This window comes from Rhipicephalus sanguineus, chromosome 9, assembly GCF_013339695.2.
Source record: "Rhipicephalus sanguineus isolate Rsan-2018 chromosome 9, BIME_Rsan_1.4, whole genome shotgun sequence".
Taxonomy (NCBI): domain Eukaryota; kingdom Metazoa; phylum Arthropoda; class Arachnida; order Ixodida; family Ixodidae; genus Rhipicephalus; species Rhipicephalus sanguineus.
This window is the reverse complement of record NC_051184.2, coordinates 83,229,009-83,301,097: the sequence shown is the minus strand read 5'-3', so window position 1 is coordinate 83,301,097 and position 72,089 is coordinate 83,229,009. Positions and strand designations below refer to the sequence as shown.

Below are 72,089 nucleotides of genomic sequence, written 5' to 3'. Positions count from 1 at the left end.
CAAAAATGTCAGAGAGTAACACTATGCAGTCAAAGTTTCGGGCTTTTTAAGAGCGAAGCAGCTGTAGCGCGCCGTAGATTGTGCATTGTTGCAAAAATACACCACCGGTGGGTACGCGCAACACGAATGTGACAAATCCCACTACCGGGTATAGCACGTGCGAGCGTTAATCGAAAACTCTGCTCCGTGACGTGGAGCACGTGAATGAGAGAGGGAGAAAGAAACAGAACATAGAGAAACAGGAAGACAGAAGAGATAGACAGAAAGAGAAAGAGAGAAATAGAAAGAAATAAAGATAATAAAGGCATAAAGAGATAGAAAGACGTAGAAAGAAAGAGGCACAAAATAGACAAAGAAAGAGAGTAATAATGAGAAAGAATCAAATTGAAAGAGGCAGAAAGGGAAGAAAGAGAAATAATAATAGAAGGAGAGGGAGAAAGAATGAAATACAAAGAAGAATTAGAAACAAACAGATAAAAAAGAGATAAAAGAAACAGATAGAAAGTTAAAAAAACCGCGATAGCGGTTACGGACACCGGCGGCGGCGGCGGCGGACAACTACGGCGCCAAAAACGGCCGGTGAAATGATCTGATAACAGCTTTCGCTGTAATAGAAAGAAGGAAGGCCACCCAGGTGCTCCTTTCCGTCAGGCTTGGCATAATTAGTGCGAAGTTGTCATAATTTTACAGCGAAAGCTGTTATCAGGTCATTTCACCGGGTGTTTTTGACGTCGTAGTTGTCCGCCGCCGCCGCCGCCGGTGTGCATAACCGCCATCGCACGAAGAAAAAATAAATAAGAAAAAATGTCCAGGATGGAACGGGGTTCGAACCTGCGCCCTCTGCGTGAAACTGCTTCGGAAAAGGACCCTATAGATGCTTCATGTCGAAAAGGAACCACATTAACATATGTAATATAGCATGGTAGAAGAGAAAAATAACTACCAGGCGTCACACAACGCGAATCCTGTAACCAGGTGTCACACGATGCGAATTGCGTAACGAGAGGGTTGTTGAATGATTCCAACCCATTACAGAGCGCTCTGCCGTAATTCTTCATCGTCATCTGGCACAGCATCAACAAATATCACACAAGGTCTTACATGTATTTTGCGGATACCACGGGTCTCGGCAGAATGACGAATAAGGTCATAGTTGCTGCTTCACTTCTTCACAAAAAGTATGATGATTTATAGCGCAGTGGGGTCCTCCCAAGTGCACTTGTATTAGTGGCCAAGGAAGCCCATAAGGCTCCGAGGATCCATTTCCTCAGGGTCTCAATAAAGTTCTTTCTCTCTCTCTCTCTTTCTCACGTTAACGTATGTTATAGAGCGTGGTGGGAGAGTGAAATAGCGACCGGGCGTCACAGAATGCGAATTGCGTAACTAGTTGGTCGTTTGAAGCTTCCAACCCATTACACAGGGCTGAGCCGTAATTCGTCATCGTCATCAGTAGTCCTTCGGTGCGCGCTAATCACGCGCAACGAAGGACCTCAATAAAGTTATTCATCCATCCATCCATCCATCAGTCGTCGCATCAAGAAAGGGCGCATAAAAATGCCTTACAGATGTGAAGCGGGTACTTCGCGTCTCCGCAAAGTGACGTATAGTGGCGTAGTCAGTGCTTCCCAACTTCACAAAAATTATGAATCATGGAGTAGTGGGTATCTTGCTATTGTACTAGGTATTAGAAGCCCCAACTGAGTTTAAAACGGGCTGTAGAAATGCCGCTCTTCCAGCTTTCGCTGTGACTGTGCTGCACTTTCCGTGCAGGCCTGACAATTTTTTTATTATACGCCAGTTTCGCTAGCCTTGAAATCAGTGGCCTTGCAGCGAAAGAAACTAGAAGCGCGAAAATTTATATTTATTATCGCAGCGCCTTGGAAATCAAGAAATTAGCAAAGCTGTTGTCGCAGCTTTTTGCCTCAATAGAAAAACAAGACAACAAAGACCGCCTAAACTCGTGAATTATTTAATATGTGAACACCTACCTATGAAATGTACTTGCGGCTACGGCTGCGAAAGTAGTTCTTCCCCTCTTTTTTTCGAGCGCATAAATAGACGTAGCTCTTGCAACAACCAGTATTTAATTTTGGGGTTCCCTGGGAGAATGATAACCTTTGATTGTTTGACATTTTCTTGCCATCTATATGTATTAAGTACCGTTTACACGTCTCTATAATTGAGATAATTAGGACATTTTGTGGATCTTGAGATGGTGTATGATTTCATATTTTTAAACTGTCCCATCGATCTTCCCAATGCCTCATTTGGGTGAGCAGATTGTGACACGATTTCACAAACAGCAGAACTTCCGTGTGTGTTTTTTTCTGAAAAGTGCACAAGAGTTGTTTGTGTAGCTCCATGGTATATTAGGCTGACAACGATCTGTGCACGGCACTTTTGTGTTTCAATATCTGTAAATATTGAATATTATTGTTCATCGTTTTTTAATATTCGTGATGGAAATCGAACAAATAGTCTATTGAGGGCTTCCATATTTACACTGCGAGACGACACCATACAGGAAAAAGCACACAAGGCACGGGGCGCTCACTGACAACTGAGATTTTATTGAAACGAGCAAGCCTTTTATATATTGAGAGGTCTAGCGTATGCGCAGGGTCGCTATACGGGCTTCACAGAGCCCCAGATTAAGTGTACAACAAGCTCGGGCAGATCCGACGCATTGTGGGAACCAATTTCATACGAAGCCGTGTGCGAGCAGCAGCCCTATACCGGATTTCTCGCTTTCAGACAAGCTATACTAAGTGGGTTGGCGTCATTGTATGATTAGTAGTTCTGCGCATACCCTGGGGGCTTGGAAAGCACGTCGACTACACTGGCATGTAAATGGTTAACTCATCGTCCGACGTAACGACGGCACCTATACGTTAGAGAAGATATGCAATTTTTGTCGCAAAGAAGTGCACGCTACGGTCCGATGATGCGCGTATTGTCACGCGGTTGTCACCGTGAAGAAAGCAGTCGCAGCTGGTAATGATCAAAATCTTCATTAGGCGAACTTGTGCCCAGAAAAAGACTAAACACTCAAAGTGAAACGATATTGGCGCTCACCGTTGTCGGTCTTCGAATAATCTTATCAGCGGTAAGGCACGTTGGCATTTATTCACACGTTTGATAGTTTTCTTACAGAAAACCAAAGGGGTGAGGGCTAAAGGCGCGAGCATGCGCCTGACGGAGGCCCTGACCCCTGTACAATCAGTGCTTGGCGAAGCAACATAATTAAAAAAACAGCTATGTAGACAATAAACACATGATCGAGTAACATAAACCACATGATCAACATGATTAACAATAGTACAATAAACAACATAGGTGACGGAACTAGCATAAGGAACAATACAACATATTATTCCGCCTGCAGTCATTGGCACTGACAACACAACAATGTGCAACACATTTAACGATATTTGCAGATTTTTCTCTTATACACTGTTAAAGAGGGCGATTCTTTTATTATATCTAACAGTTCTTTGTTTGAAGTTAAGAGCCTAGGAATTTTGTATCTCAAGCATTGCGTCACCATCCCGCGGGATGTTAAACTGTGATAGAGCACCACGGCCGGAATACACGGAAACACAAAGCGCGTCGTGCCGCCCCTGCAGCCCGGCCGCGATTTTTCTGGGGGCGACCGTAAGCGGGGAGCGCCGTGTTACAGCCAGGTGAGGCAGGCGCGCCTAGCAGCACCTTTTTTTTTTATTATCGTGATGCTATGAGCGAGGCCGACGCTTTTACAACGCTTGGGTTAATGTCGCCACCTCGCGGCGTGTTAAGGCATTCACAAAATTACACTTCTATTGAAAACGCGCCGAATGGGACGGACGAGTAGCAAGACGCGTTGCAGGTGCTAGTCGCGGAGGTCATAGTAATGATGAATTACTTTACGGCTTCCAGAGGGCAACACCACCCCGCTGACCGAGAGTACTGTGAGGGGAGAGTGTGAGATATAAAAGGCGCGTCTGCGGTCTTTAACCGTGGCGTAGTAGATAGCGCGCCCGGCATCTGTTGCAGCGGACCGAGCGGTCGTGGGTTCGATGCCTGTTGATGGAACTATTTTCAAGACGATAGTCTTTCTTGGGGAACTTAAACGCAGAAATTGTGGTCTGTCTGTCACCCGGTTCAGCCACCCGGCGAAAGTTGAACCACTTGCCGAAAGCCCAGCCATCTTGAACTGGTGGCTAGGTTCATACTTGTGTACATTGTCGATCAAAATGCAAACATTACGCATATCTGACGCGCAACATTACTAGGTAAGTATGAGGTGGTGTGTTCCTTTACTAGAAAATACATAGATACGTAATTCGAAAGACCCTAGTTTCTTAAGCCGCGCTGAAAATGCGGCTGCGCGAAAAATGCGATGCTATGCACGCCGACGAAAGCACTCTGCCACGTAGGACGGAAAACTTTCCTTCCTCCGTGCCCACTGCGCAAGCTCATGTTTTTCCCGACGTATTGCCAGATTGCGTCCATATCTCACGCAGCGTAGAATTACTCTATATGCTACAGTAACTCTAACGCAGCGCCTCCTCTATCGTCTTTCGAGGACATTTGCAGCGAAGCACGCAGATACGCGGCCAATTTTTTTCTTTGCCGTCTGATCGTGTACATTTTTGCGCCGTCATTTCCGTGACGTAGATACATCACTGAAGTCTTGGTGGACCCCGGCATAAAACACTTTCGTGATAAAAAAAGAAGGCTTGGCCTGCGCGGAGCGCGCAGCACCGTCACAGCGAAAGCTGGAAGAGCGGTTTTTGTAGAGCCCGTTCGAAACTCTTGGGGAAACTAATAAACGTACGCATGCACGGTACTAAGCCAGAGATCATAAATTTTGTGAAATAGGGAAGCACCCACTATGTCATTATTCGTCTTCCGGCGGATAAGCGATGTACCCGCTACACATATGTAAGGCTTTCTGAGCACTTTGTTGATGCTGCATGTGGCTGAAGACGACAAAGAATTATGGCTGAGCACTTCGTAGTGGGTGGGATGCATTAAACCACACACTCGTTGCGCAATTAGCAATTTTTGGCGCCTGGTTGTAAATTTACTGTTCTGCCACGCTACATTACACATGTTAACGCCATTCCTTGCCCGACATGACACCTGTATAGTGTCTTTCTCCAAAAAAGATTCAAGCACTAGCGTGGTTCTGTTTTTTAAAGCCCTTTATAGGACGTCCCAGAAGAAGATTGCACCCTTACAGCTGATGAAGCAATGTTCTACAGTTTCTGAGACTCCAAAGAGGTGACAATTAATTATTATAAATCATTCTTCACAGACGCGACAATTAATTCTAAGAGGTGACAAAATTCTTATGCATACGTTATCTCGTGCCGCCCAAAAAGCATGTGAACATGCGCTAGCTAATCGGTATGCACAGTTTACGATGAACTCGCATGTTAGACATGCATGCGGAATCAATCCTATCATCACTGATGCATTTCATACAAATGGCTCTACAGGTAAAATACTTTTATCAACCGGTACTGTTCCTGCCGGACTGGTGTACATTGTTCATAAAATGCACGGCTCTGGTTTCCTTTTAGAACACAGTGTTATCTGAAACTTCATTTCTGTGCAACGCTTAATGTACGCTTGTAGAGGCGCACTTTCGTTCGCTATGTATGCACATACCATGAACGAAATACCATGAACGAAAGAAAGCACAAGCGTGGTTCTCTGGTAGAATACTCGGCTGCCACATACAGGGCCCGGGTTCAAATCCCATCCGATCCTGGATATTTTTTTCCTCATTTCATTTTTTTAGGGGCGAATCTCCTAAAGCCGTGGGTCTGTCCTTCCTCTGTGACCGGTTTGTAACCACCTAGTTGGGGCCACCTCTAGCTCGCGAGAAGTGCGCGTTCTGGTATGCAGTAGAAGAAGAAGACGACGTTGACGAGTGAGACTCTCGTGCTTGTTGTCGCTCGTCAACGTCGTCTTCTTCATTACTGCATACCAGAACGCGCGCAGTAAAGAAGAAAGAATGCCACACAGGCGAACAAGCACGACAGTCTTACTCGTCAACGTCGTCTTCTTCTTCTACTGCATACCAGAACGCGCGCAGTAAAGAAGGAAGAATGCCACACGAAATGCCACACAGGCGAACATAGGCACGGACCGTGCTTACTTCGTCAACGTCGTCTTCTTTCTTCTACTGCATACCCAGAACGCGCGCAGTAAAGAAGAAAGAATGCCAACACAGGCGGAACAAGCAACGACAGTCTTACTCGTCACACGTCGTCTTCTTCTTCTACTGCATACCAGAACCGCGCCGCAGTAAAGGCAAGAAAGAATGCCAACACACGGCGAACAAGCCACGACAGTCCTTACTCGGTCAACGTCGTCTTCTTCTTCTACTGCATACCAGAACGCGCGCAAGTAAAGAAGAAAAGAATGCCACACAGGCGAACAAGCACGACAGTCTAGTACTCGTCAACGTCGTCTTCTTCTTCTACTGCATACCAGAACGCGCGCAGTAAAGAAGAAAGAATGCCACACAGGCGAACAAGCACGACAGTCTTACTCGTCAACGTCGTCTTCTTCTTCTACTGCATACCAGAACGCGCGCAGTAAAGAAGAAAGAATGCCACACAGGCGAACAAGCACGACAGTCTTACTCGTCAACGTCGTCTTCTTCTTCTACTGCATACCAGAACGCGCGCAGTAAAGAAGAAAGAATGCCACACAGGCGAACAAGCACGACAGTCTTACTCGTCAACGTCGTCTTCTTCTTCTACTGCATACCAGAACGCGCGCAGTAAAGAAGAAAGAATGCCACACAGGCGAACAAGCACGACAGTCTTACTCGTCAACGTCGTCTTCTTCTTCTACTGCATACCAGAACGCGCGCAGTAAAGAAGAAAGAATGCCACACAGGCGAACAAGCACGACAGTCTTACTCGTCAACGTCGTCTTCTTCTTCTACTGCATACCAGAACGCGCGCAGTAAAGAAGAAAGAATGCCACACAGGCGAACAAGCACGACAGTCTTACTCGTCAACGTCGTCTTCTTCTTCTACTGCATACCAGAACGCGCGCAGTAAAGAAGAAAGAATGCCACACAGGCGAACAAGCACGACAGTCTTACTCGTCAACGTCGTCTTCTTCTTCTACTGCATACCAGAACGCGCGCAGTAAAGAAGAAAGAATGCCACACAGGCGAACAAGCACGACAGTCTTACTCGTCAACGTCGTCTTCTTCTTCTACTGCATACCAGAACGCGCGCAGTAAAGAAGAAAGAATGCCACACAGGCGAACAAGCACGACAGTCTTACTCGTCAACGTCGTCTTCTTCTTCTACTGCATACCAGAACGCGCGCAGTAAAGAAGAAAGAATGCCACACAGGCGAACAAGCACGACAGTCTTACTCGTCAACGTCGTCTTCTTCTTCTACTGCATACCAGAACGCGCGCAGTAAAGAAGAAAGAATGCCACACAGGCGAACAAGCACGACAGTCTTACTCGTCAACGTCGTCTTCTTCTTCTACTGCATACCAGAACGCGCGCAGTAAAGAAGAAAGAATGCCACACAGGCGAACAAGCACGACAGTCTTACTCGTCAACGTCGTCTTCTTCTTCTACTGCATACCAGAACGCGCGCAGTAAAGAAGAAAGAATGCCACACAGGCGAACAAGCACGACAGTCTTACTCGTCAACGTCGTCTTCTTCTTCTACTGCATACCAGAACGCGCGCAGTAAAGAAGAAAGAATGCCACACAGGCGAACAAGCACGACAGTCTTACTCGTCAACGTCGTCTTCTTCTTCTACTGCATACCAGAACGCGCGCAGTAAAGAAGAAAGAATGCCACACAGGCGAACAAGCACGACAGTCTTACTCGTCAACGTCGTCTTCTTCTTCTACTGCATACCAGAACGCGCGCAGTAAAGAAGAAAGAATGCCACACAGGCGAACAAGCACGACAGTCTTACTCGTCAACGTCGTCTTCTTCTACTGCATACCCAGAACGCGCGCAGTAAAGAAGAAAGAATGCCACACAGGCGAACAAGCACGACAGTCTTACTCGTCAACGTCGTCTCTCTCTTCCACTGCATACCAGAACGCGCGCAGTAAAGAAGAAGAATGCCACACAGGCGAACAAGCACGACAGTCTTACTCGTCAACGTCGTCTTCTTCTTCTACTGCATACCAGAACGCGCGCAGTAAAGAAGAAAGAATGCCACACAGGCGAACAAGCACGACAGTCTTACTCGTCAACGTCGTCTTCTTCTTCTACTGCATACCAGAACGCGCGCAGTAAAGAAGAAAGAATGCCACACAGGCGAACAAGCACGACAGTCTTACTCGTCAACGTCGTCTTCTTCTTCTACTGCATACCAGAACGCGCGCAGTAAAGAAGAAAGAATGCCACACAGGCGAACAAGCACGACAGTCTTACTCGTCAACGTCGTCTTCTTCTTCTACTGCATACCAGAACGCGCGCAGTAAAGAAGAAAGAATGCCACACAGGCGAACAAGCACGACAGTCTTACTCGTCAACGTCGTCTTCTTCTTCTACTGCATACCAGAACGCGCGCAGTAAAGAAGAAAGAATGCCACACAGGCGAACAAGCACGACAGTCTTACTCGTCAACGTCGTCTTCTTCTTCTACTGCATACCAGAACGCGCGCAGTAAAGAAGAAAGAATGCCACACAGGCGAACAAGCACGACAGTCTTACTCGTCAACGTCGTCTTCTTCTTCTACTGCATACCAGAACGCGCGCTACAATATCTTCCATGAAGAAGGACCACGCTCGCGCCAATGCCATCGCCGTGCGGCAGCGCGAGTTCGCTTCGCCCCATTCATCATCATTCACCACGTGGATATGCTGTGATTTTTTTCTTATTTCGCGCAATAGTGGTTACGGACACCGGCGGCGGCGTTGGACAACTACCTCACTGCCGTTGTGATCTGTTAACAGCTTTCGCTGTAAATCCTACTATCGAGAACTGCCGTTAGGCTAGACCTGCCGGTGCCAACGTGGGAGTAGCCGGGTGGCGCGGGACAACCTCAGCGTCGGCGCTGCACTCTTAATAAAGTTGTACTCTCTCTCTTTCTCACTCTCTCTCGAACACGGGTCTTTAAGTGGGAAGCAGGCATTCTACCACGGCACCACTTTGGTGGGGCCGCGCCGCGCTCTTCAGCGATGACACACTGCAGGCTACCAATTCGCAGCGCCATAAGTGGCTTTGCACTCCTTGGGCTTCACTTTCTGTGCATTGGTGCTGTGACCGTTCCGAGTACTCCCCCTGTTCTAGTACACTGTAGTGGCGGTACGTGCAGGTGTATGTTCGCACCTGCACTTACGATCACTGGAAGGTGCCGTAAGGCAAAAGTATTGCAAGGATCATTTTACTTCATAAACTGCGTGCTTTTCGTTTTGAATGCTGTGCAGCATTGATGAATATCATAGTTTGAGGACATGGATGACTATTTTGCTTTATGCTACCGCTGGTGACAGTGATCCTTTAGCATGGATGCGGTCAAATGGGTAGAACGCACAAAGAGATTAATCGTCGGGCTGTCGCCAGAGGAATTGATGTACCGTTCCTGTGAGCTGTATATGGTTAGAAGTAAGCATTATTGACAAATGCTTATGTGACACCTTAGGTCAAACAGTGTTGTTTGTTTACGGAGGTACTTGCCAGGTATTTCATTGTGCGGATGATTACTTGACTTTTATCGGCAGACCTGTCTAAACCCATCGTTAGTCGGTGCACAGCGTACATAAACTATAATAATCATGAACCGCCGCGCGCTCTCTTTGCCCCCTTTCTTCATCATCGTCGTCTTCTTCATCTTCTGCATCGCTCCCAGAACATGTGCACTTGCTTGAAAAAGTTTATTTCAGGTACAATAGGGAGGAATTTTAAGGTGAGTCAGAGGGGCCACCCCTCGCAATCACTTGATGGGCTTCTTACTACAGGAGCCCATTGGCGAGCAGGGCTGCCTCCCAGCTTCAGCTTGCTAGTGGTGCTGATCGTAACTAAACTAAAAAAAACGTGGCTGATCCCTCTGTCATAGGAATCGGTATAACTCAAAAGTGAAACTTGTCTTCACAGACGTAGTGGAACGTTTGATGTGCATTTTTTCGCCCCAAGGGCGAAGAAATGAACGCTATGGCAACAAATTTTAATGTCACACGAAGAACGGCAGAAAAGAAGTGTTAATTTCAAGGGCTCGTTTTCTTTGTTATACACAATATATATGTATATAGGGTATATGTGTGCATTTAAACGCTCCCACGTTTAAAGTGGACGGGGGGATGGCCGCCGCGGTAGCTCAGTTGGTAGAGCATCGGACGCGTTATTCGAAGGTTGCAGGTTCGGTCCCTGCCCGCGGCAAGCTATCTTTTCGTCCACTTTTCTTTCTTCACAATTACTTTACATTTATTACTAAAAACATCCCCTATACTTTCCTTGGCATTATTGTCTGTTAGTTCTCATTAACGAAGAACGGCAAGTAGCTCGAAACTTGCAACGCGCTACTCAAGTAGAAAGGACACACGGAAAGAACATACACAAGATGAGCGCGAACTAACAACTGTCACAGCTCGTCAGTTAAAGCACGCTGTTGCTGTTCAAACACAAAGGACGACGCAGGAAACGAACGCACAAGTACACTCAGGATGAGCGCGAACTAACTGTCAATGTTGTAACTTACTTTGTGAGCAGCGTGCTCCTTTCGCAAAACTGGCCGCTGCAGTGAACGAAGTGACCTTCGTGCTCGGTGTAACAAGACGTACAAACCACAGCCACCACGAGATAAGTGCGCGCCTGAGCCACCACGCCGTGTAGAGGCGCGCGCTCATCCCAACGCGTGGGGCGACGACCATTATAGAGCGCCCTTCGAGCCCTTCGCACCATCTCGCTAGCGATAACGAAAAGACGCTAATGTGTCAGCGATCTCTGAATACTGCCACCGGCAAATGGGGAATATAAATAGCTCGCGGTTAGTATGGCGAATGACGTGCCGTTTGTGGCTGAGTTGTTTCGCACCGTGCGTTGCGGAGCGAGGGGTCGTAAGTTCGACTCCCGGTGACGAAACTTTTCCTTCCAGTTTTTTCTTTGCCATCTGTTAGTCTACATATATTTACACCGTCATATCCGTGACGGAAATACTTCAGTGGAACCATAGTAGACCCCGGCATAAAACACTTTCGTGTTAAAAAATCAGTTTCAAATAAACATTGAGCCAAATACTGCACCTACATGATTCATACAAAGCCTATCCCTCCCCCACCTTGGCTTCGGGCTTGATCGTGGGATTACCATGCACGTTGGCTACACTGGTGCCCGAAGAATACCCTATGCTCCGACCTAATGTCGGTACTCACGTTCGAGCACATTTGTTAGTTTTATCGAAACAAGCTGCGTGCTGGAGTGCGATGATGTGCACATCATACGAAACTGTATTCAAGACAGGCTGTCTAGTCATAGGAGTTCATAGGTAATGTGTATTAAAAAAACCGACAGCGAACACTGCCGCCCTGAATGCATCGGATCAATTCCGGCTCCCACCGTGATTTTCATTCTTTCCGTCCCTCTGATTTTTCACTAACCTACAACGCGGCCAACGCCGACACGCGATTGTTTGCGACACAAGCTCCTTGACGGTGTCGCGATAGGACTTCAAAAGTCTGTTATCGCCGTTCCTGGGTTAATACAAACTGTGCATCATGCGTCTCATATTCGCATTTTGTGGGCCGTGGCATGCGGGTATGTGCCACACACGTGACCGAGGGAAATCATTTATAGGCATACGGGGCAAGCATGTAACAGTATTCATGTAATGACTTGTTAGTCGTGTTTGTCATAGAGTAATTCCCCCCCATGCAAAGTTTTGTGTGTGTCAAGTTAGGGAGATCACCATGACAGTGCCCAGACGCAGGCGGCTAGATCGATACGCAGAGTGAAACGGTAAATGTTACTTTGGTTGGCTAAGAAATACTTCACATTTAAAAATTGTTGCAAGATGCCCAACCATATTGTGAGTAGAAAAAACTGCATTCTTCTACATCACACCTAAAGTGGACTTAACTCTTCGAACAAAAACAAAACAATAACAAAAATGGCACATCTGTAGCATATGTAGTACATGTGATGTATTTTATATTTGTTCAGCCCGGACGAACAAGTAAGCGAATATCGCTTACGTGAAGCGTACAGCGTATGCTTATAAGCGTGCAGTAACATGAATTGCTCCTCGATGAAACTGACGCATGTGGTCTGACGTGAGTGCCGGTCTCACGTCCGACCATAAGCTACCCCATAGACGCCGCAGCATAGTCGACATGCCTGGCAAGCCGATGTTGTGCGAACAACTACTGAATTTACACACAGATGCTGCTATGCGTTTTACACTTGGCTTAAACCTAAACAATGCGGCACAGGCAGCTCTTCGCTTCCGGATTCGCATGACATCGATTCCCATAGCGAGTGGGATCTGCCGGAATGTCTTTCTCTCCTGGTGCAGTAAGCAGGCGCATTGCTTGAGAAAAAACGCAACGCTGCTTCGTGAAATTACAGTAACTTTTTACGGCAATAATGAATGAAAACAACATGAAGTTTTCGCGCTGAATGATATGGCGGGACAATATCATTCAGTTACTAAATAACTGAAAAGAATCATCCACGCTGAAATGTTTTTACTTCAGAGACCGTAAATGCTTGTGTTATCCAGTTGATACACGTGTTTTGTTCGTCATGCTAAAATTGCTGAGGATTTAGTGCCAATGTACGCCACAGATGCTTAAGCGTGTAATGCTCACACCGTTGCATTTTTGCACTTGTACTTTCAAATTAGACTCATGCGTTAATTTTATGACCTATTTCCCTCTTCTATTTCATGTTCATGTGTCATCGGACACGCGTAGTAAGCATTTTGCGCAAGACGCAGCTTCATTGCTTACTTGTGCAAGATTTATTAAGGCACAATAACTTAATAATATTAACACTGAGAGTGCTAAAATGTTACTGCTACTTCATTTGCAGGAAGAGGGGTATTGTCGCTGCTGCTGATCTCTCCAACAGTACAGAAGGGCCGGTAGTGAAGGTACGCCGTCCAGGTGAGAATAGAGTGTCATTATGATAATAATAGATTGACAGTTGAAACAAGCAGTTTAATAAACTAGATATTTTTGCAATATCAGCCGTTCCAGACCTGGACATCAAGGTGTTACTAACTTGAGATAGGCTACTTTTGTTTTCAGGTTAAAGTGTTCATAAATAAATGCTGTGGCAGGCCTCCAAAGGAGCTCGCGTGACATTACCTTTGGTTTCTCTTCATGCAGGGGCTGATTTGTTGAGAGCGCGCGGAATTTTTTTGACACGCCAGTCCTGATCCACACTCATTGAAGTGGGGCCAGATATTTCGCGTTTCTGGTAGAACTTACTTCAGTGGTAGTCTGTGTAATATACAGCTTCTCACAGAAATGGATGGCTGTGGAGCACGAAATGGAGCCAGATATCTACTTCAATTGATTAGCAGCAGAGTGGTGAATAACCTTGTGTGGACAAAGAACTTGGAGCCGATGCCCTTGACCAATGCCATTCCCTTTTATGTGCTTTTTCTTTCACTTACTTTACACTCAATTGATCTTTTATTTTGCTTTACATTTTAAAATTTCTCTCATGACACAATATGTAATGCTTCTTGTTTTGAAACTAACACGGGCACGTTAAGCTCGCTGCTCGTCACTACAAAGTTACTGTATGGTTTTCAAGTTCACCGCAAAATCCTCGATCAAACAGCGCTGCATGTTATTTCATGTTCAACTATGGGTACTATAACACTGCAATGCTACAGCGACTACAGGTTAAGATAAACTAACCCTTGCAGTTACCAAAGCGTTTGCTATTCTTTCTTTTCTTTCTTTATTAGTTTATTTAGAACAACAGTGAATTGTCCCAGGGGACACGGCTAAAGGCAAACATTGCCCGACTGGGCCGTGCCACCCATACAGCAGCAGCAGCAGCAGCAGGTGTGCTGAAAAAAAAAATGTGTCAGTCAGTCATCGGTTGCACTCACCTATGGAGAATTGCCCTTTTTGAATATTGCTAAATTTTTTAGAAATCTATATCCACGCTACGGACTCGCTTTGCTCATGCTCTGTGCGGATTAGTGGTGCTTATATGTTCAGTCGAAACATGTTTTCAGAAAATAAACATTTGTGAGTTAGCGCTCGTTCGGCCCTCTTCTATGTGTCCCTGTGAACTGTGCGCGCTACAAATTTAATCATGAATACTACAGCTATCACTATTGCACATCTAAGGCTAGTAAAACCATAAATACCACCACCACAACAACGACCACGATGTCAACGCTAATAACAACAACAACAAACACTTTCACTTTAGTGATGCGAGTCTTAAATTCTGCTCGCCTCGAAATGAAAGATCTGCCGTTTTAATGAAAATGCATGGTTATTAAGGTATGAATGGTTGGGAGCGTGGACGATCTCACCAATCGACGAGGCTGCTTGCAGGTTTAGAAAGAACGACACATCATGAAAACATGGAATAGACACAAAAACACGAGAGCAAGCAAAGCACACAAAGGAACAGAAAGAATGGATCAACAAAAGTTCCTAATGAGTGATGCGTCTTAGCGAAAAGTCAGTCGAAACAAGCTCACCCGTCGGGGAGTCGAACGCGCAGGGCGATGCGAGGAGACGAGCGTGACGGGTATCCTTGAAGAGGTCAGCGATGACTTGTGAAGACTGAGTAGGAACGTGGCGTCTTGCCGAAGCGAAATGTCGGAGGACGTCAGCGGCCACGAGAAGACCTTAGCTCGAACTCGTGGACCGCGTCCCAGAGCGTCGCCAGTCGGGCCAGGTCACCCGACTGCATCGAACGCCGAGCACCGTCTCCCATCTCTCTTTCTTCTTCTCCAACGCATGCGACTATTCTCTTTCTTCCTCTGTTCTTCGACACTCCCCGCACTCCCACACTTACGCACGAGCACCAAAGTCGTCGTCGTCTTTCTCTTCTGATAAATCATACAGAGGCAATATGAATGTTCTGCGCGCACATCATAGTCGTGTATTACGTACTGTGTGGGTACATATTGTATAACAGCATCGACTAGGCAGCACACAGAAAGACAAGTTCATACTGTAGACCTGCGTTTGTTTGTGCTTACTTGTGCTCGCATAATCACATCACATAAACACACTGACCGCTACGTCAGCAGATGTAAAGAATTCCACGCATTCTCAATAATTCGGAGTCCCGCATAAGCGGGCTTCATAGTGAAATTGTGCACTGTTTAAAAATACGGCCAACTAAAATTTAGTGATACCCTCGGTAGTGCTCACCCTGGTTACAAGCCGGACCTTTCATTACCACTTTGCGCATCGTGATGGCGTTCTATAGATAGTAGAGCCTCAAAAAAACTTCACTTGCAGACTCTTTAGAGAAACTAAACACAACAGGAATGCTGAAGGGAACGAAGTGCACCGACCAAATAGACGGTCGGTGTACTTCGTTCCCTTCATCATGTTTCTTCCCGACCAGACGGGGTTCCGTCGAACTCTCGATTTCAACAACAAGAATGGCGAAACATTTTTCAGGCGCTTCCTAAAGCGCGTTATACATTTTGATTGCAAAGCTAACGCACATACCCATTCTGTATATTCTTGCATATATCACTCATGATATTTTGCTCTGCTTTTGTATGTTTTAGAAACGACATACACGCTCAAGTATTTGAGTCCTGATGAAAAGTGCGGTATTGTCACTGTCAACAAGGCCGGTAAGTGCGCGGCGTAGTTGATATTCATCGTGGTACCAGTGGTCATTACAAAAAGTCATGGCATTTATTTATCCTAGTGAATGCTCGCTATAAAGATAGAAGACGCGCTCTCTATTGGCATACAATATACCATGTCGCTTGAACGTCAAGAAAATGAAGTTCAATTAGAGCAGAAGAAAGCGTGGTGGCGCTTCAGGTGTCGTCATTGCATACCAAAATTTGCAATATATCTATGACAAGTCACTGCAACAACACTTTCCACGTTGGCAGCACTCATACACGAACCATGTTCAGTCATATATCAATCAGCACAGTATTGTGGAATATACTGTCTACTAGTACATTGTCGTATCTTGACGCGTTTTCTCTAGGGACTTCCGCGCAGCCTAGAAAAATGAACGAGGATACGGAAATACTAGAGGTCGTCTGGAACAAAAGCATAGGCTCAGGGGTGTAGCCAAGGGGGAGGGCTGGGGGGTTAACCTCCCCCCCCCGGAAATTTTCAATTTTGCTTGCGTATATATACGTATATAAACGTATTTATGCATTATAATGAATTAGCCCTGCATAGGCTAATGCAGCGTCACTGTGCTCTTCACCGAGCTATTTGGCACCAAGCCATTTGGCCACCCACAGACGTCGATCAAATCAAAGTGCGGTATCTCATGTCGAAGTTTAAGTCGGCCACAATTGGGATTGTCCATCTCTCACGATGTTAAGCAAGTCACAGTGGGTAGCGATCGGTGACAGAATCTGCACGCCTTTATGAAGGAACTAAGTGCTGCCGAATCACGTGCATCCAATGATTCTGAGCAACGAATCACTGCCCATTGGCTGCCGCTAGTTCCTATGCTGACCGAATGAAGTATATGTTACCTCATACGTATAGCCAGCTCAATGAAGCAAGCGCGGACGCCCATTTTTAATATTTTTTTTGGCACGTGCCAGAAACGTCCTATTGCATGCTGGTCCACTCATGCATGAAGTATGTTTTATTTATAATATACATGAACGAGTATTGAGGATTAGTTTTAGATTCTGTCACCAATGTAGATGCTGACTTCTTTTATTTTTATTTTATTTTTATTACTTTTTTTTGACAGAGCTTGTCTACTGTATTTAGTTGTTCCTGTGTCGTTCTTGATATCATGCATCTTCTTTAAAATGAATACTTTGGCAGTACTATTTTGTATGCCCACTCCTGTATGAGCCTTCGGCTTACAGTATTAATGAATAAATAAATAAATAAATACTAATTGTTGCCGGATCTTGACATTTTTCTCTTAATGGCTTCTCGAGCCTAAAACAAGGGATGAATATATTGGAGCATACGCAGCCTGAACTCGTATTTAAAGTACATTCTACGCCAGTCATTCTGTGGCATCTTTCCGAGTAAGTCGACATTAGCGAATACTACCGAACATTTACTTAGGCATGGAAATACCAGTGGTCGTCTGAAACGAGAGCATAAGCTAATGTAGCGTCGCTATACTCTTCCCCTCAACTACTTGGCAATAGTTTATAATGTAGAACTTAGCATATCAAACCGTTGAACTAAGTCACAAGCGTACACCGGCACCCTGCATAAAATAGGTGCTGTAGTGGCTGTATCTGGGAAGATATCGACTCGTGTTAGTAAGTATACAAGTAATGAAATGTTTTTATATGCAAAATCAGCTTACTAGCTCTCTGCGAACTAACACCTTCGAATTTTCAAAAACTGGCCTAAAATATACCTGTGACAACGTAGAAACGTGGCTGTTCTCGTCTGCGAGCGTCGTTATTTCGTAATCGCTTTGCAGTCAAGTATTTTTGACTCGCCGCCCATAGCCACTGAAAACATCACCGGGACATATCACTGCGAAGTGTAAGTCGCTCACAGTTATGATTGTCGATCTCTAAAAAAAAGAATTGTGAGAGATTGGTCATTCAATCTTTTATTTTGACTTAATGGCTCAGCGAAGCCGAATCACGAAAATTCAACTACTATGAGGCGCCACTCAGTGCGATGTAGGTACGGCACTCTCATCTGCTCACCGAATGAACGTTATATTTTTCGTATTATGCAATATCGATGAAGCAAAGACGAGCGTACATGAGGGAACGCAGAACATACGCCTAAGAGTGTGTTAAATAAGCATCAGCAGGTGGCAGAATAACGTTGTCTGACAGCACTCCCATGTGTGCTTCTTCAGAAATTTTACATTTAACAATTACGCAGGGCTGAAATATTATGATTTCGAATAGGAAAGATAGCTAGATAAATGTCATCGCACTATACGCAGTGACCTTATTTTTCAGTGCTTCAGTGGTCATATCGAAGCCGGCACCATATGTTTGAAATATTACGTTATGACACGGGGTGGGTGCTCGAGCCGACGTTTCGACAAGTGGACTTGTCTTCTTCAAGGCTGGAACTGATTTCCTTAGCTATCGTGTGTATATGCTTCGTGCCCTCTCCAGAGTGGGGGTGGGGGAGAGAGGCCGCCGTCACGAACTGTGTGAGTCATAAGGAAGGCGGGGAAAAAAGGAACAAAAAACGGGGGGGAGATGAGAGGGGTGTACGTTTCGCTGAATGATTGTCAGTGGAAGCACGTGGCATTTTAACAATAGTAGCTTCGAAATTCCCAGAAGAAGGGCTTTACTCTCGTTAGTTTTCGTTGTGTATGTACCATACCGAATCGATTCAAGAGCCCCCTTAGAAACGTTAATACCTGCAGGCTGGAGTGTATTGAACTTGTGAATAAGGTATGACTCTGTATATTTTCTGTCCCTTCGGGACCGGAAGTTTGACTGAAGTATGTAAAGTTTGAGATCTTGGAAATTGTGACCTGCTACATTAAAATACTGTGCCACTGCTTTGGATAACTTCTTCGCCGTGTCCGCACGATGACCGTTTGATCTAACATTAACAGGTTGTCCCGTTTCGCCAATGTACCGTTTTTGACAATACGAACATTCGATCATGTATTCGAATATTCATGTAGTCGACTTTGAATTTTATACTTATTTACGGGATTAGAATTGGCTTTGCGAAGCCATCGTGTTTGATACGTAGGGCTTAGGTGAGGCAATGCTGTTTGGGCATGTGTGGTGCCGCTTACTTATTTTCCGTCGTTCTGCTGCGAATAAAATATATTGCGAGTGACGCTCTTTTCTTGAGTTTCGTCTTTCTTGCGGTAGTGCTTAGGCTTCTAAATTTTTTTCTCAAAGTTATGTACCAACTAGCCCAGAAACAGCCTCTTCGAAGTCTGCTGGGACTCGCTTGTGGCGTAAAGAACCTGGCCGAAAGCCGTAATCAGGGCTGCACTCCATTCCGCCGAAAATTGCTGCCTACGCCTTCGTAACTATGCCACGCCACGGCACCATTTCAAAAGCGGTATATGGCCACCCACCATTTATGATGCTTCGTCCAGGGCCCGCGAGCTCCAAAAGCGTTCACCCTCGCCACCCGCTTGTCGACGTCGTTCTGGAACCCGTGGAAAACCGGCAGTTCGCCTACAGCCGGATATGGTGGGGCGGCAGGAGAAAATCAGGAGCAGGCCGACGCCAAGCAGCCCAGTTGGGTTGAGAGCTCGGTGAGGTCACGCCGTAACTCTGCGGTTCTCTGGAAAGCTGGCTTCAAAGTGTTGTGAGGCGGCCGCAGCCAACGCGGAATTTATTGCGCGCAATGTTGTCAAGTCGACAGGAGGTAGCTCGGAGCTCGACGCTGTCAAAGCGTTAATCTAGAGGCGGAGTTGCACGATGGTTTGCAACAGCTCAGCGGCGCTGTCGGGAGATCCGCACGCGGAGCCAGTGGCGACGCCCGATGAGTAAGAGGTTGTCACAGTGCTCAGGGCGGCGGGATTTTTTCCGAGAGAACTTGGACAAAACCTTAAGTGGCTAAGGTGCCGATGTAATCCTCAGCAATATGATGTCGCAACGGGAGACGTGAACGCCGTTCCCAGGAAACAGGAGACCATGCGTTATCTTGGTAGCGGCGGGATATGTCTGCCCTTAGGTCACCGACAAGGCCTCGACGTCGATTTCGAATGGTGGCGTAGATGCTTCGACAGTAGTTGGGTCCTGGTCTCCATAACCAAAGAAGCCCGAAATGCGTTCCTTGAATGCAGGGACCTGCAATGCTGAAGGCCCACGAGGACTGGTAGCTTCAGCCTTCACGTTCAGTTGTCGTAGACTGCGTCATTGCGATGAAAAAGACAACACCCGTTCATCGGGCACGCTGTTCTAATCAGCCTTGCTTCGGCTTGTTCTTCTTCGCGCTAGCTGCCCGCGCGCATGAACCCGGTATCGTTCTTCGCCTTCTCAAAAGTTACGCTCAGGATACGGAGAACGTCAACGACTGATATGTTGATTCCAGTTAAGGTCAACATTGAATCAAAAGATCTGCTGCGAAAGCCGTATTCTTGTCCTTCTCTTCACGCTTAGAAGCTAGGACTTCTCTGGGGCACATGAGATAGTACAGCTGCGTCGATACCGCATGGTCTTATCGATAGCTTTTTGCAACACATGTTCGCTCACAAATACGCTGTAAGTCCCCAATGTGGGGTCGTCTGCTTTTATTGCGTGTCGGGCACCTTTCGTGCTCATAAAATTGTCAGGCAGTCTCCTAATCGCTGTACGCAGCAGCAACGGCGTAATTACAAATTCTTGACGGGTGACGTTCCGCGGCAGTTTGCTTACATTAGCCCTTAAGTTATCTAAGCTTACGGTCGCCGTTATCACTGTCAGAAAGTCCCTTATGCAGCTATACACCCTGTGTCCACAGTCGGTCTCTCGTAAGCTCTGTAAAACTGCTTGAATCGAGATGTTGCTGAACGCCCTTGCACGTCGAGGGCAAGGATGACAATCTTACGGACGGTGCTGAGACCGTCAAAGACTGTTCATTAAGGTGACGTAACATATTCCGCATGAAGAGATGACGCCGCGAACTGAACTGTGTTCTGTAGGAGCTTAACTTAGTCGAGGTATTGAGAGAGTAGATACCGCACCATGTGCTCGAAGAACTTTTCATAACACGAGGCGAGTGATATGGGCGGGAGGTTTTGTATTGAGATGGTTTTCCTGAGGTTCGGTAACATCGTGATGTCCGCATTCATCCAGAAAGGCAGTATACCGCTCGTCATGCAGCCTTTATTTATAAGCTTTAATACGCACTTTATTGTTATAGTAGAGGCTATGGTATCTTGTTGACGCTTTTCCGACGATGCGTTGTGTTTCTTCGAGGTTACATGGCACTGCCACAGTTTATGCGTTCCGGTCGGTGTGGCTCGACTTCGGTTTTGTAGTCAGTTGAATGGTCTTAGTAAACTTAATAACCGATTCCATTACATTACGCCTTTGGTTCATTCCACGATGTTTTGATAATTCTATGGTGATTAGCTTTGCGGAATGCGGACCATTTTGTAGTTTTCGCTTTGTCTGCACGACCACGTGTTTTAAAATGAGCGAAATTGGTATAGATAATGTCGTGATCGCTTCCCATAGCCACGTTTAGCCTCGTCCACTCAACGTGTCTTAAGCCAGTGGATAATGCTGGTATCTTTGGCTAGTTGGCACGTGCAGATTTTTAGAAAGCGTAACGTGGTGGTGTGACGCATCGTGCGTAGTCATGCATTGCTTGTTACTCTTGCTGGAGTCGGTCGCTATCGTTGCGATGCCAGTGTTGCTTCATTTTTCTGCGCACGTGTTTGTCCACTAGCCCGTTTCATCGTTACCAGCCTAAGTGTCCCCTTCTTCACTGTCCGGACCACATGAAAAGAGTTGAAATACAATAACCAAGGAGAAAAAAGGTTGGAGCGAATAGGAAGCACATGTACTGTGGTCAGCCGCTACTAGTGGGGCTCTCAAGACTCGGTTTGTGAAAAAAATACTAAGCAGGGTAGAGAAATGAGCGTTGGTATCTAAGTTTATTGGCTTGAAAAAGAATACGACACATTTCATTTACTGCTATCTAGTAATCGAGGAAATCCATCCATTATAAACGGGCGAAGCTTACGAGATACTTCAGACTGAAAAAGAGAAGTTGTGTATCGCAAAAAAGCGATTTACGACAACCGTGCACTGCCGGTGAGAAAAAAGAGAGAAAGTCTTGAAACATGTGTAAATGAGTTTATTGCATATATGGAACACCGTCGAGAGGATGATAGCCACATGTGGCGGTGAATAATAAGTAGGGTGATTCCACGTAAGATCGAACAAACGATGGCTGGTCGACCTCTTAAATTTGTTTCAAAATTTTATATTTTATTGCCTGATGAATGGAAAGAAGAGATCTGCAATTCGTTTTGCCGCCAAACATTTTTTCGAAGCACAGGAAATCTTAAATGACGGAGAGCTGGAGTGGAGCGCTCATCTGCTCTGCTCTTTTGGCCAACTTTCGTTATGAATTGCACAAAATATATTAAAGTTAAGTAGCTGAAATTTCTTTAACTAAATATATGCATGTTTTTGCTTCTGCTCAGGTATTATTAGTTTTTATGTGTAGTGTAGATGTTTTTATAAAAAAACTCAAAATTGGCCCTAAAAATATTTTCTTTACTTTGAAGGTTTTAGCTCAAAAAAGCCTTTTAGCAGAGCGACAAAAATTCCACATTACTTTCTTCGCATGCTTATCTACCAAACTGCCGAATCCTATATTTATATACCTTTTCAGTAAAGAGATACGATAGGGCTAAATTCAAGAAAACACCGAGCAATGGAAATTTCTGCGGACAATTAAAAAAAACCATTTTTTAAAATTTCTTAAACTTTGTCCACTTATTCTCCTCCATATCAGGTTTCACAATCATTAAAAAACATGTTGCATAATGTTGTTGGACTAATAGTTACGGCCCGTCAAATGAGACCCTTAGGCAAGGATTGGCAATTCAGACTTATTGCCCAGCAACTTGACTACCGCCCCGGTCGACCACCCGACTTAACGCGCTGGACGCACGGGCCGTTGCATCGACCGCTCCTGGCCTTTATCAGCGAATCTGAACCCTTTCCTTTTATTTAACTTATGCCGTAGGGCATACTGGCGCCAATAAAAAAAAAGTGTATGAAATGCAGGCAGGACTGAATTTATTTTTATTAAAAGGCCAGCACGTACCGAAAAAAGGTGTCGCCGGTACTGAAGACGTTAATTTGGAATTATTTGGTCACTGCAGCGGCCACGAGCGCGGGGTTACCAAGCAGGCGCGCACGCTCCCGAGGTGCTCGTTGTAAGAGACGGCGCAGTGAGAGCTCATTTTCGCGTCCTCAGAGCGATTGAGTTAGAAACAGCAACACCTCTCGGTTGACTTGAACGCACGTGCACTGGAGCTTCGCTATTCTATCCGCTCTCTGTTCGCATCGCAGCTGAAAGCTCTATAGACCAGAACACAGCGACTTCCATGCGCATCGCCATATTTGCATCGCGCGTCGCGCCATCTATCGCACACACGGCGAAACAACATGCGCGGGCTGCCACGCCAGCATACGCTACACAGAGCAAACGTGAAACTCCCGAAACTCAGCCCGTCGGAGAGCGTGTTTCACGTCTTTTCTAGCCCGGACATTTTTGCTGATTTTATTGGAACATCAAGAACAACTTGCTCATGCAAGTCCACAATGTATACAGTAAGTGCTGAGTGGGCTGCGGAAGCAACCTCGTCAGATACGTACGCTGTTACATTTGTAAAAAAATCGTTCTCGCTGTAGTACGCGTGAATCGTAATTGCAGTGCAGCTCGCGAAAGAGTGAAACGATGTTTTGTTGCCTCATATTACAAACTGTGCACAAAGTTTTGTGAAAGCTCATTATTTCAGCATGCATCGCGTAATAATTAGAGTACGCTTTACGGGTAGTTTCGCGGAACGTAAGTTTTGTTTCACGAGCGCTCTTACAATAACGCGTCTTGCTAACAAAAGCGGGCTACCAGAGAGTATAACCTGCAGTATCGTTCAGCGATCCCTTTTGGAAGCTACCTGCGCGATTTTATTTTTGTAACGATGGTGCTTTACAAGCGAAACTGTGCTACTCTTAGTTAAGCCGGTTAGCTACGCCTGCGACGTAAAGGACACTGGCGCGAGTACTGCTTACTTACGTGCCAATATATGTATTATGTGCAGCTGAATGCCTCGTGTCCAGATAAATTTGGGGACATCAAACACTGAAATGAAAGCACGAAATTCTGGCCAGCTGTTGAGGAGCACCGTGCCATTTATTACCTTTTGAAGACGAAATCTCGAAGGCGTGGATGCCATCAAAAGCACTAAAGTTTAATACTACGGTAAAAATGGCAAAGCATGCTGATTGCTTGTGCATGAAAGCGCTACCTTGCACTAGATTCTCGTCAAAGGAAACGCTCAAATGTATGACGTGCACCCCCACACAAAGCTCGCGGCTGCCTTCAACCCAGCTGCGTGTCACGCAAATTAGGTTCGCAAAATCAAATAGATGGGCATCACACCGCAGAATACACGCAGTTAGTGTACTTACTCGCGCATTTTCACTCGGCTCCTAGTTTTTTTTTTGCTTGAATCGCAGTAATCCACTCGTGGCGAAGCTGAAAACACCGCACCGGCACTATTTCCGTGGCAGGTCGTAATCGTCGCAGACAACGCTAATATCCTCTTGTTGTGCTGCTTGTTTTGGCATCCAGAGACGACGCAGTAGTGCCCAGACGAGCTATTATACGCTGAAGCGGCGTGAACGGGCACTTTTTTCGCACTTTAAAACCTCAGAACTGCAGCTTGCCCTGTTTACTCGGTGCAGCCCGCGCGCACCTTGGCAGCCCCGGTCAGCCCGGCGTCTGGGTGCGAGAGTATCCGCTCGGCTCGCCAGCAGCCTGGGTGCGAGACAGGCGTGCTCTGGTGTATAAGGGAGCTACGAGCGCTCGCTTCACCCACGCTGCTTCCAGAGAAACTGCGCTGCGCCAGTTGCGATCAGTGGAAAGCATGAACGTGGCGCTCCAGTGGCAAAGCAAAATATGGATTGCCAAAGGAAAGAAAAGCAAAACTATCGGTAACCGGATGCGCTTGCCTATCTTAGATGTCGGCAGCAGACGGCCTGAACTGGCCGCGCGTTCGGTGCGCTGTTCACACTTCATTCGACGCGGATAGTTATTGTGCTTTGCTCTTACTCTACTCCCCCTGTGCGTCTAATGGCGAGAAAGTATAGCTCTGAATGATTGTATTGTGGAGACTACCTTTCGAAGCACAAGAAGCTTAAATGAGTACTGACACGAATTTTAAAAACATTTCGGAATGTTGCTGTAAATAAAAATACTGGTGTCGAGAAACCTCAAACGACTATTGTGGTGCCTGGGAATGCATCGTATATATTTTAGTTAGTGCCACCTTAAAAAGACACTTTCGGTTTCGATATCATTGGGGGTGACTTCTCAGTGTCGTTTCATAGCAGTGTGACGTCACGGAGATACAGAAACTCGCGACGTACTAGCAGCAAATCCGTCATCTGCTCGTGGTTCCCATAAACAACGATGAGTGAATTGTCGTGTCCAGTGACAATGACAGTGATTTCTACGATTAAGACTGCATGCAGGACGCAGAAATGGCAAACTCGGGGGAACTGTCTTGACTCGTCGGGATAATGTCCTTGCAGTGGGGCTTGCTTGCAGATGCTGAGCGACGAAAACTTCAAAGTCAAATTAAAATATTTTATACGTGTTCTCCGACTCCAGTGTGTGGACAGCGTTGACGCTGCATACCAACGAAGCAAAGAAATGTCCCTTTTGCGATATCTCAAAATCGTGTCAGTGCTCCTTTAATTATTGCAAAGAAGCCAAAATTTCGCAGAGTTACCGACCTAGACATAAACGCTTTGAAGGAACGTTTAACGCCCGAAAGATCAGTGACTGTCAGTGAGACGGACTACTTGTGCTACGTGTGCTTTTGCTACCACGGCAATGAAAGATCTTCACGGAACGCACAGTTTAACGGTGACATTCCTATGCCCCCTGAAAAATAAATCGACGTCATTAACCAGATCACTGCGACTACTGGTGCACGTGCATTGAAGTCACCCGAGAGGTGTTGCTGTTTCAAACTTAATCGGTCTGAGGACGCGAAAACGAGCTCTCACTACGCCATCTCTTACAACGCGCATCTCGGGAGCGCGCGCGCCTGCTTGGTAACCCCGCGCTCGTGGCCGCTGCAGTGACCAAATAATTTCAAAATTAACGTATTCAGTGTCGGCGACGCCTTTTTCGGTACCTGCTGGCCTTTTAATAAAAAGAAATTCAATCCTGCCTGCATTTTATACACTTACTGGGCAAGAAGTCAGAATTGCCAATCCTTGCCTAAGGGTCTCATTGGAGGGGCCGTAACTATTAGTGCAACGACATTATGCAACATGTTTTCAATGATTGTGAAACCTGATATGGAGGAGCATAAGTGGACAAAGTTTAAGAAATTTTAAGAAATGGGTTTTTTAAATTGTCGTCAGAAGTTTCCATTGTTCGGTGTTTTCTTGAACTTAGCCCGATCATATCTCTTTACTGAAAAGGTATATAAATATAGGATTCGGCAGTTTGGTAGATAAGCATGCGAAGAACCTAATGCGGAATTTTCGTCGCTCTCCTACAAGGCATTTTTGAGATAAAGACGTTCAAATTAAATTAAATAACGTTTTCTGGGCCAATTTTGAAGTTTTTTATAAAAAACATCTGCACTACACATAAAAGCTAAAAATATCTGAGCAGAAGCGAAAACATGCATATAGTTAGTTAAAGAAATGTCAGCTACCTAACTTTAATATTATTTTGTGCAATTCATAACGAAAGTTGGCCAAAACAGCAGAGCGGATGAGCGCTCCACTCCACCTCTCCTTCATTATTGATTTCCTGTGCATCGAAAAAAATTTTGGCGGCAAAACAAATTGCGGATCTCTTCTGCTCTCCACTCATCAGGCAATAATATATAAAATTTTGAAATAAATTTAAACGGCCGACAAGCCATCGTTTGTTCGATCTTACGTGGAATCACCCAGTAAGTGCTTGTCACAAGATTTGTGGAGAAGAAGCATCTTCTGAGTCTTGCAGTATGCCAGAGCACAATGACTGTGGCGTGCATGCCTACACATTTTTAAGATATTCAGGGATGAGTACCAAGCACCCCTTTATAAGCTCTGCATTAACAATGTGAGGACAAGGACGTTTCAATGACATCTTAAATCAGCAGAAATCTTTTGTAATGCCAAGTGCTTTAATAAATATTGGCTACATAGCAAATCATGGATGAGAAGCGGGATATTTAAAAATGAGTATTAGACGTCGCTATGAGAATACTGCCAAATGTGCTGTGAAGAATGGATAAGCAATCATGAGCCGGAATCAAAAGGCTTTTTTGTCATGGCCAGAAATATTAATTACATGCCAAAACTTTGTCAGTCACTGCTCATCATGGAGGGCACTGGCATGTGGAGGAACATAGTTTTTGGCAACTTTAAAGCATGTACATTAGTGCGATTAGCGCGGCCGTGGGCGTTGAATGACGTGCTGATTGGAATACGAGCACTACTAAAAAATCGTGTTCGTCTTCAGGGGCACCACGTCTTAAACTGATGCTGCTCCAACGCGACATTTTATTATAAAAACTGTCTCGCAGAGATGGATATTTGTGTATTAGTTCATGCGAGTTATTTTCGTACGGTTCATGGTTTGTCAACAGATTCGCTAAAAAGTAGTTGGACAAAACTTGCGGTTGATGGCTTCAAAGTTACTTTTCTGTCGTTTTTGTGAGCGTACAGGACTTTGAAGTAGACATATGATTTCAAATCGTACACTTGAAGTGACAAGACAGCACTCGCATCTGTTGTGCACAAATGTCAGATGCGACGTTGGGACATTATACCAGCGCTGAATCGAAAGGGATAGCATTATAATGTCGAAATGAGAGAGAACAATAAAGGAAGGCTAAAAAATTCCGACAGATCCCACGCATTATGAGAATCGATTTCATACGAAGCAGTCAACTCGGATCTTGCTATGCCGCATTTCCCGGCTTTTAGTGACATCTTACGATATGGATCGACGCTCTGCGTAAATTGTTCATTTGTGTAGTTGCGTGCATGCCGTGGACTTGTGTGCATATTCTGTGCATATGAACCGCGCCGTTGCTGGCTGAGGGTCTATGAAGAACGTTTGCGAGTGTTTGTCTTCTACATTAAAATCTCAAACTACAAAAGCAACAGGTCTCTCTTGTTCAGCCCATGCATATTGTATTATATGAGTTTCCATCGTGGAAGCTTAGCGTGTATGGCACCGCGCTGCTGAGCTCGAGGCCGCGGGTTTGATTGCCGGCTTGCAATTCGATGGGGGCGAAATCAGACAACCCGCTTTCTTAAATATAGGGGCACATAAAAAAACCCGATAGTAGAAATGATTCTCGAACTCGAGCAACCTCCGCTTTAGCTGCGGTGTTATGTGCCATAACCAGGATGTAATAAATGATTACACGCCGTTGTGGGGGGCTCCTAATTAATTTCGATCACCTGGGGCTCGCTAAGGTGCACCTACGTCTAAGCACACGAGTGCACACCGTATCGAAATACGGCAGCCCCGGTCCGGAACGTGCTACGCTACTACAGGAGATTGCGGATCGAGGGAAGAGGAAACATTGCAGTCTACTGACAACGCCAACGTAATTTAATGAGTGTTTCATGCGAGCAGACGCCTTCGACAGTGCTCTCTTTAGCTATGACATACGTTAAGATTCTGGCTTGTTGGAACACAATCATAGTAAGAGCACACAAAAACGATGGTGCAAAGTAAAAAGAAGCTCGTACCGAAAGATTCTTTTTCGTTTGTCCCGTTAAGCAATTTTTATTTTATAAAACAACGTACCGCCCGTTTCACGACCGATGATCCGCCGGCTGGCCGGCTGGCCGACCAACCGACCAAACAATGTGAATGCTCTTTCGCGTTGGTAAAGGGACTGTCTATTTTGCTACAGTGTGTGCGGAGAGGTGTCATTTTCGCAGCAGAAAAATGGCAGGGAAAGTTTGTTGTGATCATCTGCAATGCACTGACGTCATTCTGACGGATCCACTCCGTAGTCGCAGATATCAATCCTTGCGGAAACAAATTGGAGATATGACCCCAAATACAGCGTTGGCTGGACTGCCTGTCATATCATATTGTAAAATCATGCGCCGTCAGAATTTTCTACAGCATGGTCTCAACGGCAAAACTTGAGGCAGCTTCGCGCTAGAGGTGCCAAGCCTGAAAGAACAACGCAGCTGGGTCGCCTTGTTTCTCTTTATACTTATCTTTTGTTCTCTCTTCTTTCCTCTTAGTCTATTTCTATCTATTTTATCTATTTCTTTATTGTCTCTATTTCTTTGTATTTCTTTCTTTCTCTGACTGTTTCTCATTGTTTATTTTTTCAGTTTCTTCTATTTCTTTCTCTTTCTTCTCTTTGTTACTCTCTTTCTGTATTCTTGGTTTTCTGTATCTCGATACTTGCGCTCTCGCCCATCGATGTTATAGCATCCCACGCCGGACAAGATTGGCGCGTATGTTAGGCGCGGTGGGCGGATGTGTTAGGGGAGCGTAGGTGATGATGAATAGGAAGAAGAGAGCACACGCCGGCCGAGTTATTGAATTGCACGCGGTAGAAAGGCAGATGCCATTCATGATAATGGTAGTTTTTGCGAACGCGTAACGGCATAACGAAAAGCATAACGGCCCCGCTGTAAAAGAATAGAAAGGAAAAACAGATAAAGGGAAACTAACGCGAAATATTCACGTCTGGACGGCAGTTAAAAGTGGTACTTACGATGAACACTGCCCTTCTAAACAGAACATTCCACTGCTACGTTTGCCGCTATAAGCGGCATTTGCCAAAATTAATTTTTTTGCCCACTAGGACATCAGGATATCAAGTTTCTTTAGGCTGATGTGCGTTGGAACCATGGCCGGGATGGCCAGACAAGCTGGACATATGGTCGCCCCTCTTATATACCATGTTTCAAGTTCCAATGCAGAACAGCCATTTTATCATATTTAGTTATACAGCTTTTGTTGTAATTTCCATGAAGAATGCGCCACCATCAGGAAGCATAGTTCCTGAGGGAACGTACCAACTGTAGCTCTTACAGGGCTTACCGGACATGGTTTGTAAAAAAAATCAGTTTAAGGCAAGGGCGAAACAATGACTGCGATAGTGACAAATTAGAATGCCATACGAAGAACGGCAAGCAGCTTGACACTTGCAGCGCGCTACTCAAGCGCGAAGGACGCTCGAAAAGAACACATAGAACGAGCGCGAACTACCAACTGTCAGAGCTCGATATTTGCAGCACGCTGCTCAAGCAAAAAATAAGGACGCTCGAAAAGAAGGCGCAGATATACACAGGCCGAGCGCGAACTAACAACTGTCCCAGTTGTTAGCACACGCTGAAATACCTCCGAGCTCTGCGTATCGCAAGCGGTAAACTGTGTGTATAAATAGCTCGTGGTTAGCATTCCAAAGAACGTATACCGCGTGGCCGAGTTGGGAATGCGGCGTGCAGCTGAGCGTGGGGTTGCTATTTTTTCTTTGTGGTTTTTATTTATGTGCCTATATCAATATATAAGTAAATAAATAAATAAATAAATAAATATATATATACGGAACATCACGGCGATGGCAAGAACTAGCCGTCAGTGTCCATATAATTGCTATAGCAATAATAAATGATAAAGGCTCTTCTATTCTTGCAGGGCAGCAGTGCGAGCAGTACGTGTGGAATCAAAACATTCGTAATGAAACTCCAGTGTGTGACAAGACTTATAAAAACATTTGTGAAGGAAAGCAGACGTACATGGTGTATCGACAAGACTGCCGCTGATGACATCAACAGAACTTCGCTTCTAGAATCCTACATCGCGAAATAATGCCCACAACCGACAATATAAATTTACTTCGAGCAGTGCATCTTAGAAGACAGATGTCTGCATAGAAGACAGATGCCGGGCCTGGCACTCGTTCCAGTCTACCTGCCCGAACCCGGCCCGGTGACACAAAACGAGGCCTAAGCCCGGCCCGAACCCGAGAAAAAATTTCACCTACAAGGCCCGGCCCGGCCCGATCGCAGATCAGCGCAGACAGGGGTCCGAGCCAATAATCTAGGTGGTGTTGCCTGAACATGAAATTGAGACCAGGGCGTTCGAAAGGGAAGCTGAAAAGGTTTCAGAATGTTATGAAAGTTCGTGGTTAGCAAAGACCGACATCATTCTCGACGTTGTAATTTTTTGCGGTTCTAGCAGCAGGAGCTTTAGACACGCGAACGAAAAGTTTTAGGGGCGAAGCTCCTTAAGCCGTGGGTCGTGCGTCCTCGATGTATGTAGTAGCCACCTCTCGTTTAGTTCGTGGAGTATCCGCTAGATGGCGGTATTTGTATATGATGAAAACATGGCTCAAGGCCGGCTAGATAACTGAGGACGACGAAGTGGGGAGCTCGAGCAGCAACCACGATTTCTCCGAGGAAGACGACGCTCGGGTCTTCGGTTCTTCGGACTTCAACGCCTGATGCTCACCACCCCCTTCACGAAGCGGTTCTGCCAGTCCGATCCCGCAACCCGTTCCTGTAGTGGATACTCCTGTCCACCGCTACAGTCGCCGACTGCGAGGCCTTAGTCCCGAGGCCATCCCTGTGGAACTTCTCCAGCCAAGCCCTACATCAGGAGAAATGGCCACCGCCGGCGCTTCACAGGTGACTGTTGAGCAGCCGATGCGAGAAAGTTTGATGTTTAACATTTCTCATGTGTTTACTTTAGTGGGACGAATTATTCGTATTCACGGTTTACCGATGATGCCCTCCGGAGCTTCGCCCCACTCATCATCATTCACCCCGTGGATATGCTGTAATTTTTTTAAATCTCCGCCCACGCGAGCACGCCGAATTGTGGGCGTGGAGACCTATGTTATCTTCAGTTTCTTTGGCGGTGCCGTGCTGTACTCCGACGGAAGGTTCCCGCCGCTCACTGACCCGAACTGCGGAAGAGCTGTTTATGTGAAGAAGGCAGAAGTAAGTATAGCGAAGGTGAAAGTTCTGCAGCTGGATTACGATATCTGGAATAACGAGAAACAGCTGAGCGCTACGTGCATAAGCGTCTCTCGTATCTTGAACCGTAGCCTCCGTGACTAACTCGTGACGTTCCGTTGCCGGAGCTAATCCAGAAGGCCTAGCTTCAGCAGTGCTGCAGTTGGAGGTAACGCGGCATACTGAGGATGACGTCACCGTGTCCACCCAACATCTTAAGAAGCCCTGCGGCCATAGCCTCTGTTTTAATGTGAAAAAGTGCTGTTTGCGTTCGCGTTTGAGAACTGTCACATTGGTATTCGAATTCGACAGGGCTCAAACAGTCCTTACAAGCTCCAAAGGCATTTTTTTTAATTTATGCGTTGTTGGCGCATGCTTCGCTAAGAATTTTACTGTAACCATAGTCCTGGTCACGATACTTCCCCGTCACTCTATGACAGAGCTTCGTGGGCTGCCAACTTTGACATCGGAACGGCGCCACCTGTGCTGAGGAGGCACTCGTTGAGGCCAGCGAGCCGATGACGTGGTGTGCTGGCTCTGATGGTGTCATGTTTTATCGCTAGTGTGTGGTGATATCTGTTCCTGTTACCATTATCAAACGCGACGAATGGCTAGCGGCAGCTTGACAAACGATGCCGAAGACATGCTGTGTGACGTACTTTCTCTCCGGCTTCATAAGAAGAGCCGAAAAAGTGCCGTTAGCGTTGCCCACTGACCACAAAAGCGATACCGCGTCAAGAGACGGGTACATTCTCGTTTAGCTCACCGAACATTCGGGTATGCGAAAGACATTTCGATAAGGAGGACATCGTTCGAGAAGACCGGCCCGTAGCAGAAGGGGGAGGGAGGGGCTAGCCCCCCCTCCCCCGAAATTTGGTGAAGTAGGTGTTTTTACCAAAAATAAATAATAAAATTAAGTGTTTTTTTTCAAATAGTCAAGGTTTTTAGTAAGTGGGCCCCCCGAAAAAAATTCCTGGCTAAGGGCCTGCTTGAAGACGAGGGCGGTATATAAGGCACTGTTGTTAGACTGCCGCGTGAAAGAGCTAAGCTGAGGGCCGACACAATTCCTCGATTATTTCAATGGCTCCCTGCTTACTTTCGATGAAGTCGGCACCTCTGCAACGTTCGTGACGATGACCTAGTAAGGATCGAGGCAACTACACGATGGCAAGAACGAGAATGAATGCAGGGCTTATTGTCACGCTCTTATGTTGGGGAAAGCGTGTTAGCAGTGCTATCATGATAAAGCAGGCAGCGCAGAGAGCGCATGCCCGATATATATTCTGGGGGGTGTGGGGTCCCCGTCCACTCCAATGACACGGGCTCGTCGAAGTTGGGGTAGTTCAAAAACAATGTAATAATTAAACTTCAAAACCGTTAGGGCAACAAATGGCAACACATGAAAGCAAACTTCCCCGCACACTTTCGCGCCGGTGTCGCTAACGCTGGCCCCGGCGGACCGCACGCGCGCACACACGCACACATCACGACAGTTCGTTGGCAAATACCCCTGACCGCTCGCCGTGCCCGGTTATGTAGTTTGTCCGCATCCGGGCGCATGCGCATTGGCCCTCGCTGCTGGGCCTTGTCACCGCCGGTGCGGGCGAGGGTAATATCCGCGATGCCGCAGGGCGAGGAAAAATCACGCCATATCACGCATTTACGGGTAAACCGTGAATGCTCCGTACAATTCCTCTACTGCCATATAGAGACGTCACACGTTTTATAGTAGCGATTGTGATCAGGTTGTTGTCGAACCACAAGCGGTCGCAGACCTTGCAGCTGTGGCCAAACGTGTGGTCGAGGAAATCGCGCTTGAAGCGCGCGTCGGCGCCACCAACTTCAGGTAGCGACCTGTTTCGGCGCTTGGCCGCTTCATCCCGCGCCCGTACCTCTTCGAGGTTCTCTTGCCGCCGCTTCGCGCTGCTTCGGCTTCGCGGGATTGCATATCGGGGTCCGCATGACGCTGACGTCTCTCTGTGGCCTCTCGAGCTCTCACCGCAGAGTCTTGGCGACGAGCCCGCACTGCTGCCTTACGAGCCCTCCGTTTCGCCGCCTTGTCTTCTTCGCTCATGTTACTAGTATCGAAGCGCACTACCGGAGTGGAGCGAGCGCCTCATGCTACAGTTGGCTATGCCATATGTGGTTTTACTTGCGTTATTATCAACACCAAGGATCTCGAAAAAGAAGAGGAAGAAGACTTCTATTTCGCGCGAGCGTGCGCATGCTACCGTTGGCTATGTTATATGTGGTTATGCTTGCGTTAATACTATGATGAAGGCACTCGAAGAACAAGCGGAAGAAGACTTCTCTTCGCGCAAGCTGCGCCTGCAGCGGTCGCCTCTGAAGATAAGGTTACGCTTACGGCGCGGGATTTGCCCCCAGCTTAAGAACCTGGCGAGCCAGCTACTAATAAGACAGGTTACTTGATTAAAGGCCGCATCGTAACGAAGCCGCTGCGGTGGCTTAGTGGTGCGACCGGAGCTTCTTGGGACCAGCGTCAGCCTGGGAAGAGATTGTACGTGATGCGGTGTAGTTGGTACTGGAATATCGGCTGACGCCGCTAGAGGGTGCGGTGTAGACTGGCGCGGTGTAGCCTCAACGGAAATACTTGGTTCAGGTGCCCCACAGTCAGCGGACCCACTCCGGAAGGACCACAGTCATCATCAATCCCGTTTGCTGTCCACTGTTCACGAGTCTGAAGGAGATGCCGTCAGTTACATCTAAAAACCCGACCGTCTCCCATCTCCACGCCGTAGGACCTCGGAGACGTTCTTCCCATCACAATACCTTTCGAGGGCCATGTTGAGACCCTAAGCCGTACGCTAGATCCTCTATCCAAGGGTGATAAGGGCTTAACGCCGTCTCTCTGATGATGCTTTTTGACTGATATCGACGATACGTCGCCAAAGTCTGGTACATTCGACCTGAGACGCCTACCATGAAGGAGTTCTCCGGGTGATCGGCCGTCCACAAGCGGCGTAGAGCGGTCTTCTTGCGAGCCTTCACGTTTCTTCAGGAGGCGTTTCACGATCTGTGCCCCTGTTTCAGGCAGACCATTTGACTGTGGGAAACGCGGACTTGATGTGACATAAGCTAAGGGATATTTTCTTGCGAATTCCGCGATTTCATAACTTGAAAACTGCGGCCCGTTGTCCGTCCACACCTCGAGAGGGACGCCATACCTAGCGAACGTAGCACTCAGTGCCGAATTAGTTCTTCTTGCAGTGGTGTCCTGGAACTTCTGGACTTCCGGGAAGTTTGAAAACGAGTTGAAGGCGACGACGTACGAATTTCCTCCAAACGAAAAAAATATCAACGCCTACTCGGATCCATGTGCATAATGGGACTGGGCACATGAATAATGGTTCTTTCGGTTGCTTGTATGAAGACTCCCGACAGGTAGGGCAACTCTGAATCATCACTGCTATGCCATTACTGAGCCCAGGCCAAAAAACCAGACGTCGTGCTTTTTCTTTGCATTTCTGCAATTCTATGTGCCCATGATGAATTCGTTCTAGAATTTCACGTCCCATGCTTTTTGGTAGGACCACTTTTGTTCCTTTCAGCAATATGCCCTTCACGAGGGAAAGCTATGACAAAAAACTGCTTCGGTTCACCCTGCAGGCTCTCCCTGCTTGACAATATGGAGGCGACAGTGCTCAGACAACCATCATTTACAGTTTCTTGCTCCAGCTTCCGTCGCGTCGCATCTGTGAGCAAATAGCCCAGGACTTGCCCTGAATGCACCTCGACGTCGTCCGGGGCGCCATCGCTGTCCTCGTGAGTCGCCGTGCATGATCTCGACAGCACGTCGGTCAAGACGAGATGTTTACCTGGTACGTACTGCGAAAGGAAATAATATTTCAAAAGCCTTCTTCTCATACTTCTGAATAGCCGTTTCTCTTTTTCTAACACTGCGTGATCCAATCGATTTGATTTCACGGCTCAAGTTTTCGGCGAGCTAGGCCAAGGTATTTGAAGATACTTTATTTTTCCTATTAGCGCTATTGAAGCGCTGTGAACAGCGGGTAACACTTTTCAAAATTTCCTTTTCGCCGGTAAACATGCAATCACGGTCATTACATGGAATTCGGAAAAAGGCACGTAAAAAATTTTGTTTTGGAAGCTTATCATTAACATTTTCCTCGCGTTTGTGCGGGCAGGCGCTTGGTGAACGGCGTAACCACGGAACCGAGTCAACAGGGGGGCATCGACAACATCCCGTCCAAAATTCTAAAAAGTACAAAACTAGTCTTGTAGTGATCCAAAAGAACTGGTTGGAGAAGACGGAAAGGAGGAGGCTAGAGGAACAGGTACAAGAAGCCAGAACGAATGTAAATAAAATGGCTGAAAGCAAACTGCTTTCGTTGGAACTTTATATTTGGCGCAGCCTTTGACAGGATTCGGAAGATGTGGGTGACCTTCTACCTCACACAGTGGCACGGCGAGCCACTGATCGCAGGCTACGAGCTAGACGGCGAGAGCTTCGTTGCGGCGCCAGAAGAGATGACAACACCTGGCCGAACCAAGTCCATCGCCACCACTGCCAAAGAGCCAATCAGTGACGTCATCGCCAGAGGTACTGTGAAGGTAAATGTACCTTTTTCGGAGTTCGAAGCTTGGAAAAAGCAAAACACCATTAAGGAGCAACTGCCGAGCCATTCTGATGCAATTACAGATACGTCAAGCTGGTCGAACGTCGTTCTCAGTTCACTTGGTTGCAAACGCAGCAACTACAGCACCAGCAAGCACTCTTGGCGGTTCTGACATCAGACAGGACTCGTCACATGAAAGTAAACCCGGACATCTTTGACGGCAGTTCCGGTGTAGATTATTGGTTGAACGCATTCGAGTGTGCATGTGAGCAGAGTCATTCGCACACGGACTGCGACAAAATACGAAATATGCGAGCATGCCTTTCTGGAAATGCCAAACAATGGTTTGATTTGCGTTTTGCCCGGCACAAAGAAGATTCATGGCAGTCATGGAAGGACAGCTGTGTCAGTGCCTTCAGAAAGAATGCAGTAGAATTATGGGATAAAGCCCCCAAGCATGAACAAAACAGTGAGAACGTAGTCGACTATTTCTTCGTAAAACAACAATTGCTGTATAACGCTGATCCGAACCTTCCAGAATCATGCATCGTACCACTCATAATACAGGGAATGAAGACAGGAAGTCGAAGGCAAATGGAACTCAAGGCACCTGTAACGTCTGAGGAGCTGCTTCATGGTTTGAAGTACATTAGTTCTGACTCTACAGATGTAATCGGGTTGAAAAACCCACCACCCCAACCAAATGAAGCAGGATCCTCTAGAAAAGGTGTCTTCCCGCCCGCGAATTGCGTGACAGATCAGCCATCACATCAATTTTATGAGACTGACACATCACGTGGAGAATCGTCGCATAATTGTTTGCAGGGGCACTTAGTGGAGCGAGAGACCGTTTTTCTTGTAAGCCCAAACATTCTGTTCGCTGAGATGGTTGTCAATGGCTCCAACATTTCAGCGCTGATGGACACGGGTGCTTCAGTGAGCCTTATTAACGAGGAGATGGTACCTAAAGATGACATCTGTCCAGGAAAATCAATCAGGGTGTGTAGCTATGACGGAACTTGCAGGGAGTTCACGAAATAGACCGAGGTAGAAGTTCGCTTCAGAGGCCGATCAGTACGGGTGAAAAGCCTCGTAATGTCGGGTGTTAATTTTGATTTTCTTCTGTCCCGACCCGACATGAAACTTCTGAAAATAAACATACTGTGGAACGATGTCATAACAACTGACAATGTCGAAAGTTGCTCCCATATTAGAGGAACGCATCCTAAAATTGTGAAGTGCGCCGACGAAGTCACGTCGAAGTACGCGGAGCTCATTTCTGTTGGCATTTATCCCACAGCTACCACAGCAATCGAAGTTTCCTTCGAACTACGCGACAAAAACGTCGTAAAAAAGAAGCCATATGTCTTGACAGGAGCTTCAAGGCATGCTAGACGCGGGCATCATTCGACCATCCATGTCTTCGTTTGCGTCACCAGTTACGATCGTGCCTAAACATAATGGATCGTTCCGGTTATGCACAGGTTACAGACTCATCAACCAGCAGACATCTGTTTCTTTTCCCAATGCCAAGAATCGATGAGATAGTTGATGAGACCCGCGGGTGTGAATGGTTCTCCAGAATAGACATGTGTAAAGGATATTGGCAGGTACCTCTGAGGGAAGACACAAATAAGTTTACGGCGTTCGTTACGCCATTTGATGTGTACGAATACAACCGGCTACCTTTTGGGTGGAAGAATTCAGGTGCCTTTTTCCAGAAAATGATGAACTATGTACGGAAAGACTTTATTGGGAAGTTTTGTAATGTGTACGTCGACGACATCTTAGTTTTTTCAAGGACCAGAGACGACCATGCGATCCACCTGTCGGCAGTGCTGCAAGCGCTCAGTGACGCACAACTAAAGATTAATGCAAAGAAGAACGAGTTCTTTTGCCGGACCGTAGTATTTCTCGGCAGGCGCTTTGATGGCAAGACAAAGAGTACCAAGGAAGAAAGTGTGCAGCGGAGCAGGTCTCTTGCAAAGCCCCATGACGTTCATTCCCTTCGTGTGTTTTAGGTCTTGCAGGACACTTCAGAGCATTCATAAAAGACTACGCTAAAAAGACGAAGTGTCTCACCACCTTGACCCAGAAAGGCGTCCCGCTCATGTGGTCTGACGAATGTGAACGAGCCTATTTGGAACTGGTTACAATCATTTCTTCTGACCATGTGCTAACGCTGCCGGATTTCACGTTACCCTTCGAGCTCTACACCGATGCTTCACACTACGGAACTGGAGCTGTTCTTTACCAAAGCGCTGACAAGGAGCCCGCGTCCCGGCAACTACAAGTAATCGGTTATTTTTCGTACACGTTTACGAAAGCCCAAATTAATTACTGCACCACAGAGAAAGAAGCTCTGGCAGTTGTCATCGCCTTGAGATACTTCAGGACATACTTGGAAGGCAAATGTTTTAAATTGTTCACCGACAACCAGGCCTTGACTTATCTACTTCATCTCGCACAGCCAAAGGGGAGAATTGCACGATGGACAAGCGATATCCAACAGTACACCTTCGAGGTAGCTCATCGCCATGGACAAAATCACCAGGATGCTGATTACACCAGAATTTGCTTCCGCCATTTGGAGCCGCCATCAGGATTATCCCATCGCCTCCCTCGAGTCAGTTCAATATAATGCCGCCCTGTTCATATCATCTCAGTGCAGTAAACATGCAAGCGTCAGTCATATCAAATAATCTCTTTTGCTAACCCCTCTAGCTGCTCGCAGAACAGCCGCACGGATCAGCCTACTTCACAAATTATACTGCAACTTTTCCCATCTGCATGACACTCTGCTCATTCCGCCAACTTGTACCTCCCGTCGACTGCACAACTCAAAAAGTCTTCAACATCTTCATGGCTCAACTCACACATTAAACAAATCCTTCCTGCCGTGAGCCATTGAACATTGGAACAGTCTTCCTGAATCTGTTGTTCTAGAGCTCGACCAAGTCAAGTGCAGAGTATTGTTGTCTTCTATTTTTAACTGATCATCGCACCAGCCAGCGGTTCAATAAAGCTTCTTCTTTCCAATAAAGTTTTCTTCAGCCGACAGTGTCGGCTGAAAGCGCACTTACGGTATTTATTGGTGTTCGCGTCTTGCAACCAACCGCGTGTAATAGTTTTTACACTTTCCCAATTTACTTTACCTATACTGCTCAACATTGTCTGCTGTATACTTACTTTCACTGTTGTTCTTCCAACATTGCATTCATGACATGTCGTTATGGTATTTGTTTGCCCCCCCGCCCTTTATATATATCCGTGTATAGGCCTTTTAGGGTACTACAAATTGTGATGATGATAATGTTGTCAAAGCTGGACACATTGGGAAAGGCCGTTTGTTGCAGTAAGTTGTTACCGCAAAATACACTGGGAATGAAGTCTCATGGCTGGAAATGCATTGAGCACAATTTTGTGCATTTGGTCACATCGAAGTATAAACGTCGTGCTTGATGGCGACGTGGCGACTTTTGAGAAGCGATGATACGAAGCCTGCAAGTGAAAAGGGAGATAGATGTAGTTAGAACCTGCGTCAATAAATCGTTCATCAATAACCCTTACGTGCAATACATGAATATGTATTGCACGTATTGCACGAATATGTATTGCCGCCTCCGTACAGTTAGGGTGAAGACGGATTTTCCTTACGTTGTGCCGGCAGCTGCGCCACATTTTAGATGCGAAGTATCTTAAGGCGGAGCTCAATCCGGTGGTGGTGGTGTGCGGCGTGACCACCCTTACTGCGCATGCGCATACCCTCTCCACACACCTCCTCTCCACTTCCACTCTCCCCTTTCCCTCTCCCATACTCCTCTCCACTTCCACTCTCCCCTCCCCCTTTCCACTCTTCCTCTGAAACGCGGGCTAGACATGCCGAAATTCTCTCCTGCGCAACGCCGCGATGAGCTCGAGCGCATGCGCGTCCCCTCCCCTTCTCTCTCCTCTTCTACGCTGCCCCCTCTCGCCCGCCTGTCGACCGCGTTCCCCGCTCGCCCTGTGAGAATCAACGGCCAGGCTAGATGGAAGATATAACGCGCGTAGCGTCCCTCTTCGCGTTCCACGACGCGAGGTCGGTAGCATGCCCAACGAACGCCAACGGAACGCGATCGTGCAAGTGCTCCGGCTTCGCATCGCCTCATGGTCCCCTTTAGCGGGAGATGGTGTAATTTTCTAATGTCCATGTCTGTAAAGCTGCGATTTCGCGAATCCAGCAATCGTAGGAAAATATATCGCCACACAGCTTAAGTATTTGCACAGCGTACGTATGATGATTAATATGTCATTTTTTTGGCACCAGAGCCACTTTTGGCCAAAGAGTGCCATGATAAAGTGTAATAATGTGGCTCTGCTGTTGTTTCGCGTAGCCCTGACGGAGAACTTTGGTTGTGAAGCTCAGCAGAGGCTATGACCACAGGGCATGTCGTGAAGACGCGTGACGTGCACGCCGCGGCATCCTATAATATTTGCTGTTCGTCACCACACAGCATCGCGCACGTACGTTTTGAAGGCCCAGAGTTCCGTTTCTAACTAGCTAACACGTGCGCCATACAAGTAAATCGCAAAATGTTTGTCGTGACAACCTGCATGTTTGTTTTACCCGCGACCTCCGCAATACCCGTAGCTATCTCGGAGGCCACGGTTTTGCCTTTCGTTGTACCCTGCGAAAGCGGACACGCACGTGTCCCCCTTTGCAGTACATACAAAATGAAGAAAATGATCAAACGACCGTGTGAGGATGCGTAATAAAACAGTGCAATGCACAGGAAGTGAGAGATGAAGGGAGAATGCAACCGAAAAGGTGAATATAGCCGGAGCCATTCGTCCCTGATAAAGCGAGCTTTGTACCACTGTTCGTAAGATACAAATCTAAGTAAATTGGTCTTGTATGTACTTCATCGCTTTGGCAATACGTATATACCAGATTTTAACGCATTTAGGCGCTAAAGAACGGACAACGGAGGGCTTGATTCGAACTCGACATCATGCGATGCTCGCTTGTACTTGCGAGTTGCAGCACGCCGGAAAAACTGGAACTTCTTTTGCATTGTACCCGCAGTTCGCTTCGATGAGCTTCCTACTTTTTTGAAGAGTGGAGGGGCGGAAAAAGCTTGCCAGGTCGTTTATTTTCAGGAAACCGCGCCTCGACACCAACAACAAAAAAAGGGGGGGGGGTTCACTGGTGGCCTATGCACATTCGCTTGCGGACGGCTGTCTCTGTATTACCCAATTAGCCTGAGATCGGCTAACTTCCTCAAGCCTGAGAATGGCTTCCCTAAAGTGAGAATGGCTGTTTAACTAAAGGTATGTTATGAAACAGTCGGTCAGATGAGGTGTCGTTCATGCACAGCGTACGTACTACATGTAGATCGTGTGGAAAATTACCGCATATAAAACACGCGAAAAATGCGCTCGTGTTTAATTATATATCGCTCTTGCGCGCCAAGAATCGGACGCTCCATGGGGCAAAGAAGTCGAGCTTTGCCAAGCGAGAGGACGCACTCAATGACATGGCTCATGCAGATTTGCGGCTCAGTCGCGCTTGCATTAAGAAATGCGGTTAACGCTGAAGCTAAGCGTTCATTAGGCAATGGATATAAAGCACGAGGAAAACATATGTAAAATGCATGTCGATCATCATATCTCAAGTCAAAAGCGGTCTACGCCTTAACAATATGAAAACGCAGTCTGCCACATCTGCATAACACACCGTCAGTTTTAATGGTAGATTGTTGGGACGCAAAATATTACGGTGCATCAGCAGCGATCGCGCATACGTTTGAGCTATTTCTAGCAAAGTACGCGTAATTATTCAGTCAATATATCGGTACCGAATCTGAAACTTTTTCGGGCTTTGATGTTGTTTTGTCTCAACAATCGCCCTACCGCAGCTTTTTTTTTTTTTACACGAAAGTGTTTCATGCCGAGGTCCACCATGGCTCCACTGACGTATTGCTGGGACGGATATGACGTTGTAAAATATACACTAACAGATGGCAAACAAAAAAAGTTCCGCCACCGGCAGTCGAACCTAGGAACCCTCGCTCCGCAACGCGCAGCGCGAACCGACTCGGCCACAGAGAGCACGTTTCATCGGCACAGTAACAGCGAGCTATTTAGAGAGCCTTCACGTTCTGGCGCTTCGCCCAGCAGTGGGTCGTTCGCCCATCGCCGGCGCGGTATCGCGGAGAAAGTAGTTGCTGCGTCCTCAAAATGGCGCCTGAAGGCTGGCATTCATCACATGTGATTCTGAGTGTTAGCCCTGTACGTTGCCAGTTGTGATTCCTGTATGCATAGGTGCCAAAGGAGGTCGAATGGCATGGTGGTGATGTGGTTGCAGCGGCCTTGAATGTGCTTGCGCACATTTGTAAACAGCTCGATCATTGCGTTTACAAAGCTTTCGTAAGTAGCACACGCGCGCTACGCGTAAAAAAAATATCTGAAAAGGAGGAACATTTTTTAATACTCGAATTGTATTTTTTTTGCACGTATTTACCACTCATACAGTAACTCTCATACACGTAATACAGTGCCGTCCATGGAGGAAGGAAAAATAAGGAGAGGCCCTGACGTCACATTCGTGAAGCCTCCACATCGCAAACACCCGCATCGCCTCCTAGCGAAGGAGCCTCGAAACATTTCGCGACTTCCGTCGTGTTGTTTGCAAGCGCATGCGCGATTCGAGCCTTTTTTTTTTTTTCGCCGTGCAAGCGGCGCCGCGGCGCAGTCGAATCACGCATGCTGCTCCTTGTGTTTGTTCTTTAGGAAAGCTACGCAATGCCCAGCTGTTGCGTATCATTGCGTATACCCGGTGCAAATCGCGTGCACTGTGGAAAGTACCGGGTGACACTTTTCATGTGTCACACGTTCGCTTCATTGCTGATCACTAATGCATGGTATTTGCATGCGAAGCTCTCGGATGTGCGCTCCGTTGCTTCTTACTCATTGTGTCAACTCAAAACACACGTGAGCGTTTGTTTTTAGCGTCTGACGCACCGTACGTAACATGCGCCGAAGGCATCGTACGTTTTTAGAGGCTGTGTCGTTCAACGAAAGGGCAATAAACTTACGTTGTTGTTATCGGACTACGTGATGTATGTATTGTGCGGTGTGCGTTTGCTGCGTGCTTCTTGTTGTGTGCGTACTGGAATTACAAACTTTACGTGCACGATCGCGTATACAATACAGCGGTGTCCTCTTTTCGACGTGAAGTTACGTCAACTATAGTTTGGCGTTGCGCCGAATAGCTACTACGCTCACTCCATATACACGAACAAAGAACCGCTAATCCGGCAACAGATCGGGAAATCGGGAAGGCCTAACGCCCAGCAGAACGCGTAAGTCACTGCTAGGTTAGTTCGAATACGATGATGCAGGGGCTGACCGTTTTTGATCACGGCACGTACCGGTATTCTGTGCTCTTGCACAAAAACGCTCCACGAAGAATTTCAGCACGCAGCGCTCGGGCCTGCCACGCACGAACAGCCTGGTAAACGTCTGCTTGCAACATTTTACTGCGTGCGAACCGCACAATACACGCTGACTTTACGCCGGGACTACAAATCTGCGCAGAAGCTAATCACCGCGGAGAGCACGCCGCGGGGCGTCTGCTGTTTTGTTTGCCCCATACCGGTTTGTTTGCCCCATAAATCTGACGTCACTTCCGCCACACTTTTCGCAATGCATTGAAATACGATAGGGCCTCTCATTACTATTCCTTCCTCCATGGTGCCGTCCACCTCTGGGTAGAGCGCGCGAGCAGACTGCTTTGGTTTGGCTGACACGCTGTCGCGATTGCGAAGCCCGACCCAGTGTGCTCAGTCATGCTTAGCGGAATTGACATGCTTCAAAAATGCCTTTGTTCTAGGCTTAAGGGCGCTTGCGGCATTTCGATGACAAACAACGGCACGTGCACGAACACGTGCCCGACTCTCAGACAAATGACGGGTGCTTTCCTGCTGTTCTGAGAGGCGTGATCACATGGAAAAATAATCCCGGGTAATGCGCCCAGCCAGCAAAACACATGGTGCTTGCCAATGTTATTTCTGGTTTAATGTAACGTGCTCTGATTCGTATGTCTATTAGGCCGCGCATGCTCCTGGGCACACTACGTGAGACAGCAACCGCCACAAGGCTTCGTCCCGCCAAGCAAGGCCGGCTACTCGCGCGCTCTACGCACACGGGAACGTGACTTTACTTCGAGCAATGCAGTGACGCGGAAGCTGCAACATTTGTTTCTAAAAGGCGATAGCTTAAATTAGCCTGTTATAGGGGATAGTTGTAAATACTTTATCATTGATCGCGCTGCAGGGAACTCAAGTAAGGACGACAAGAAAACACAAACACGCAGGTTGGAGCGCGTACTAATGATTTATTTCCATACAGAGACTTCCTTATGTAAGACTAGAAAATAACAGAATAAAAAGAAGAAACGAAAAATATGGTTGATCCCCCTGTCATTGGAATCGGTACAACACGAAAGTGAAACGTGTCGTCACAGAAGTAGTTGATTGCCTTAGTGCATTGGTATACCAGAGCTTCTATAATGTCTCTGGTTGTTTGGCAGATCTAGCACCGCAATGTGGACGTACTCACGTTGACGCCTGGTGGCACATCTCAGTACCGACGACTAACGCCCATGATCAAGATTTAACCCTTCCGGTAGCTGAAGTTCTTAACATATATATGGACAACCGATATGGGGGTAAATCCCGCGCAAATATGGCATCAACAAGCACATAATAAACACTGATACTCGGTATGCACTCCTCCAAAGCGTCGTGAAACGCGAAGAGAAACGCTACGTGCGTTGTGTCTTCCCTGTAGCCTGGCAGTTAATTCTCACAAGGCGAGCGGGGAACGCGGTGCGACAGCCAGGCGTGCGACGGAGCGTTATTTTTCTGATATGGATGGACGCTATGAGCGAGGCTTGGACTGAAGCCACCCCCTCGCGATGTGTTAAACGAAATTACACTTCCATTGGAAACGCGTCGAATGGGACTGTCGCAGCAACGGCACGTTTTTTGTTTTGTTTTTCGAGCGCAGCGGCGCACCTCACCACCCCGTTATAAAGGGGACGCTCATTGCATCCATCCATCCATCCATGCAAGAACACAGTGAGAGGAAAGTGTGAACGATAAAAGGCACGTCCATGTAGCCTCCGTTATGTGTTTGGCGGAAGCTCAGTGGGCTAAACGCCCGCCAGCCATCGTCGCGGACCGGGAGGTCATGGGTTCGACTCCTGTCAACTGAACTTCTTCTTATAGTTCTTTTTTTGCCAGTTGATGGCGTTGATTTTGCTGACGTATTTCCGTGACGGAAATACCTCATGAAAATCTTGGTGGACCCCAGCATAAAAGACTTTCGTGTTAAAAGAAAGAAGCAGCACACCCCACAAGCACTTGTCATATATCAGATAAACACCTAACTATCAATAATTAGCCAATAATTATGGCTTCGGTATCGTGGCGGCCTTTGAATATTCAATTTCATTTTTGTGATAAAGCGATCGAAAAGGAGTTGACGAAGCCATTGCCGGTATGCAGATGAAAAAAAAAATCACAGCATATCCACGGAGTGAATGATGATGAGTGGGCGAAGCTGTGGAGGTTCATCGGTAAACCGTGAATCTTCCGTGAATTCTGCCCAGTACATCATCACCGACGTGAGATCGGGCGCGTTTATACTAAAGGTTCGATGAGTTATGACGACTTGCAGCGCACTTTAATTTTACATGTACGCTGTGAATTTTCATTGTTTAGAAAACCATTGCTAAGAAAACATCTGGCGTCTTTCGTTAAGCAGCTGGCGTCTTTTCGTTTTGCTTTAGAAACATCTGGCGTTCTTTCGTTTTGCTTTTACAAAACATCTGGCGTCTTTTGTTGGTTTATTTCATCAATCAACAGCGTTTTGAACAAAATTTTTATTGTTTAATCACGCACAGGAGAAATCTCAACAGGCACTACCTTGGAGGTAAAGAATGGCTGCTAATGGGAATGAGAGACAGAAGAAGTCCGCTTTTAGCCAACGCTGCGAATTTTTTATTGTTCAACAGCGCACAGGAAAAATCTCCCACCGGCACCACCTTGCAGGTCAAAGCGTAAGACTGGTTACATACTACGCTACGAGGGACGAACGGGTGCCGCTATAAGGAGCTTCGCCCCTAAAACCTCAAAAAAGTGAAGCGGGCTTCTAATCAGAGAGAACTAGGAATCATCTGTGTTTTGTTGGATGTAGTCAGGTGTGGACACACACGCTGCGCAACACTGGCGCGTAGCTCGCGCCTCGTCGTCGTCCAGCTCGACGAGACATGTCGGCGTGCTGCGCAGCATGGTCGATAAGAGACAAATCCATTACAGCGTCACGGCGGTGGGCTATGTGGCTTGGAAGGAGACTGTGCATATTGGAAAAACTACCATGGCGGATGCTGGAAAAGATAGTGGATATAGTGAGAATAATGCTGCATACGTGGGAAATCATGGTGTTTGTAGTGAAAGGAACTGGAGAGCGGTGGGAGGATGGTGTATGGGAGCTGGGTAAAGTCGAGAGGATGGTGAGCGATTTTGGGAACTAGTAGCAAGTAGTGGGTAGTGTTGAGTGACTGCGCACACAATCGCAACAATGCTGGGAAGCAGTGAAAAAGTGGGTGAGGAAATTCATGGTGTACCATGCTGTACTATGCTGGAAAAGCTGTGCCCAACACTTTGACGTGCCCAAACAGTTATATACTACAAATCAGTGGCATATCCGATGAGTATAACGTGAAAGATCATTCCAGTTTAACTGAATATAATTTTGGGTGAGTGGCTTATGCGTAATGGAGCACTCTAAAGTTCAATAGACAAGATCGAATTTGTGCTGTACTTATCGTAATGAGCTCGTTGTGAGTACCTTTTCGTTATGCCTTATTGACTGACAGGAAATAAACCAACAGTTTTTTGGTGAGTGGTAGAGCAGGTTGACGCTTTCCTTTCGAATGGTAAATTTCTTTGCAGTGCACTTATTTTTTTGATCACGGAAGAATGATCAACAATATATTGATAATTATCAGTATATGTTGCCAGGAGCTTCACGGCTTAGAATGTTGATTCGAGCACAAAAAGCAAAGAGAAATAATTATCATTGTTGCTCAGTTAATTTTTGGGCTTCTGGAATGTACCCACCCCAAACGACGTACTTCACCGCAACTTCCGAGGTAGAATTGCGGCTTGCTCACTTTTGTGATAAGGCTGAAAGTAAACATCATATACGCTAGACATATAAAGTTGCAAAAAGTTTCCGTAAAATGCATGATGCAACCGAAGCACCTTGCATGAACTCCTTCATAACCTACTCATCTACAGTTGCATAAACGGTTTGCTGCTTGAGCCGAGAAGCTGTTTGCCAGCTCTCCTCGCTGCAACTGCACTGCGAGCTCTCGTAGCACCACACATCCTTTCCTCCGATATCACAACGATGCCCACTGCTGTCTCTGAGGCAACGTTCGCCATAGACACTGTGCTAATGGTGGTAATAAAGTCACGTCCGACGCTGTCGGAAGTATTTATTTAAGCGCTGATGCTGTGGCCACTGTGGCGTCACCACTGTCGTCCTTTCACTTGTTCCTAACGTGGCAGCGTGCTGCGTACGGCGTGGTGGTTGTGGTTGTGCTGATGCGCTCAATATTTGTACATGCCTCTTGTGTATTTATTTTTGCAGTCAATTGCTTAGCCGGAACTTCTTGAATGAGTATGATGCGCGGTGCAAGGCAAACTGAGTGAGCAGCAGCCGCCAGCTTCCCAAGTAGGATTCCTTTGTTGTTGATAGACGTGATTAGTCTTGGAGTACACCGTCTTCAAATGCTTCCGCTCATCAGGGATAAATAGTTGCGGAATAGTTTCTCGACAACGCGCGCTGTGGCATGGAGAATGAAGTTCGTGCACATTGGTAACTCACAGCGTGACATTATAATTTGTTGCCATAGCATTATTTCTTCGCCCTTGTGCCGAAACAATGCACAACAAACTTTCAACTACATCTGTGAAGACACGTTTCACTTTCGTGTTATACCGATTCCTATGACAGAGGTATCAGCCATGTTTTCTTTTCTTGTCCTTCGTTCGGGGGTTTGCCCACCCTGAGCTATATAATCCAAACATTTCATGACTTCGTCAACTGTCGGTAGTAAAGACAACTTATACATTCTACCTTGGAAGATTTGCATCGTAAAATTGAGCAGCAATCGCCACCGTATCGCGAACGAGCGGGTAGACGGCGGGCACAGTAAACGGCGATCCTTGGAGGCGGACCAAGTGAGTCCTTGCCGTGACGTCACATCGGCGCGACTGTAGCGACGCCAGTGTTCGTTGTCGGGGCTAAAACTCCGTTTCAGACATCAGGTGCAAAGCTGTGGAGGCAAGTGAGACTTCTTGCAGTCAAAAAAATTGTCGAATAATTCCATCACCCGTAATATAACTTCTCTTCCGCTTTAGACTGCGTAATGAACGAGGTTGCTTTGTGCATCTGATCTAAACAAACGCCATTATACGGCTGTCAATAGGTTCTTCTGGACCGCTTGGCGTCTTTTTTCGCTTTTTGGTGTTGCATTAGGAGCACGCCGCGACGCATCACGCACGGGCTCCTGCTCAGCTCGCACGAGCGTTTATAACGACGCAAGCCAAGCGCGAGATGGTCGCACTCACACAACTTGCTGGCCGAACTTCTTGCATAGCATCCGCAGCGTTGGACCTGATGTATAAAACGAAGTACAGCGATATCTATCAAGATAGCACGTGCGCCACTACTCGCGGTCGCGCCCCTATTGTCAAAGTTCACAGGAGCTCCTCGAGTGACGCTGCTCAGCACCACAACCCCCCTTCAACTGAGTGACGCTGCTCAGCATCACAACCCCCCTCACCCAGCGGCGCCGAAAGACGGGCGGGGCGTTTCCTCTCTTCTTGACGAGCCACCTAAACCAGACCTCGCACGCGGGCAATGCCACCTAGAAAAAAATTCGGCAGATCCCACCTACCGTGGTAATCGATGTTATCCGAAGCATGCGGCGGGATGGTGACTGTGGCGTATTTTTTTACATTGCCCGAAACGTTACGAAATGACGCTGAAGATATGTGCAAAGGGTATACGTACACGTATATGTTGAAGACGCACATGTGCTATATAACCAGTTCTTTATAGTTGCGCAACGATGCTGAGAGCAACATAGGTATTAACAACACCAGGCGTGGAAACCCGATATGTAGTGCTTATGCTTGTCCGTTATGATGGAGACCGAACGCACGTCTCACGAAACCGTGCACATGTGTGGATGGGGTTCGTGAGAGTTCGCAGGTAGATGGCGGCAAGCGGAATGTCCTTGTTTTTGCAACTACTGTGCGCAACGCAGACCTCGCTGATTCCGCTGCGTGTCTGTGTGCTTTCTGTGTCTGGCGGCCGACGAAGTATGATGCAGCCTACGCTGATGTTGCTGTGTCCACGCCTCCACACCTTCAACGATGCCGCTTGCTGTGAATGACACCTTGCTCCAGGTTTCAGAAAGTGCTAATACGGCAGTCTCTGTGAGCAGAACGTCTTTTACAGCGAAAGCTGTTATGAGATCATTTCAGCGGCCGTTTTTGGCACCGTGGTTGTCCGCCGCCACCGGTGTCCGTAACCACTATCGCTCGAAAAAGGAAAAAAAACGAAACAAGAAAGAAATTCCAGGATGGAACGAGGTTCGAACCTGGGTCCTCTGCGTGGTATTCAACCACTGAGCCAGGCAGGTGCTTGGAACTGCTTTACAAAAAGACCCAATACAGGCTTCATGTCGGGAAGGAACCACATTAACATATCTAATGTAGTGTGCCAGAAGTGTAAAATAACAACCAGGCGTCCCACAAATGCGAATTTTTTAACCGGGCCTCATTCAATGGGAATTGTGCAACAAGTGGGTTGTTCAATGCTTCCAAGCAATTACAAAGGCTCTGCGATAACTCTTCATCGTCATCAGCCACAGCATCAACCAAGTGCACATAATGCCTTTCAGGTGTTTAGCGAGTACTACGGTTCTCCGCAGAATGACGTGACCGCTTCCCTACTTGACAAAAATTATGATTTAGAGCGTAGTGGGATCCTCGCAAGTGCACTTCTATTGGTTGCCAAGGAAGCCCATTGGGCTCCCGTGATCCATTCCCTCAGGGTCTCAAAAAAGTTAATTCCCTCTCTCTCGCCGTTTCTGCGGTTAACATATGTTATAAAGCGTCGTGGGACTGTTAAATAACGACCAGGCGTCACATAATATGAGTTACGTAACTAGTGGGTCGTTTAAAGCTTCCAACCCATTACAAAGGGCTCAGCCATATTTCTTCATCGTCATCAACCGTCGCATCAACAAAATGCACATAATGCCTTACAGATGGTATCTCGCTTCTCCGCAGAATAACGAATAATGTCGTGGTGGGTGCTTCCCAATTTCCCAAAAATTATTTGTGCCGTAGTGGGTACGTTGCTAATGTATTGTTTTGGTAGCCACAAGTTAGTTTATAAGGGCTCTAGAAATGCCGCTCTTCCAGCTTTCGCTGTGACTGTGCTGCGCTTTCCGCGCAGGCCTGGCGTTTATTTCTGGCGTATATCGTGCTTGTGGCGGTTCGCATTACCAGGGTAACACATTTCAATTCTATTGAGAGGTGTGCGGTAGTGATGTGCTTCACCATGACTAGGACGACAATGCCTACCGTGTATGTTGAAAATTGAAGTCGCTGTCGCACGAGGTTGCTGTTTTCGTCACGCTCGATGTACCACAATGTGCTCGTTTCCGTTAACGTGGCCGCCGCTTACGTCGATGCTCGACGTGATCGTGTACGGCTTGCTGATGCTCAGGTAAATTGAGGTCTACAGGCCGCAAATATCGCTTGCTTTCATCTTCGCCACCATGGTCAGGGCAACCCTGTGTACCTGCTCGTTCTCATAGCCAGTTATGTTATCTTATGTGGGATGACAACACGTTGTCCGCAGCGTCGAGGTGACGTGGGTTATAGCGGTCAACGTCCGCATTGATGTAGTGTAGCCGTATGCCGTCAGGGCACTTAGCGGTGGCTTCTTCGTGTGTCACAAAGCGGCCCTCAGTCCATCTGACTTCATAATCGGTCAGCATGAGGCCATCGCCCAGGCACATAAGAAATGAAGAGAACACTGCGTCATTCTGGCGGACCATGTGGACGAGTGGATCGAAGCCGAGCGTCTTCCAGGGGAGTTCTGTCTTCGGCTCCCTCACTAGCCTTCCGATTCGATGTGTATGTTCGTGTTTACTGTGTTGATTGAGACCGTAACTCACCTGTGGCACATACCCGCAAACATGGTATGTGCCAGACGTGACTGAGGGAAAGGCTTTCTGCATGCTTCGCCGCATTCACACAGCCAGCCTTCGAGCCACCGTAGCAGCCTTTGGCCTCGTTCGAAGTCCTCCCCGGTGTTCTGGCTCGCTGATCTGTTACGGGGTGTCGGTCGCGGTTCGGGCGGTAGTGTTTTTGTGATTTTTCTTTCGACTTCCAACCATTTCTGATCTTATTGTACTGAGAGTACCTGATGTCTCTCTCTTCTCCAGGTCAGAGGACTTTCCTCTGGACGGCCTCTCTTCCCACTAATGACATGCCTATAGAGGCTTTTTTGCGCAGTGGTATCCACAGCGTTCCTGTTGCTCTAGTGCCGACCAATGGGGGATTAATCCGAGTGAAGAATCCGAAGGTCATTCAGGAGGAACTGCGGAAAGCAACCTCACACTACCAGAGTATCACCGATGTTCGACAGTTTGGCAGGGGTGGTATTCTGTGTTGCTCGCCGGACCAAGCCTGTGTATCCGACCTGTTAAAGTGCACATCGTTTGCATCCCATCCGGTGAGCCCATTTATTCCTGCTCATCTCGCTTGCGTTAAAGGCTTAGTTCGTGGAGTTGACTCGAGCCTGTGCGCTTCAGAGGTCTTGGAAATGTTTTCTGCTGCCGGGGCCATATCAGTGTATCGATGTTCAAGAGTATCTGACAATCAAAGAGTCCCCACAGAATCAGTCATTGTGACATTTGCCGGCATAAATAGGCCTACAGAGATTAAGGCGTGACCCTTAATATATAGAGTTGAGGCACTTGCTCCCCGTCCACTGCAATGCGTTCAGTGTTGGCGATATGGTCACTCCATTAAGGGATGCCGATCATCTCCTCGATGCCGCATATGCGGAGAAGACCATGACACTAAAACATGTGCTTCTCAGAGCGAAAGATGCTGTCTGTGTCAAGGTTCCCACCCAGCCGATCATTCAAACTGCCTAGCGAGAGCTCAAGAGCTTCAAATTTTAGAAATTATAGAAAGCAAGCGATGCTCACGCCGCGAAGCTCGAGCTATAGTATTAGAGAGATCCTGCGGATATGCTGAAGCTGCTGCTCGTCATTCGCAAGCCATGGATACAACTATAGGCGAGGTTGTAGCCGCTGCGGTTGAGAAGGCAATGTCGAAAGTACTGAGCGCACTTTTTGAAAATCTTTCAGAGACAATTGGACAAGTTATGACAGATCATATGACACAAATCTTGAAAGTTGCAGGGCGCACTGCACTTCATACAGGCGTCATGCCCAACCATGAGGAACTAACAGAGGATCCTGTGATAGAAACCGTATCTGGCGCTTCTGATGACAATGAGACTACAACATCTCGTTTCGAACAGGAGGGTGGTAGTATCTCAGAGACCACGTCCGAAAGCTTAGAAAGTATGGATTTGGACATTAGAGCCACTAAGCGTCGAGCTGCCCCTTACTCCCCGAAATCCGTTCTCTTACATAGACTGAAAACAAAAAAATGTCAAGATCACAGTCCATCGAAGAAGGAAGATTTCTTAAAAGACAGCATTCTCCAGAAAGCTGTTGAAATTGCTGGTTTACAGTCAACATAGGTTCATTAAAAGTACTACAGTGGAATTGCCGATCAATTTTTTCCGCAGCAACTGATTTGTTACACCTTTGTGCAGAACTTTCTCCAGATTTAGTTCTATTGCAAGAAACCTGGCTTTCTACAGAAAAAAGTTTCAATCTAAATAACTACCATTGCTTTCGTTTGGATCGCCCTTCTTGTCGAGGGGGCTTAGCGTGTTTTATCTCTAAAAACATCTGTCATAAAGCGAAGATTACCCACCATTTCATATCTACAGAAAGTGAAATATTGGCAGTAGACGTAAATATTCCTGGCTGGACACCGTTTTCCATAGTCAATGTATATTTTCCTGCAGGCGTTACGAGTACTAATTCTCTGGATTCCGCACTAGCAGCATGCAGAAAGAACATAATAATAGCAGGAGATTTTAACTCTCACCACATATCGTGGGGTTACCGATCCGATGCCGGTGGTAAACGGCTGCTAGAATGGTCCAGCTTGAATGGTCTTCAGTGTGTGAATTCCAGAACCCCTACTTATGTATCTGGCCTATCACGTTCTGTCATAGACCTGACCTTTTCAAGCTCCGGTTGCATCATTTCGTCTTGGTCTGCCATCACTTCGGCCACAAACAGTGATCACCAACCAATATTTTTTGAAATAGCGTGCCCACTTACGTCATTAAGCAAATGTGTTCGCAATTATGTCAATTACAACAAATTCAAAGATTCATTACGGTCACTCTTAAACAAGCAAACAGGACTAAGTGACCAAGTAAAGGCACTTAAGTTCTGTCAACTATTAGGAGATAGTATGAAAAAAGCTCAATTCAGTGTGCAGTCAACTAAAGGCGGCGCTCATGCGCCATGGTGGAATCCTGAATGTGATCGCGACTACAGACACTGGTTGTAAATTACTTTACAACCAGTGTCCACGTAACTGGAAAGATTATAAATATGCTGCTGCTACATTTAAACAGACTATTAGCAAAGCCAAAGAAGATTATAACTCCAAACGATACAGGTATATGTCAGAGACAAAAAATAAGAAAGCATTATTTAGGTTTCTGAGACACAAAAAGATTGTTCCCCCACCAATAAATTTAGAATCAGCTTGTTTATCAGCCGTAGAATTGGTTCAGTCACTGGAAACAGTTGCGAAAGGATTGGAGTGTCGCTTCACATCGGTGTTACCCTACCATTTGTCTGTTACAGAAAAAGCCAACGAATATAAGGCAGCGACCTTAGAAGAAATAACGGAAGTAGTAAAGTCACTGCCAGGCTCAGCACCGAGCCCAGATAATATAACTGCAGCCATGATAAAAATTATGTTTCATTTATCTCCCATCGATCTCTGTAACTTTCTAAATTTTTCTATAGAAAATGCCTGGATTCACCCAGAGTGGAAAGTTGCCAAAGTAGTACCGCTGCTTAAAAAACAGGGCGCTGGTTATGCAATAGATAACATTCGGCCTATTTCCCTCACGTCGAACCTCGTAAAACTAATAGAGCGATTGTTATATAGACATCTTGAAGAATGGATTGAAGCAAAACATATACTGAATGAATCGCAAATTGGATTCCGCCCTGGACGCTCTATTTGGTGTGCCCATGTTCATTTGGAAAGTAGAATTAAACTTGCTCGGCACAAAAAACAGTATGCCGCCCTAGTGACCTTAGATATTGCGAAGGCATATGACAGCGTAGAACACGCCATCTTGATTAGTAGACTCCGAAGTGTAAATGTTCCTGAATATATAATTGCATGGATACAAAATTTTCTAAGTGGACGCACATTTTATTGCTCGCAGAATGGGTTATCTTCTCAAAAATACAAACAAACAAGGGGAGTTCCTCAAGGGTCAGTTCTCTCGCCCATTTTATTCAACATATTACTAAGTTCGTATCCGTCGCGTAACGACGTGCAAGTGTATGTATACGCGGATGATATTGCATTCTTTGCATCCTCTAGTGATATACATTCGCTGTACAACATTCTACAGTCATATTTGAATGAGATCGAAATATGGCTTAATGACCTGAATTTGTCTCTGAATGTTAACAAAAGTGCTCTTCTTGCTTTTCCATTGACTTTCCCCGTGCATATCGCACTTATGTACGGCCAGGCCTTTATTCCGCAGGTCGATTCATTAAAATATTTGGGCATAATATACACGCCTAATCTTAATTGGAGCTCGCACATTGAGTACATTGCAGCTAAAGGTTTACGTGCAATTGGATTATTAAGACGAATCAGCAGCACTCGTTTTGGAATGCGTAAAAAAACATTGTTAATGATCTATTGCATGTATGTACGTCCAATATTACAGTTTGGATGCATTTTGTTCTGTGGGGGACCTGCTTATAAATTACGCCCTCTTCTAACTATAGAACGTGAGGCGTTACGTTTATGTCTCGGACTTCCAAAATTTGTAGCTAATAATATACTTTACCATGAAACAAACCTGCCATGTCTTCAAACTAGGTTTAGAATTTTAACAGTTCAAACATTTCTAAACATATATGCCTCCCAACACAGACGCCCCCAATATGTATTTCTTAGAGAGCCGTCCACATTTTTTGAAAGTGAATGGTCCTGACTACATCGCCCTCAAATAATTTTCATGCAAAAGCTCCTGGAGCCATTACAAGTGACATTTAGTGAGATAATCTACCCAAACGCACTCAAACGCACTGCAGTAATAGAATATGACGACATATTTCCAAAAAATGCTAAGTTATTGCCCATTAGATATTTAAATGGGTTGTTGGAAGACCACCTTAAAAACGTACGGATAAATTCAGTAATAGCCACAGATGCTTCTGTTACTGATGAGAAGGCAGGGGTGGGAATTTATTCAGCAGCACTAAATTGGTCATTTTCCCTCCGTTTGCCCGACTTCACACCAATATTCCAGGCAGAATTAATCGCAATTATTCTTGCTCTGCGGAAACTCCCAGCACATATCTCTTCAGCAGTTATATTAACGGATTCCTTGTCTGTGTGTACGGCATTAACAGTGCCACAGCCATCGAGCTGCCTAACAGAATTTTACTCATATATGCCCAATCACGTACGGTACGTCCGGTTGGTTTGGGTACCAGGCCACACTGGACTGATATTAAATGAAGCGGCGGACACTCTGGCGGCAGCATCCCTTAAAGGACCGGTCATAAATGTTCTGAGGCCGTCTTCTAATAACACGATCGCACGATTCCGAAATTTTTGTCTGCAAGAGGAACGCACTAAATCTTCCGTCCTAAACAATACATATTTTCAGCACCTAAGGTTTTCGTGGAATAGCACATGGTGTAGTACAAGGCAATTGGAAGTAACGTTAACTAGACTGCAATGCAGAATACCGTCACTAAATTTTTATTTACACAGGCCTGGTTTCGTTCCTTACCCTAACTGTAATTATTGTAATCAAGCGGAAACAATAGAGCACTACTTCACAGAATGTCGAAGATACCAAAACATAAGGCAAAGACTTCTAAAACCTCCTTTTCAAGAACTTGGCCTTGAGCTTTCCACATCAGCATTACTCTCCCTGGGGGCGTCGGCACTAGGGCAATGCAACAGGGGCATATATGATGCCATATTCATTTATATTAAAGAAACAAAGAGACTGCCATGTTAATATTATAAGTAGAAATATATCTTTTCATTCCCTTACTTAAATTTCTGTAATTGCTTATTTATTTAATTTTATTATTTAACAATCGTTTAATTAACGTTTCATTAAAGAAAAAAAAAACCAAAATTGCCAAAAAAAATTTTTTCTTTACTATAAATTATATTTTTCGCATATTCATTTTAACTTATTTTTTCACAACGTCTACTGCCGCACGCTTCGTGGCCGATCCCCCGTAGTGGGTTGGGCTATTCCCCCAAGGAACCAACCAACCAACCAACCAACCAACCAACCGATATTACGTTTGCATGGGCTGTTTTTCGAAACCAGTTTATAGACCAGGCGTGGCTAAGTGGTAAAATACCTGATTGCTACGCAGAATGCTTGGGTTCGATTCGTGCTGGGATGATTATTTCTACTCTTTCCTTTGGTAGGTTCAACGGTGCCACTGTCGGTTTTTCTGAACGCTCTGGCATTTAAATCGCGAATGTCTCTTCTCGCCGTTCCTGGGCACATATAAAATCTCAATCACCTGTGGCGCATACCCGTATACCACGGCCCGAAGCATATGGGTATGTGCCACACATGTCTGGAGGAAAGGGTTTGACGACGTACGTAACATGGTTGTCACGATATTGATGTCATGACCCGACAGTCCTCTTGCCCTCTTACCTCTTCTGCCTCTTACCCTCTTACTCTTTTCCTCTTACCCTCTTATGCCATCACCCGTAATCCTTGTTGAGTTTACCGCAGCAAAACGTTGGCGGGAAACGCCATGCCGCGCACAAGACGCGCGAAGAAGCGGGCGTAAGGCGGGGCTGCTCGAGATCATGCAATAAAAGAAAGAAGTGTTCCACCAGGGCAACACAAGTGTCGGCCTCTTCTCTGTGGCTGCGTTATTGGTGCCGAAAACCCGGGAGAAGGCCGACATCCTACGTACAGTACCGAGGATGGACAAGCTACGTAGGCATCGAGGCGCCCTTCGCGGTGCCACTACCCGACGCCTGTCCGAGGCCACCGAGATCCTCCTGCAAGGTACAGTACCGTCTTCCGCCGACTTGCAGGAACTCATCGACGGGCTTCGCGACAAAGACACAGCTCTTGCCCAACTGGACAAGCAGATCGCCGACGCTCTTGACGGTGAGGAGTTCGACGAGGAAAATATGGGCGCTCTGGATTACCATGAGAAGATCGTGAAATCCATCAGCAGGCTTCGGTCCGCGATGAACACGCGTGCAGCGGTTGGTTCTACCGTCACCGAAAGCAACCAGCCGTGGCATGCGGGTACAATTGACGGAGCCAGCAGCTCCATAGGAGCTGCCCACTCGGAGGCTATCGGCCAAGACCTCGCCGATCCACTAGACCACGACCACCGGGTTTGCGAGTCGCCTTGCCGAAACTTCAAGTGTCCGTATTCAGCGGCGAGAGCCGTGAGTGGCAGGGGTTCTGGGAGCGCTACGAGGCGACCATTCACACGCAACCCGATCTCACCGGTATCGAGAAGTTCAAGTACTTGAACACGTACTTGGCGGGCGCTGCGAAGCGGGCCATTGAAGGAATAAGCCTTACAGAAGCGAACTACAACATCGCCGTCAAGCTGTTCACCGAAAGGTTCGGGCGAAAGGATCTTCTCATCGACGACCACATCGACAGCCTCCTTGCCATCGAACCAATCGAGACATCGTCGCAAGTAGCAAGGCTGCGTGACCTGTACGAGCAAATACAGTTCAGGACCAGCTGTTTGGAAAGTATTGGCTTGCCGTCTTCAGAGTACGCGGTTGTTTTGCACCGGGTGTTGATGCGCCCATTGCCACAGGATCTGGCGATCCAGTACCGAAAGCGCACAAAGACCGGCACAGACGCCGCGGACTCTCCAGTCTAATCGAGAGACGAGCAAGTCAAGGCAATCTTGAAGTTCCTTCAAGTGGAAGTCGAAAGTAGAGAGGAGAGTCGAGCGTCACGCGAGAAGGCCACTTCAGGGAGACCGTGCAAGGCTGCGGACACCTCATCACCGCCACATCTACCGCCCGCCCTAGCCCTGACAGTACGGTCATCATCGCCAGGTGCCACTTCAAGGCCTGCACAGACAATATGTCCCCTCTGCGGCATCTCAGGCCACTTGACGCGTGATTACCGGACCCCGTTATCCGCAGAAGAAAAGCACCAGCGCCTCTCCAGCAATAGCTGCTGCTTCAGGTGCGGGAAGCAAGGGCACGTTGCTCGCAGTTGCCGAACCGCAGCCTGGCTTAAGTGCGACCGACGCTCAGGACGCCATATTTCTGCTCTGTGCGACATCTGGGGTCGACGAGGATCCGATAGTCCACAATTGACTGGAGTTGAAACCCGAGAGGCGGCCACACAGCGAGAAAAGCACGTAACAACGGCTCCTGCTAGCAGCACGCGTTCGTCGTCGGTGTTGCTGCAAACAGCCACAGTGTGGTCAGCCAGAACCTGTGGCTTTGTGCCAGTGCGACTGCTGCTTGACAGAGGCAGGCAACGTTCATCCGAAAAGACTTGTCGCAGCAGCTTTACCAGTGTCGAAGGGTGAATTACATTACCAGTGCCGAAGGGTGAACGTCACGCTCTGTGGACGTATTGAGCCGATCGTCGTCGATGTTCGAGCTCTGGAGGTGCCAGATGTCTGCACCGTAAAGGGTCCAGCTTTAGAGCCAAATGTTATCAATATGATGCATAACCGCAATCTGAACTTTGCTGACGAAGTTCAAGGGGACCACTCTCGAGACTCTACGATAAGCGTTTTGATTGGTTCAGACCACTACTGGAGGGTAGTGACCGGACGCGTCGAGCGCTTCACCGACAATCTCTGTGCAGTTGAGGCAATATTTGGCTGGCTCATTCAAGGGATGTGCGCTAACGTCTACCATTCTTCGACACCGCGTAACATCAGTGCAACTGCCTTGTTCCTGGCTTGTTCCGACGACTGGCGCAGTGAAGTCCGACCTCCACATGTATCAGACGTGTGGCGCTTGTGGCGCTCGGTATAACTGACGGACAAGACGACGACGTCAGCCAGCACCCAGCGCTCGTCCACTTTCTTAGCGCAATACACAAGAGCGCAGGGCGCTACGTAATACCGCTCATGATCAAGACGCCAGGTCTCATGTCTTGTACTAACCGAAGTGTGGCTGAAACCAGCCTCAAGCGTCAGCTTCAGCGGTTCGAGCATCACCCAGAAGTTCTGAAGGAGTACCATGCCACCATCAGCGAGTACTTCAAAGAAGGCCATGCGGAAAGAGTAGTGCCGTCGGCACCCCTTGGACAGACCGTCTACTACCTGCCTCACCATGCGGTAGTCCGACGTGGGGCCGTGACAACAAAGGTTGGCGTTGTGTTCGATGCATCATCGCATGAATACGGTGAACCGTCTTTGAACCACATGCTCGATAAAGGCATCAAGCTGGGTCCTGAACTCCTGCAGCTACTCTTGCAGTTTAGGAGCAGCAAATTCGTTCTCACCGCGGATATCCGAAAGGCCTTCCTCCAGATATAGATCCGATTGGAAGACAGAGACGCTCTTCGCTTCTTGTGGATCGACCAATTACCGACACATGAGCATTCCGTCCCAACAATCATCGAGTGGCGCGTGACCCGGGTCCCTTTCGGAGCGTCTTCTAGCCCGTTCTTGTTGTCAGCAACCCTACAGCACCACCTCGAAACATGGAAGACGAAGCACCCGGACATCGTCGCCCGCCTGCAAGGGTTATTCTACGTGGATGACTTAGTCATCGGCGCGTCTTCCTAAGAGGAGGCATTGGAGATTTACCGAGAAGCGAATGCTATCGTTACCGATGCGGGAATGGAATTGTGAAAATCGCGCTCAAACTCCCGCCTTCTCTGCGACCAGTTCTTGAACGACGGCCTCTCACTAGAGAATGTCACCGAGCAGAGCTCTAAGTCCAAGGTGCTTGGTCTGCTATGGGACCGCTCATCAGATGACATCATCATCACTACGCAAGGCGTACTCTCGTTCGTTTCCAGTCAACCGTCGACGAAGCGAACCGTTTCTCAAGCATACGCCAGGCTATTCGATACACTGGGCTTCGTCGCTCCATTTCACGTGACAGCTCGTATCCTGTTTCAGCGGTTATGGCGACACGGCATCGATTGGGACGAGCCTCTACCACCTGACATTGAGGAATTATGGAAGAAGTGTGTGTCGGAACTGCCTGTTCTATCTACCGTTCGTATTCCAAGTTGCCTTGCATGAACACCGCAAGATCAGGGACGCGCTACAATACATTTGTTCGCTGGCGCCAGTCCTCATGCGTATGGAGTCGCAGTGTTCGTACGCCAACCACTAGACGATGGCCGTGTTGCCGTCCGACTCCTCATTAGCAAGTCTCGCCTTGCACGACTGAAGCCGATGTCTCTACTACGCTTAGAGCTTCTTGCATGTCTTCTAGCGGCGAGATTATGGCGTTACATTCAGAAAATAGCCGAGTTCTCGTCATGTGTCGCCTCCTTCTGGATGGATTCAACGATAGCGCTACATTGTATCTCTGGCGATGCTCACCGTTTGGAGACATTCGTTAGGAACCGTGTGCAAGAGATTCAGACTTTGACTCGGCGCTACAATTGGCGGCACTGCGTGAGCGCAGACAACCCAGCAGACCTTCTCACCCGCGGAGTATCGGCAGCGGTTTTAACACGAGAGTCGAAGTGGTGGACGGGACCTTCTTGGTTGACGAAACCAGAGGGCAGCTGGCCTTTGAATGCTTGCTCTGCGCTGACGGTTTATGACCTGAACAGTGAACTTGCGTCGGTGTGCCCCGCCGCAGCCTCACCGCAAGCCACACATCCACACACACCGCTACTGGACCTCAAGAAGTACAGCTCGCTCTCCAGGCTTCTCAGTGTAGCCGCCTGGAGTTTGAGGTTTGTGTGCAACCCCTCCCCAAGGCAGCCATCCTTGTCTGGGCCGCTGACGTCACTGGAAATAGATCACGCGGAGAGATACTAGATTAAGTTTGTTCAGAAAACCGCATTCCTAGTAGAGGTCGTTACACGGCACGCGGGCCAGCCGTTGCCAGCACGTTCAAGTGTCCTAGCACTGCTGCCGAATATTGACCAGGATGGGTTGCTCAGAGTTGGAAGCCGCTTACAGGAACTTCAGGGGCCAGAGGAACTTAAACACCCCATCCTATTACCAAGTGACCACGTGTTTACACGGCTCTTGATATCCGCTACACATGTCCGTCTTCTACGTGCCGGAGTTCAATTTACGCTCTGGACATCCGATCAACATTTTGGATTTTAAAGGGAAGACGAACCGTTCAGAAAGTGCTTGGCATGTCGCCGCCTACGTTTGCATCCAGCGTCAGTCCCAGTGGCACCACTACCGAAAGACCGCATAATGGAGGCGTCACCGTTCGACGCCGTGGGAGTCGACTTTTGCGGCCCTCTTTATTACCGGTCTACTCGACAGTCTGCGAAGCTTTATATTGCGGTGACACGGGCGGTGCACCTAGAATTAACCTCAGACATGACAGCACGCGCATTCATCCTTACCTTTCGTCGCTTTACATCCAGGCGTGGCATTCCATCTACAGTTTACTCATATAACACCAGGACATTCCTCAGCTGTTCTGAACAACTGCGATCGCTGCTCAGCGAGAGCGTCCAAGACCACGCAAGTGCCCACCGAATCAAGTGGAAGTTCATCGCGGAACGAGCTCCGTGGTGGGGAGGTTTCTGGGAGCGCGTCGTCAGGACAATTAAGGATGCGCTCGAGCGCTGCCTTGGACGAAGCAGCCTCAGTTACGAAGAACTGCTCCCTGTGTTGGCTGAGGTAGGAGCGATAGTCAACTGTCGCCCTCTCACGCAACTCTGCCAGGATACGGAGGATGCAGAGGCGCTGACGCCAACGCACTTCTTAATTGGCGAGAGTGTCGTGGGGCTACCAGCAAAGACCAGCGGCTGTTTCCCTAGTTCTGTCGCACCTGACTTGCGAAGGCGGATGAAATACAGAGACGAGCTTCTGCACCGATTGTGGAAACAGTGCAAGAAGGAATATTTGCTTCTCCTGCGCACCGCTCATCACTGCCCGCCATCGTCTTCGTCCCAGCTGCGCGTTGGTGACTTGGTGATTGTAAGGACGACAGCATGCCAGCGCTGCAATAGAAGCTCGGCAGAGTGGTCGAGGCGTTTCCAGGCCGGGACGGAATCGAGAGGTACTTCAAGATTGCATTCCAAAACGGTCAGCAAGTACGTCGCCCCGCTCAACGGTTGTACCCTTTGGAGGCAAGCGAACACACCGCGGCCCCGGGAGGATGTTGAGTTTACCGCGGCAAAACGTTGGCGGCAAACGCCATGCCGCGCACAACCCTATCGGAAAAAACAGCGTTCCCATTGCCTCCCAGTGCCTTTCAGCGCACTGGGTGGCACTGGAAACGCTGTACAGTGTGTCCCAGTGTAGTACAGCGCGCTGGGAGGCACTGGGACAAACTGTACAGCGTGGCCAGTGCCGCCCAGTGCGCTGGAAGACGCTGGGAATACTGTACAGTGTGGCCCAGTGTCTTACAGCGCACTGGGAGGCACGGGCAACGCTGTACAGTGTCTGCCCGCGCACTGGGAACACTGGCAGCACAATGGAAAAAACTGGGCGCGCTATGTGGAATTCATATAAGATGTGGTATTGGGTCGCGAGAAGTCGAAAAAAAAACTTATCGAATATCTTGAAAATATTATTCTATTCTGTGTCCTACACATCTCCAGCTTTAATTTTAGTTAAGCGACGGACGTATGTATACGCTAAAGCAATCATCTGTCGAGCGCGCGCGCGCGCGCTTTCTCAGAAGTGTGTGATCGAGTGTCGTAAATGTAGTTCATATAACTGCATCGAACGAACCTATCATTCGCAACCCAATATGACATTAGTATCAGTCTGATAATGCCATAAAGCTACTCTAGCAGTCAGTCCTTTCATATGGGCTCGTACCGCTGAAAGCTGCACGTCTCCGGCAATAGTGAGCCAATGTAACGCTGAATCTCGGCGTTTTTAGGTTCTGATTCATGTAGTCGAAGGTGTAAATATGGCCTCGCATGAGTCAGGTATGATCGAAATTACAGTTGAACGCTTATTATATTCTTCGTAATTGAATATCCAGGTTCATCACAGCGATCGCGGCGCACGGAGTACAGCTCTAAGCCTAATGGTCGGTTCGGCTAGGATGAACTACTGCGGCTGTATAGTACGCGGAACGTAAACACAAAGGACAGAAAATATGTTCAAACGGATGACGAAAACTAAAGTGTTCAGTGTGCAGGTCAGTTGCACATTGTTTTTTACACAGGTATGACTAACTGCTTAGCGAGTCAGTGCGATTGCCGCAACACATCTGCGGTTACGCTAATATATTTTGCGGCAAAACGTCCAGATAGACTTTCCAATTCTAGGCAGCACATAAAAAACAAATTAAGTACCTTCGCTGAGGTTCTCGCGAGCACGAAGAGACTGAAATCTGCGTTTCTAAACGAGAAAAATGAAAACACTGGCTACCGGACGTAGTTAAAATGTGAAGTAAAAAAAGAGACCGTCTCTCGTCTTCCAGGTGTGGTGCACAATCAAGAAAAAAAAATCCAGGTGTGGTGCAGCGGTAACGTGTCAGATTCAGGATACATGGTGCGTCGAGGTGGTGGGTTCGACTCCCGCTCGCTCTTCTTTTTTTTAGGTTTTTATTTTTTCTCGCAGTGCGCGCCTATCAGCCCTAATTACGGTCTGGGTATGGCCACAGTTTTCAAAAACATTTTGAAAGCCCTATTTCGGCCCGCAACGGGTGGCCCAGTGTGCAGTGCGCCAGCGTGTCTCGTGCAGCGTGCCAGCGTCCCAGTACCCAGCGCCACACTGGTCCAATAATCAGGTATGGCACTGGGACAGTGCCACTGGGTTTTCCGATAGGGAAGACGCGCGAAGAAGCGGGCGTAAGGCGGGGCTGCTCGAGAGCACGCAATAAAAGAAAGAAGTGTCAACCAGGGCAACATGGGTGTGGGCCTCTTCTCTGTCGCTACAATCCCCCCTTATGGCAATTTTGGTCTACACCGAGTTAAGGAGGCGATCACGAGAGCACGCACACTTTGGAGCCTAGATAGATAGATACGTAGATAGCGAACATTTGACACTTTAGGCGTTTCTAAGAAATGCTTCGCATTTAAAATTCTAGGGGGCGCTGACGCAGACGAATGTCATTCCATGTACCCCTCGCGCGATGGAGTCGGCCAGCTCTCTTCATTTCCGCTTCAACCACGCTCGTTCTCAGCGCTCACGCGCGTTTCGAAGCGCGTCGAAAATATGATGCGCGGGGCGATCTTATCGATTTGGCTTTATACGCCGCAATGGTGACGGTTAAAAGGCGCCGAGAGTGTCCATATAATTGCTATCGTAATAAAATTTAGAGTGCAGCATTCAACACTCTGCGTAATGTAATGACCAATAGCATTACCTCTTCTCAACGATTTGATACAGTTTCTTTATTAAGCACTAATAATTTATGTTTTCACTTATACATATTATGCCTTATGGGTGGCAGTAAAGGACTCTGGCTTTATAATGGAAAAATACTTTATTGTGGCTTATCAGTATTTGATCTCGGTATGAACGAAGCAAAAGCAATATTTTGTCATGCACTCACACGTATGCGGAGGTCAGGCTATCGCTTCCACTGGGTACCAACTATTGTCGGGATCCCCCCAAATGAAAGGGATGATCAACGTGCTGCGGCAGAAAAACAACTTACACCTTCAAGAGTATGCCTCTAACGGAAAAGTTTCATGCTCTTCGAAGAGTAGCAATCTTTAAATGGCACCGTAAATGGGAATAGAGAGAAAACAACAGGCTTCGCTTTGTCAAACGCGTATACATGTTGAATAGAAGTGGTATTGTCAAGAACATTTCCTCGAAATGATTCGTTGTCGACTTCGAATAGGGCATACAAATATCACCCATAGCCACTTAGTGACGGAGGGGGAGCAACAAACACGCTCTGAATACCAGGAGCCGTTCACTTGAATATGAATTCTCATTACTTGTCGACGTACCGAAAGACAATGACAATACTTTATATTTACGTGGAAAGCAGTGCAGGAAGACAAGGCACAAAAGGAAGACACGAAATGACAGGACAACCGCTGTTTCGTGCCTTCCTTTTGTGTCTTGACTCCGTGCACTTCTTCCCACGTAAATATGAGCTGTCACCAACACGCCCAACTCTCAATATTATTGAAAAACACTTCGGCATGTTTTAAAGGTTTCAGAAACTACGTCGACCCATTGTCGCTTTTCGATGCTCCACACGTACCCGTGACGCGCAGGATCAGTTTGCAACATGAATTTTTTATAAATACATTATAGGCACAACAGTGCATTCTGCTTTCCCTATGAAACTTCATCACCACGCGGACGGCGTAATGTTTCTTTAGTTATTGTTGGGCCATTCAACCAATGTTATCTAATTTGCCGACAAGTGAAAGGTCTATAGTCATTGCGAACAATTTAGAGGTCGACGAGAATTTCATCCTCAGAATGAGCAAGGATTAGTGAGCAATGTTCCACTTGTTGTCGCAATGAAATTTTCCGGCGTTCTGTAATACAACGAGGAAAGACGTCTACTACAATACGCGTGAATATATGCACAAGAATACTGGCAAGAACGTTGAGCAACGGGCTACGCTGGACTGAATAGCCGGAAAACGTCATGATATGAAATAGGGGCTTGACGCAGTGCGAAACCAAATGACCGAATCACGTGTGCTCAGGATAACCACGAAAATAGCGTTTATGAAGAGAGCGTTGGGCAAGACTTCATATGTTGCAACGCACCTTGTGAAAAAGAACAAAAGTATACTCTGTATACAATCGGCCGCAAATGTTTGGAATGCTGGTACTATGGCAAAAAAAGCAGTCAAACTTACGCAATTCGCGGAGCCGCGGTCGCGCTTAACAGGCGCGCGTTTCACGCCTGTGTATACCTTTACAGGATAAACCACACTGTCACGCGTACAACCATGGAGATTTTACAATGGTGCAGGACGGCACCTCATAAGGAAATATTATAACCCTTATCCTACAAAACAGAATAAGGACATCGTTTCCTTCGTATCTGTCATTATGTTTTACAGGAGGAACATGGGCTAAAGCCGCGGTGCAGCAGGCAAAATAGAACGCCCAAACTATGTCGAAATTCTAAAGAGTACGCTCAGCAACAAATTGCTCTAAACCAATTAACCAGATAATGTGGCGAAAAGGAGCAGGTTCACATTACTGAAGCAGGGCACTTAAAGAAAGAGCTAGTTTGCGCAGTTGCGAAGAAAGGTACACTTAAGCGCGCGACGACACTTGTTTCAATCCAGCGATTGTTTGTCTTTCTTATTGTATGCGTGGACTTTCCATTCCTTCAATTGCTCTGCTATATTATTATTATCACGGCTCATTCACTTGCCTAGCAATACATAATAAAAGGACGGCATATGGAGAAAAGAAAGGTAACAATGCAGCTTACTATTGAGCAATCCTTGATGATGAGCCCAAGAGTTCTCTGCCCTACGGAGAGCAGCGAGAATACCATTGTAGCGTCATCATCATCGCCATTCATCATCATCATCATTTTTCTAGCCACCATGCAGCGCCTCTCACGCAGCTCATGCTCAGAGCTCGAGGCGCGAGCAGTAGAGATCGTGCTCACGCTCCTGGCGGTTTGGACGCTGCAGCCGCCGCCGCTCCGCTTCGGCAATCGCCTTCCAAATAAAGTGGCGAGACAACGACACGGCCACGTTGGCCGCCGTCACGTCTCCCTCTCTCGGTGCATTGGTGACCCGGACAACCACGCCCTTCGCCGATCGGCCCGCTGCCATGCTTCCGCGACTCTGCCCTCCAGTTCCGCCGTCTCACCCGGCCTACCCCCGAGCGTGGTTTATGGGGCTCGATGCCATTCTCGTGGTGAATGGCGTGAAGGCACATCCGCTGATGCACGCTGTCCAGCTGAACACCCTCCCGGTTGAGCTGCGGCATCTCGCCGCCGCGCCGTCCTCCAGCCCGCGGCCCTACGACGACCTCTGCGCTGCAGTGCTCGCCTGCTACAGACAAACGTACCGCCCGCTTCCGGGAAGCCGCGAGTTCCACATTTCCCCTCCATCGCAGGGAGCGGTACCAGCCGGCTCGGAGCCCGCCCTTGACCAAGGCCTCAGTCCCCCGGCTACGACTTCTTGTACGTCGGATTCGGACACAAGGGCATCTCTTCCTGTTCCGCACCACCACGACAAGGTAGAAGACGCCAGTACTTCGACTGACTTGTCCAACACGAGGTGTGTTTTTTCGACAGCCTCAGCCCATGGTCCTTCAGGCGTGCCGGCCATCTGCACGTCTTCCCCGACCTCCACGGCTTACGACACTTCTGACACGTCAGGCTCCACGACGGCTACCTCGCCGCACGCCCTGGAGTCTGCCATAGGCACGGACATCGTGACGCCCGCTATACGACCCCCGATTGCGGAGGCATCGCCAGCCATGATGTTCAACGAACCAGCCTTTTCATCGACCTCGACACGGTCCGCATCTTGACAGCACCAACCACCATCGTCCTCGAAATCTCCTGCAGCAGACGTTCAAGCCCATAACCAGCTACGGCCGAATATACGTGACGCTGCGGCGAGGACTGAAAATCCCGAGGACCACCCGCCTATGCCCAGACCACGTATGCCCTACCGGCCACGCAGGCAGACAACCCGCCTGCCGCCCCCCACACGTGCTCTCCTGCACCTACTAAACAACTTAATTCTGCGACTACAGCTGCAACGCCTTCCAGTCCCTCCAACACTTCTCATCACACCAAGACATGTCGCGCCACGTCTATCTGCAGCGCACGACTCGCGGCTCGTCTGCACTCTACACGGAAGACAATACAGCAGCCGCAATCAGTAATGTGCCGCCACCAACGCCGTTACCGGCACAGTCGCCGTGCCGATTGCGTCGCCCGCCCAACCCGGCGAAGTTCGCACCGACGTACGTCTAAACACGCTGGCCCAGACGAACTACGCCTAGGCTCCACCCTGTTTTTAAGATACCTTCGCCCGAGTGTGCGCAAGGACCGCCAGCATCACAACAGCTTGTGTGTGTGTCAATTCCGCTGGGCTGCACTGCGGAATATCTCGCCCCGCTACCGATTTCCTCGTTATCGGTATCGCACGGCTACTTTCACGTTAGCGACCTGGACTGCCCACGGACCCTATCGTTTCGCGACATGAACATTCTTCTATATACGCACCCATCGTTTTTCATTCCGGGGTATTTTCTGCAGGGGGGAGTAATCTGTAGCGTCATCATCATCGCCATTCATCATCACCGTCATTTTTCTAGCCACGGCGCTGCGCCTCTCGCGCAGCTCATGCTCAGAGCTCGAGGCGCGAGCTGTAGAGAACGAGCTCACGCTCCTGTCGGTTTGGATGCTGCAGCCGCCACCGCTCCGCTTTGGCAATCGCCTTCCAAATAAACTGGCGAGACGGCCGCCTTCACGTCTCCCTCTCTCGCTACACCATGTGTATATATAAACAGATGCTTGGGCTGGAATTGACGCTAAAATATTGGATTGGTGAGTCAACGAACATAATGATATACATAGTGTCACGGATAAAATCCCAAAAGCCTTCGGGTCGACGGTGCAGATCATTTGTAGTGCTGCTCTGGCACCTCGTTCGTAGTCTTTGGCAAGTAACCAAATGCGTTGGATGGCAAGGAATTGCACATTATGGCTCAAGTTACGTTCAAGCGAGTTGCACATAAAAAATGAACAAAAAGTGTAAGCCAGTGTTTGTTGTGTGCACTTAATAAATAACAGTATACTTCTAAAAAAAACATGCTTCATTTTTTTTCTGATACCTTGTCGGCAGCACTGTGGAAAGCCTTCGAATGCGTGTAAAAGCTTGAAAAAAGACAAAGCAGCCATATATACCATTTGCGCGGCCACCTCATCTTTCCTTTGTTTCTAAACAAGTGCGCTTCACAGTGGAGTGGACTTACAGGCCGGCGGCGAGGGGCGCGCCGCACAGTCAACGTAATTTTTTAACAGCGTAGCTGTTTAGCAAATCGTGTCTTGCATCTCGTATCACGAAACTAACAGCTTCATAAGCGCTGCCACAAAGGTTGGGTAAATCCCACTACTCACCACTTGTTCACTGCAAATGAAGAAACTATCGTCCTCAAACGCGTATGTGTCGCTGTGCGGCCTATCAGAAAACTATCATAAGAAACAGGTATGTGCCACAGAAATAGAGTATTTCCCACTAATTACCACTGATCCACTAAAAACGATAAAGGCATAGCCCAACACATCCCTGTGAAGCAACTGCGGCGATGAAGCAACTGAGACCCCTAGCACGTACAACGAGAAATTACAAGGGAACGGGAAAGGCAACTGCGTGAGAAGACCCCGAAGCGATGGAAGGCCTACGCGAACGATGACGTGCCCGTAGATGTATGAGAGTTACGAGCGCTTGGTTTCAGCGCGAGGCTCTGTTTCTGGAGTTCGACATCAATGTCGTGTTTGTGATAGTCTATGGTTTAACTCGAACTTCTCTGCGCAGAGACTCAACGGAGAAACAACGTAGCATCACCTAGGTAAAGCCTAGCAACGACCTAGAACCAACCTGAATTAGTCTTCAGAATCGTCCAATTTCGCTGTTTTAAGGCTTCCGCAGCTATGTGCAAGCCTCGCCAATTTTTTTTCTCGCTAAAACAAATATTACTCAGAATAATATTTTTAGAAATAGATCCTCTTTGTATATTCTTGGAAATGAGTCCAACCATGCATTTATACATGGGCCACATCTCCAATCGGCATGTCCCTCAATATCAGCCATTTCATACATTTTTTGAAAGTTTGAGTCATTTCTTTTGGAAACTTCTGGGTCACCGACCCCATATATATTTTTTAACGCGCTTACTGCCGAGTATCCAGCCAAGTGACGTAGTTGTATTGTGTTTGTAAGCTTTGTAGAACTAAAAAAAAGTCAAAACAGGTGCAGAATCGCCGTACTTGTCTAACAACCAGCAAGGACTTGATGTGCCCCATGAAGTACTGTATTTTTCAGTGTTTTTAGGCAGCAAAAGGGAGAGTTGGGCTGGTTGGTTGGGGTTCATATTGAACAGCGCAAAAATCGAGGCACAAAGAAGAGACTGCACAACACGAGCGCTGTGTTGTGAAGTCTCTTCTTTGAGGCTCGTTTTTAGGCAACCTAGGTTTCGCCCACTACCGCATACGGCAAAACTCAAATCGTTATGAAGGACGTAGTTTTTTTTTTGCTTGCAAAGGTACTTTACGAGGCAAAGTGCACTACAATAAGTTTTAGAACAGAGCTGGAGAAAATCTAGCGCATTGTCTGGTACATTTGGCTTGCAATAACCTGTGTGGGCTCTGCTCCCTTTAATTCTGAAAGATTGGAACGATGACGTCTGTAGACCCATTCGTTTCACAAAATGTTTAAGGTAGTTATAGAGTGTATGAATAGGAAATCTCCGCTTTAATGTCGCCAATCACGAGCGCGACAAAGAGGAGTTGTAAAAATATACAGTTCCTGTAGCTCACCTTTCAGAGATTCAGGGCGAAGCCTATACACGCACGATACGCTCATTAAATACATGTGACGTCTCAACCGACCGCATTGTTAGTTCTTATTCTGCTCTTTCGTTAACCTACACATTATCAATGATTCTATATGCGGAGAATCGGTCGCTGAGGTGTTTATTCACATTTATTTCGCTTTATTTCTCTTGAACATTTAGTACCCTTTAATTCACTTTACCTTTCACTGACTCTTACTGTTCATTTCATCCATTTTATCCCTTTACTGATTCATTCCTCTTTAATTCACACGTGTTTCACCGTATGCTGAAGCTATACTTTCTGGTCTTTTGTCCCAAGATTACTAATTAAGACACTGGACAGCCCGTGCGTGAGAGCTGAAACTATGAACGGACTTCACTTTGGGCGATGTGGGCTTTCTGCTCAGATGGTGCCAGAACCACACATTACCTAAGGTGATGCTGACAAAATTATGAGCGCCGGCAAAGCATGGCGCATATTTTGTGGCTTATTCAGTGCAGTGTCACGTGGAAGTCCCTTGTGCTATTTATCGTGCCGATGCAGAATAACACATTGATTGTGGT

The 72,089-nt window shown here is 47.3% G+C and overlaps 2 protein-coding genes across 2 annotated transcripts; both read left to right on the top strand.

Moving 5' to 3' along the window:
- The first annotated feature begins 36,203 nt into the window (after positions 1-36,203).
- On the top strand, positions 36,204-58,799 carry LOC119405695 (uncharacterized). Its single transcript, XM_037672536.1, has 3 exons — positions 36,204-36,383; positions 57,982-58,293; positions 58,359-58,799. Exons 1-3 carry the CDS (start codon positions 36,204-36,206, stop codon positions 58,797-58,799), a joined length of 933 nt encoding a protein of 310 aa, XP_037528464.1.
- Positions 58,800-60,017: 1,218 nt separating this feature from the next.
- LOC119405694 (uncharacterized) lies at positions 60,018-60,428 on the top strand. Its single transcript, XM_037672535.1, has one exon. It carries the CDS (start codon positions 60,018-60,020, stop codon positions 60,426-60,428), a length of 411 nt encoding a protein of 136 aa, XP_037528463.1.
- Positions 60,429-72,089: the final 11,661 nt, after the last annotated feature.

Excerpts from the sequence above, each read along its gene's own strand:
- LOC119405694 (XM_037672535.1), top strand. The coding sequence starts at position 60,018 with ATGATCAAGACGCCAGGTCTCATGTCTTGTACTAACCGAAGTGTGGCT.
- LOC119405695 (XM_037672536.1), top strand. The coding sequence starts at position 36,204 with ATGTGGGTGACCTTCTACCTCACACAGTGGCACGGCGAGCCACTGATC. Across the intron at positions 36,384-57,981 it reads TCGCCAGAGGTACTGTGAAG|GAACTCATCGACGGGCTTCG; the intron begins GTAAATGTACCT and ends GCCGACTTGCAG. Across the intron at positions 58,294-58,358 it reads CACTAGACCACGACCACCGG|GGGTTCTGGGAGCGCTACGA; the intron begins GTTTGCGAGTCG and ends CGTGAGTGGCAG.